This window comes from Lycium barbarum, chromosome 8, assembly GCF_019175385.1.
Source record: "Lycium barbarum isolate Lr01 chromosome 8, ASM1917538v2, whole genome shotgun sequence".
NCBI classification, from domain to species: domain Eukaryota; kingdom Viridiplantae; phylum Streptophyta; class Magnoliopsida; order Solanales; family Solanaceae; genus Lycium; species Lycium barbarum.
The window spans coordinates 120814244-120886332 of record NC_083344.1 but is presented as its reverse complement, the minus strand read 5'-3'; the positions used below and the strand labels follow the sequence as shown (position 1 = coordinate 120886332).

At 34.5% G+C, this 72089-nt stretch overlaps 4 protein-coding genes and 1 non-coding gene across 7 annotated transcripts; 4 read left to right on the top strand and 1 right to left on the bottom strand.

Annotated features, from left to right (window-relative positions):
• The first annotated feature begins 9236 nt into the window (after nucleotides 1-9236).
• Nucleotides 9237-9307, top strand: TRNAG-GCC (transfer RNA glycine (anticodon GCC)). The gene has a single exon. It is a non-coding gene; the product is annotated as a tRNA-Gly (tRNA).
• A 13752-nt stretch (nucleotides 9308-23059) lies between these two features.
• On the bottom strand, nucleotides 23060-27374 carry LOC132606990 (uncharacterized protein At5g01610-like). Its single transcript, XM_060320774.1, has 3 exons — nucleotides 27110-27374; nucleotides 24719-24773; nucleotides 23060-23630 (listed from the first exon to the last, which is right to left on the bottom strand). The coding sequence occupies exons 1-3, from the start codon at nucleotides 27194-27196 to the stop codon at nucleotides 23260-23262; spliced, it is 513 nt and encodes a 170-aa protein (XP_060176757.1). The 5' UTR covers nucleotides 27197-27374; the 3' UTR covers nucleotides 23060-23259.
• Nucleotides 27375-34967: 7593 nt separating this feature from the next.
• LOC132606989 (abscisic acid receptor PYL4-like) lies at nucleotides 34968-36105 on the top strand. The gene has a single exon (XM_060320773.1). It carries the CDS (start codon nucleotides 35082-35084, stop codon nucleotides 35781-35783), a length of 702 nt encoding a protein of 233 aa, XP_060176756.1. The 5' UTR covers nucleotides 34968-35081; the 3' UTR covers nucleotides 35784-36105.
• A 10613-nt stretch (nucleotides 36106-46718) lies between these two features.
• On the top strand, nucleotides 46719-51747 carry LOC132606988 (protein trichome birefringence-like 35). The gene is made up of 6 exons (XM_060320772.1): nucleotides 46719-47018; nucleotides 47962-48241; nucleotides 49043-49214; nucleotides 49570-49766; nucleotides 50031-50180; nucleotides 51018-51747. The coding sequence occupies exons 1-6, from the start codon at nucleotides 46805-46807 to the stop codon at nucleotides 51343-51345; spliced, it is 1341 nt and encodes a 446-aa protein (XP_060176755.1). The 5' UTR covers nucleotides 46719-46804; the 3' UTR covers nucleotides 51346-51747.
• A 1142-nt stretch (nucleotides 51748-52889) lies between these two features.
• On the top strand, nucleotides 52890-67682 carry LOC132606987 (protein DETOXIFICATION 44, chloroplastic). 3 transcript variants are annotated; one of them, XM_060320768.1, is made up of 13 exons: nucleotides 52894-53395; nucleotides 54059-54180; nucleotides 54879-55007; nucleotides 55100-55242; nucleotides 55547-55682; nucleotides 56368-56464; nucleotides 56567-56667; nucleotides 64396-64559; nucleotides 64937-65008; nucleotides 65278-65394; nucleotides 65662-65757; nucleotides 66455-66576; nucleotides 67141-67682. In XM_060320768.1, exons 1-13 carry the CDS (start codon nucleotides 53076-53078, stop codon nucleotides 67202-67204), a joined length of 1683 nt encoding a protein of 560 aa, XP_060176751.1. In that variant the 5' UTR covers nucleotides 52894-53075; the 3' UTR covers nucleotides 67205-67682. The 3 variants fall into 3 exon arrangements, with proteins under 3 accessions (XP_060176753.1, XP_060176754.1, XP_060176751.1); XM_060320770.1 differs by lacking the exons at nucleotides 66455-66576; nucleotides 67141-67682 and adding an exon at nucleotides 66196-66376 and having other exon boundaries at nucleotides 52890-53395; XM_060320771.1 differs by lacking the exons at nucleotides 56368-56464; nucleotides 56567-56667 and having other exon boundaries at nucleotides 52891-53395.
• The last annotated feature ends 4407 nt before the right edge of the window (nucleotides 67683-72089 follow it).

The following is a 72089-nucleotide window of genomic DNA, read 5'->3' as shown; positions in this document are numbered from 1 at the left end:
TTGTTAATATGGGATCCACTTTTTTTTTAATACTGATTGGTGTTTAATATGGGGTCCACAATTTTTTTTTAATATTAGTTGTTGTTTAATATATATGGGGTCCATAATTTTTTTTGCTTGATTCTGTTAATATGGGGTTCACTTTTTTTCCCCGTGAGTTTGGATGTGGTGGGTTCAACTTTTTTTTTCTTTTCCTTTTACTTATTGTAGTTATAATGATATTTAACACTTATTGAGAAAGTTATTAAACTCATCATTTATTGTTTTTAACGATTTTTGCACTTGTCTTATTTTAAAATTTTACAGTATTTTCATGTCTTTTACTTTAAATAGAATACGCAATAACTCTGTTTCTTATGGTCTTTTAAAATGACTGATTTTCTAGTGAAAGTTTACTTGATATTCATTTTTGCTACCTTTTCACAATTACACTATAATAAACTCTCCTATTCAAATTTATTCGCTCACCTTGTTTTATTTTGGTGATTAAAATTTAAAAACTCAAATATAGTCAGTAGATCTATTCTCTAGGAAAAGAATATAACAATTTAGTGACATTCTTATGCTAATTTATTTAACTGTATACAATTCTTAAATTAAGTCAAAATGAATTTAAATTGTCCTAAAAAAGGTTTATCAGGCTTGCTATTCAGTTTGAGCAATTATATTCACTATCTAATTTAATCACTGTCAATTATTTCTAGACTTTGACCTATGGTTGACGTTTAATATGGGACCCACAATTTTTTTTAACATTGTTTGTTTTTTTAATATGAAATTCACTTCTTTTTTTTAATATTGTTTGATTTTGTTAATATGGGGTCCATTTTTTTTTTAATACTGGTTGGTTGGGGCCCACAATTGTTTTTTTTAATATTAGTTGGTATTTAATATATATGGGGCCCACAATTTTTTTTACAATATTTTTTTATGGGCCTATTTAATATGGGGCCCACATTTTTTTTAAAATATTAGTTGGTATTTAATATATATGGGGCTCACAATTTTTTTTTATGGGCCTATTTAATATGGGCCCCACATTTTTTTTAAAATATTAGTTGGTATTTAATATATATAGGGCTCACAATTTGTTTTTATGGGCCTATTTAATATGGGGCCCAATTTTTTTTTTTAAGGGCCCTTTTTTTTTAAGGCCCCACAACGGACGACCAAAAAGGCCCCAACTGGTGCTTCTATATAATACTAGATGGTTTATGCCCGTGCTGCGCACGGGCCCAACACTTCGGAGTATAGTGTATTTATATATATGTAGTTGTGTTTAGATAGTGATAATATATATATATATATATATATATATATATATATATATATAAATATACTATGTTCAAAATATGATTAATATAACATTGTAGTTTGTGTTCCGTATCTAAAACTTTATTTTATTCGTGTTTGCTACGAAAATTTATTAATATTTTTTAAAAGAGAAGACTTGTTTAAAAGAAAACTATTTTCCTCTCTTTGAGATAAAATAATAGCAATATTTAAGCATCAGTTGATACTTTCAATTTTAATTCGATTAATTTAAAAGTGTAAAATACTTATTATTTTTTATCAAATTTTGATTTGAATAATTCTAATTCAAATTATTAAATTAATTTTACATATTTGAAACGAAACAAAGTAGAAATTAATTTTCTATTTAAACGAAGAAATGTTATTTTTTAATTTTTGGTAAATATTCTCGGTTTAACTCATTTTACTTGCCATGTTGTCTTTTGCATGGTTTTTTAAGAAAACGTGAATTAGAATTATAATTTGTCTAATTTACCTTATTCATTATTTGATCTTCATTACGAGAGTAAGAATAAAAATAAAAAAGTAATTAAATTGTATCTTATTTTTTAAATATATATATTTTAAGTATATTTATTTTAGTAAACATAACAAATAAATGACATGGCGGAATAGCAAATACAGCAATTAAATATTTTGAAGAAAAGTAATAATATGAGGTCCATGTTTTTTGCTGTGTAATAATTTCATTTGCTCTCACTAATGGGTTAATATGCATGTGGCAATGAATTCACTATTATTGACTTGATGGGGATACTTTGGGAATTACATGAATATTGTTTGATTTTTAGTATATGGGGTGCACGTGTTTTTTTTTTTTTTTGACGTTGCCTTTTTTTTTTTTCATGAGTTTGGAGAGGGTATCAAATTTTTATTTGGATAATTCTAATTCAAATTATTATATTAATTTTACATGTTTAAGATGAAACAAAGTAGAAATTTGATTTTTTATCTAAATGAAGAACTTCTATTTTTTAATTTTTAGTAAATATTTTTTGTTTAACTCATTTTACTTGTCATGTTGTTTTTTACACGGTTTTTTTTTAAGGAAACGTCAATTGGAATTATAATTTCACTAATTTAGCTTATTAATTATTTGATATCCATTTAATATTATTTTTTCTTTTATGACATTAATCTCTTTTCACATTTATTAGAGCAAGGAAAAAATGAAAAAGTAATTAAATTCTATCTTATTTTAATTTATCAATATTTTAAGTATGTTGCTGTACAATAATTTCATTTGCTCCCACTAATGTGTTGATACGCATGTGGCAATAAATCCATCATTATTGATTTAATTGTTTGATTTTCTAAGCACTTTTTTTTTTAACATTGTTTGTTTTATTAATATGGGATTCACTTTTTTTTTTTTTAATATTGCTTGATTATGTTAATATGGGGTCCACGTTTTTTTTCCCGTGAGTTTGGATGTGGTGGGTTCCACTTTTTTTCCCGCGAGTTTGGATGTGGGGCCATGGGGATACTTTGGGAATTACATGCATATTGTTTGATTTTTTAGTATATGGGGTGCACTTTTTTTTTTTTTTTTGACATTGCTTTTTTTTTTTTTAACTATTGGGTCCATCCTTTTTTTTTCATGAGTTTGGAGAGGGTGAGATCCACTTTTTTTTCATGAGTTTGGGGAGGGTGGGGTCCAGTTTTTTTTTAAGAGTGACTGTCGACGAAACATGGATAAATCGATGCTTCTATATAGTAGAAAACTAGAAATATAATAAAATATTTCTATCTACTTTTTAGAAGAGTTGGTAATATAAAGTATAAAACGTCAATTTTTTGCCCTTAAATAAAAAAGTGGGTGGGACCACAAAGGATTTTTAGTAAATATTTTTTGTTCAACTCATTTTACTTGTCATGTTATTTTTTACACGGTTTTTTAAGGAAACGTCAATTAGAATTATAATTTCACTAATTTACGTTATTAATTATTTGATCTCCATTCAATATTATTTTTTCTTTTATGACATTAATCTCTTTTCACATTTATTAGAGTAAGGAAAAAAATGAAAAAGTAATTAAATTCCATCTTATTTTAATATATAAGTATTTTAAGTATGTTGCTGCACAATAATTTCATTTACTCCTACTAATGGGTTGATACGCATGTGACAATGAATCCATCATTATTGATTTAATTGTTTGATTTTCTAAGCACTTTTTTTTTTTAACATTGTTTGTTTTTTTTAATATGGGATTCATTTTTTTTTAATTAATATTACTTGATTTTGTTAATATGGGGTCCACTTTTTTTTCTTCTCTTTTTTTTTTTTTTTCTAATACTGGTTGGTGTTTAATATGGGGCCATGAAGAACTTCTATTTTTTAAGTTTTAGTAAATATTTTTTGTTTAACTCATTTTACTGGTCATGTTATTTTTTATACGATTTTTTAAGGAAACGTCAATTAGAATTATAATTTCACTAATTTACCTTATTAATTATTTGATCTCCATTTAATAGTATTTTTTTTTATTTTATGACATTAATCTCTTTTCACATTTATTAGAGTTAGGAAAAAATGAAAAAGTAATTAAATTCTATCTTATTTTAATATATAAGTATTTTAAGTATGTTGTTGTACAATAATTCATTTGCTCCCACTAATGGGTTGATACGCATGTGGCAATGAATCCATCATTATTGATTTAATTGTTTGATTTTCTAAGCACTTTTCTTTTAACATTGTTTGTTTTTTAATATGGGATTCACTTTTTTTTTAATATTGCTTAATTTTGTTAATATGGGGTCCACTTTTTTTTTCCCGTGAGTTTGGATGTGGTGGGTTCCACTTTTTTTCTTTTCTCTCTCTTTTTTTTTTTTTTTTAATACTGGTTAGTGTTTAATATGGAGCCAATTTTTTTTTTTAATATTAGTTGTTGTTTTTTAATATATATATGGGGCCCATATATATGACGACCAAAAAGGAGCCGGTTGGACGACGAAAAAGGAGCCCAACCGGCTCTTCTAAATAGTTAGAATAAATATAAATATAAATAACAGTGTTTGGCTCTAAAAGTAATGATTATTTTCAAATCTAATTATAGAGAGAATTTCCAACAAAGTAGTGCATCAACTATTCATTTCTCTTTTCTTTTCATTTTTTCATTGTTGAATATCAATGGTAGCTTAAAAGGAATTCTCATTTTGCTTTCCTATTTAAAAATGTCGCAGCAAAAATGCATCTCTAAGTGACACTTCCTCTCAATAAACACCAAACTAGTATATGTACTCGTGCGATGTGTGGATCATTTTTAAAAAAAAAAGGAAGAGTTAAAATAGAAAGAGATGTTTATGAAACATGTGTGACATATTGCAGATTTATATTTTTATTTTTGGATCAATCTTATAATAAACTACCATTTCCTATGGTATATTTAGCTGTTGCTGCTTCATTACTCATCATTTCTTCAAACATTAAAGTCTTAAACTTTGCAGAACATATAAGAATAAAAAATTACAAGTGAGGCCTAACCCAAACATCAACTACAACTCAAAAAGATTCATTTGCTATTAGGAAACACCTAATTTTTTTTGTCACGCCCCGAATATGGCCTGGACATAACGCGACACTCGATGTCTTGCTGCATGTGACCAAGCGAACCACATGGCTTGCTGAGTCAACATAGGACATGAACCGATGTGGAATATAAGTTAAACATGCATGACTTGTGAAAACATGGATTTCAATAATCATAAGTCTGAAAATACTATTATATCATGAATGCGGAAATATAGTAATGTAGCCAATGAGGCTAACTCAACTGAGCATCTGACATGACATGACTGACTAGTCTATGAAACCTCTGACGTGAGTCTGACTCTTAAACTGTTTACCGGGACAAAGCCCCCGGCATACTTCTACTGCATAACATGACATGAAATAAATAAAGATAACGCCCCGAATGAGATGGGGCTCACCGATAGTTGATACGAGCAATACCCTAACGAGAAAATCCGCTGTCCCGTAAATCAATAACTGCAACTTGAAATATGCAGGCCCCCTGGCAATAGAAGGGGACGTCAGTACATTTGAATTGTACTGATATGTTGAATGAAATAAACATGGCACATGAAATAATAGCACTGAAACTGAAACTGTAAGCTGAACATGAACATGAGCATCACATGACATGAATAAGGTTATAACATGAGTAAAAACATTTTAAGTACATATGCATATCTGTATCTTGTGGGAGAGCCGTAGTATAATTGACGACATGGAATCACCATGTGGGTACGTGAAGTCTAGTACCTGGCCCGACCAGCAGAGCGCCCCACACCTTGCCAGGGTATGAGACATAAGTATGACATGAAAGGATCCAATTCAATTGTCTGAAGGTGTCGTCCTAATCTAGACGGATTGACCCTTACCTTACGTTGGCATACTTAGTTTCAGGCTGTTTGAGCCTTCTCGGTAAACCTATGCTACTCCCAAAAACATGAACATAGATATATGTGGCATCTGAGCCCATGGTTTGTATAACATAACTTGTAAGTATGACTTGTAGACATGATTCGTAAACATGGCTTGTAAACATGATTCGTGAGTATAATATAGCATGAATATAAGTATATAGTATAACTTGTATGAAAACATGGAAAGCATGTAGATTTTCATGAAAATAAGCATCCTAGTTCATATCTTGCATTTAAGAACGAATGCAAAACATGGGTCTTCATGGATTACGGACGGATTCCCAATAACCAAAATGGAATATCAAGAATACAATATCTCATTATTAATACGAACATGGTATGTCATGATACATGTAACTTAGGGTCATCATGAATTTGAGTAGAAACCTTTGATTTGTGGAACCTCATATTTTCATGGATGAACGTAGAGTGGGGAAGAGAACAATGATGTTCTCACATGTGGATAGAAACCCTACATACCTTAATCGCTCCAAAACTTGTAGAAGAGGTCTGAACTTGAAGAAGAAATCCAAAAGCTTTAATCTTGAATCCTTGAGATGGGTTTTCTTGAAAACCTTAGGTTTGGAACAATGAATTTCTATTTAGAATTCATGGATATATGTTAGAATTCACTTGAAAGGAGTGGAATAGGCTTACCTTGGTGTATTTCAATGGTGGGAGAAGAAAACCTTCGTGCTAGGGCTTGGGAATATCAACAATAGAATATAGAACTAAGCTTGCATATTTATATTTTTCACTGCGTCGGAAAATGTACGGGAACCATGTACGGCCGTACAATGTGGCCGTATCTGGAATGTCAAATTTCAGTAACCATGATTTATACCTAGTGAGGTACGGGCTGGAAGTATGTCCCATACAATAATGTACGGTGACAAGTACGACCCGTACAAAATTGTATGGTTCGTATAACTTGACCGTACCTGGAATGTCAAATTCTAGAAACCTCAATTCTTCCCTTGTGAGGTACGTCCTCAAAGTACGGCCCGTACAAATGACGTAAGACGTCAATTTATCAATCTGAGACAAATTTTCAATCCAAACACTTCCCGTCTTGGTCTCTAAGTCCCTGAATCATGAATAAGGCTTAGTTAAAAGGTACGAGGTGTTACATTTTTGTAGGCAAATGATCAGAATTATTAGTATTCGTATCCACACACCTGGTTTCAAATAATAGTCTTCATCTGTTATTTATTTTCTTAGGAGCAACTAACAATTGTCTGTAAAATTACCATAATGAGAAAATGATGCTCAAAGATTTCAATTAATCCTTGTTTTTAACTCAATTGCCATATTTTCGTATGGGTCAAATGCTGAAACTTTACTGCAAGCAAAATTACAGTTCAAAGAAAGAGAACTGGAGCAACTTGAAATTTGAAATTATATTTCTTGCTTCATTCATTTTGGAAGTTTATAGAATATTCTTTTTTGGACATTTGGCTTAATAGCTAAGACATTTTACATTAGTTTGTGCTTCAATACAGCAAGATAAGAAAATAATTAAATATACTCTTCAAGAAAAACTACTTACAGATGCAACGTAACTGGATATAATGATTTATGAAAAACCCGTGATAAGCAACTGTATGGGTAAGAGGTGCCAACCTTTCAAGCTAACGTAGTTTTTCCCTACCTGGAAGTGTCAAAGAAAACATAAATGAGAAGATTAGCAAAAGTAGGACATCTTGTAAGCAGTTCATTATGCATGCATGTCGGTTAATAGGTGAATAATATTTTGTTTTAATGTTTTTTTCCTTTTTTCTTCTTCATAATCATCATAATTTGAGATCTTAACACACTTAATTAGATTTTCAAAGGCATAATTCTTGGCAATGACAAATTATGAATCGACCTAGAGTCTGTTAAATCTACCCCAGATGGTTGCCGGGGAAAGTGATTCCAGATTTTTTTTTTTTTTTTTTAATGTTGAATCATTTGTAACTGAAGGTATATATATATAATAGGTTACGAAGTTAAAATTCTAAATCAAATTTCATTTAAATTCAGTAAGCATACCAGTTAATAGTAACGATTAAATTAAAACTTTTACCAATCTCCGCCTGTCTTCTTTCAAGAACTCATCAAAATAAAGATGTATATCTCTTTTATCATCCTCATCACTATACGTGCTGATATTATTCCTGCAAAAATAAAACATTTATTGAAATCGTCAAAAGGACTTGAAACCATAATGAATGGCAACCAAATAATAATAGCAAGTAAAACATCTTTTTCAGAATTTGATTGTATTCCGCAATCAAATTAAATACTGAATCCAAATATAAGTAACTTAACAATACTATAAAAATTGGTTTGTAAAAGCGAAAAGAAGAAGATATATAACCGTGAGTTAGTGGTTTGTATGGTTACATTTTGATTTTTGAATTTAAATTACTTCATCTAAATGCTTTTGGATATAAATCGTGTATGTGTGTGTGAGTTAGTGGGGTTATGGTTTAAGGGACTTATTTAGTTTTATTTGGTTCATTAATTTTTACCGCTTTGATTTTAAAAGTTTAATCTAAATATTAGGATAAGAAAGTTGCAGATTTTTTCCGAGAATACGTTAACCGTATCTTAGGATTATGACCTAATAGTTACCATTTCTAAGAAGATGTTTAACCGTATCGTAAGCATATATTATTAACTAATATTTTTATCATTTTTGTGCAGGTGATGACTTATATTTATTTGTGTGAGCATGGTGCAGATTAAGGGGGAAATGGAGAAGTGGGAGTTGGACGTGGGGTTCATAGTGGGTTAGGATTAGTTTTTTTTATTTCTGATTTCCCTAAGCCTAAAGTAACTGGGTGTCAATTTGAATTTTTAAAACATACTGTAAAAAAAGAATATGCAAACAGTAACTAATTATCCCTGCATTTCTATTTTTGCAGTTATTAACTCTACCACTTTGTAACTTCCCAATTATTATTTTTAAATTAATATTCAAAACACAAACTAAATTAACTAATCTAACAACTTTTTGTCCTAAAACTATCCTATTTTTTATAATATATAAATATAGATATAGATTTTTAGATGCCCATTTGACAAGATCTTCTGCAAATATATTATTTTATTTTTCAACTGCTTTCCCCTAATGCGAAAACTTTATAACAACCCTCTCCCCTTTTAGGCTAATAAGAATTGTTATTGTCTAAGCTTAAAGTACACGATGACAGTTATCTTATTGTTCTACCATTTCATCTTTTGTGAAAGGCGTACAACTAGGCATAGAGTTTAAGAAAAAAAAAAAAGATTCTTGAAATTTGTAATCTTTAACACATTTGTGTCTTTTCTATGGCTACAAAATCATGTTTTAAAAGTCAAATAAAAAGTTTAAAGTTATATTTAAACATGAAAAGTGTTATTTCTCATGGAACATACTTTACTACTAAAAAGAAGAGTGTGTCTCGCATAAATTGGAGGCATTAGGTAATAGATGACGCCTCCATAAGAATAGATAACAGCACCAGTGGTCTAGTGGTAGAATAGTACCCTGCCACGGTACAGACCCGGGTTCGATTCCCGGCTGGTGCATTCATATTTTTTCGATATCCATCATTTTGCTGCTGTCTTAGTGGCCATGCCTTGTTTACTTTCTATACTAGTATTGTACCCTCCGATGTGCGGTAGATATCAAAAAAAAAAAAAAAAAATAGCAAATTTTATGGAGTATATTAAAGTATTAAATATGTTAAATTAGCGCTGTCAAATCTTCAAACTCAATTGTTCACTTGCCCGCTAGCTTTTATTTGATATTTCAAAGGGCAGTTATTCATTTATATTTGAGAAAATTTATACATTGTTGTAAATATTTTTTTATTGATAAACTTCTTAGGCTAATTTTGCTAATCCAATATAACTCTGATACTTGTCGATAATCTTAATTGATATTAGTTATATTTTCCAGTTTTACCATGTGATTAGAATTCTTTCACTGTTCAATAGTTTATTTTTTATTTTATCTGTTAAGAATTTACTTTTCATAATTTCGAACAATTTCTTATATCAAATTCAAATAAACGTTATCCTTCTACATTTTTCTCTCTCTCTTTTAGTTTCTTACTAATTGTTATTGCTTATGCATAACTTAGTATTTTTACACTATTATTTGACTTTTAATAACTTGACACTCAATCTAGTATCATCGATATTACTTCCCTTTTACTAAAATATAGGTAAAAATAGATTGTCCTTATTGTTGTAATTTAATTATTTTACACTTTTATATTATTACTCAAAATTCATTTATTGTTACATTATCAATAATATTTGACAATTCATTTAATTAGTTTCTTTATATAAAAAACAAATTCAAAGTATAAATACCCGTCTATTCTCCTGTTTAATCATTCTTTTCTCTATTATGCTATTTTAGTTGCTTTGTCTTATTTTTATTGTACTTGTAATTCAAATAATATCATATTTAATTCTAAATAGTAATTTATGAATTACTCGAAAATATAAAACATGTATGTGTATTATTTTGTTTTGAAATCTATATGTCTTTATTAATTACGTTTTTGTATTACGTGCTAATGTTTTAATTTTAATAGCCGAAATTATGTACATGAAAAGAAAATAATAAAATGACTTAATCTTAACTTGCGACTTGACTATTTATTATTTATCACTATTTCACTTTTAATATAATATATATAGCTAAACATGAATAGATATATAATTTTTCACTCTTGATATAATTTTATTATATTGCTGGAAATTCTTTTATTGTTTAAATTTATCAATAAGGTTTTAAAATATTGATTATTTCTTTTATTTTGTTCTCTGAACTAATGCAAAGTTGCAAACTACAAAGATCTTCACACTATCTATGTATTATTTTCATTTTTAAATATATTGTAATCTTTTATTTTATGTATTGAGACTTATATCATTATCTTATCATGATGCTTATTAATTTCGCCGAAATACTGGCATATGATTTTTTTTTTTTAATTAAGTAGCATTTGGCTTGATATCCAAGGTATCTATCCTCATTATTATAATGGTATGAAAATGCAAGCAAGAGATTGTGCTCAAAGAACTAAATTGCTACGTAAAATGCAATTAAAAGCAAATCTTATCTTTCTTTTTCCTTTTTGTTTTCCTTCTTTTGTTTCTCTCTCTCTCTTCTAACGAAAAGAAGAAGCAGCAAATCAATTAACCAAAAAAAGCAAACCTTACCCAACTTTAGTTATTTAAATTTCTTATTTAATTTTTTGATTTTTCATGTCCACTTCAAACTTAAGTTTCTTCTTTAATACAAATACCTTTTATTAGAAATTAAATCTTTTGAAGTAAAATTTAAAAAAAAATCCATATTTTGATTCAACTTAAATTTTATCCAATACTCCGGTTTTGCTTGAATTACAACTTTATTCTTTAGGTATTTAAAGAAAATAAAAATTGATCTGAAGATTAGGTTTGCACGTAAAATATTAAAAATTATTTATCCAATCATGCAGCTTATACTTATAAGGAAAACAATGAGAGAGAGAAATACTTATGACATCACAAGTAGAGTGAGGCATCTCAATTCTAGTGCCGGCCTTACATATATTACTATTATATATAAGAGCAAATGTGGGGACTTTTGTAGTCCTCATAATAATTTTTAATTTTTTAATTAATTACTTTTAGGTCCTAATCTTATTTATTTAAGTCAATTTTTTTGTTTTTTGTTTTTAAGGTCTACTTTTCAAAAGCTATCGAACCTGGGGACTTTTGTAGTCCTCACAATAATTTCCAAATTTTTAAAAAACTTTTTAATTAATTACTTTTAGGTCCTAATCTTATTTATTTAAGTCAATTTTTTTGTTTTTTGTTTTTAAGGTCTACTTTTGAAAAGCTATCGAACCTCCTACCTCATTTTTCATATTCTTTGGTTTTCTGGTTGGTGCTCGATATCCGCATTTGAGCCCAATTAATCCAGATAATTCGCTCTGTATCGCGCCTATTCGGGGGGAGCGCTTCCTCCAAAGATTTTTTCCATATCCATGTTCGAATCCTAATCCCTAATTAAGAGAGGAGTAGCTCCATCCGCTGCACAAGTTAAATTATGTATTTGTCTTAAAAGTTCATTAACTATGTATAGATTATTATATTTCTTTAGTTAAAATATCTACTTTTATATCTTGAGTTTGGGCCCGGGCTTAGCACGGGCCTCACATAACTAGTATAGTACATATACGTGGATTCGTCGTCTTCACATGAAATCCAAAATTTCAAAAAAATTATAATCTAAAAAAATAAAAAGTAATTACAGTGAATTTCCATATTACCTAGAAGGCTACAAAGTCATCGGATTTGTGTTGGGTTTAAATGATAGATTGAATGGGAAATGGAGGGAAAATGAATTGTTCCTCTTGCTTTATGAAATGAGCATTTGTCCCTCATAGGTAGTGGAAAGAAAAGTTCTCCTACTTAAAAGTAGAAGTACTCCTTCTTGTTGCTAAAGGGTTAAGAAGAGGGTCTCCCCTCGCGCCGTCGTCGTCGCGGCTTCGGCTTCGGCTTTGATTGATAATCTTTTTAGACCAAATTTTATTTATTTTTAATTACTTAATTAATATTTATTTATTTAATTAATTAATTAACTTATCCGATCCTACCCGTTAGTAACCCGGATCCGCGTGTCTGACCCGCGACCCGGTTCTTTCCCGTGTTCTGAAGGGTTGCAAACCTTCAGAAACAATACTTCCATGGCTATAAACTCGTTTGATTCCTCAGAATTTTCCTTACGAATTTTCTGAACTACAAAACTTCTTCTCCTTCTGCACAAACAAATTCCAGTGTACTTTACTGTTGTTGAGTGGTTCGCTGACACCGTTGTTTTAGGTACCGATACACTGGTGAATAAGATCGTTCTATCCTGGAAGGATATATTCCATTAACCTGGGGTACTTGAGGGGAATAATTTCCTTAAGGACACACTGTGCATTCAGTGGGCTCGATTTTTATTCTTAAATATTTTCCAGTTTCTGTTTTCGTTTTCTACTGTTTTTTCCAGAATCTGTCCAGTTTCTGTTTCTCTGTTTTCAGAAATTATTTGTTACTGTTTCAACGTTTTTGCAATACAGATAATAACAATCTTAAGGAAATTAATTTGTTTTTATATATTAATCTGTATTCTGTTTTGGAGACTAAAACCTGTGTGGTTTTCTACTCCGTATGAAATTTCGTATTCTGACTTGAAGACATAAAAACTTCGTTGGAATATTAAAGTTCATACTTGTACAACGATTTGAAGAACATAAAAACTTCATCGTTGCTGTTGTAAAAAGTTTGTTATTCTGAATATTAACACAGTTTGTCTATCTTGACAAAGAAAAGAAATGGCAACTGAAAGCGCTACTACTTCTGCGACTGTTGCGGCAACAAGCCGAACTGCTGTGCCACCGGCAGAAAAACCGGGGAAATTTTCTGGAGCCAATTTCAAAGGATGGCAGCAAAGGGTGTTCTTTTGGCTTACCACTCTTAGTATGCAGAAGTTCACCAACGAAGACCCTCCTGTGCCTGCTGCTGATATGCCAGCCAATGAAAAATTTATGATTGCTGAGGCATGGAAACAGGCGGATTTTCTATGCAAGGGCTACATCCTAAGTGCTTTGGAGGATGATTTGTACAATGTCTACAGTGCTATGAAAACTTCTAAAGAATTGTGGGATGCACTTGAGAAGAAGTATAAGACTGAAGACGCATGCTTGAAAAAATTTGTGGTTGCCAAGTTTCTAGACTATAAAATGATAGACAGCAGAACCGTTGGAACCCAAGTTCAAGAGCTTCAACTTATTTTTCATTACCTTATCGCTGAAGGCATGGTAGTTAACGAAGCATTTCAAGTGGCTGCAATGATTGAAAAGTTGCCTCCTTCGTGGAGAGATTTCAAAAATTATCTAAAGCATAAGCGCAAGGAAATGAAGTTGGAAGATCTTGTGATTCGTCTCAAGATTGAGGAAGATAACAAAACAGCTGAAAAGAAGTCGCGTGGAAATTCAACGATTATGGGAGCGAACATCGTTGAAGAAGCTGCTCCAAAGAATAAGAAAAGGAAGAAACCTTTTGGAAAGAGTAAGGAGCAGAACAAGAAAAAATTCAAGGGCAATTGCTACAATTGTGGGAAAGCTGGCCACAAAGCCCCCGATTGTCGTCTCCCGAAAAAGGACAAGGGAAAGGGACAAGCCAATATGGTGGAGAAGAATGATGACATGGATGATCTGTGTGCAATGCTATCGGAGTGCAATTTGGTTGGAAATCCAAAGGAGTGGTGGCTTGATTCTGGTGCCACTCGACATGTTTGCGCTGTAAAATAAGCATTTGCAACCTATGCTCCCGCTGGACCCGAAGAGGAACTGTTTATGGGAAATACTGCAACAGCCAAGGTTGAAGGATATGGGAAGATACTTCTGAAGATGACTTCCGGCAAGGTGCTGACTCTCAACAATGTTCTGCACGTTCCAACAATTAGGAAGAATTTAGTTTCAGCCAGACTACTCATCAAAAACGGGTTTAAGTGCGTGCTGGTTGGTAAGAAAATTGTAATAAGTAAGAATGATATGTTCATAGGAAAGGGCTACCTCACCGAGGGCCTTTTCAAACTCAATGTAATGGTTGTTGACAGTATTAATAAGAATTCAGCTTCGTCTTACTTATTGGAGTCAAATGATTTATGGCATGTTCGTTTAGGACATGTCAATTACAAAACCTTGCGAAAATTAATTAATTTAGAAGTATTGCCTAAATTCGAGTGTAATAAATCAAAATGTGAAATCTGTGTTGAATCTAAGTTTGTTAAACATCCATATAAGTCTATTTATAGGAGTTCAAATCCTTTAGACTTAATCCACACAGATATATGTGATATGAAGTCAATAACATCTCGCGGTGGAAAAAGTATTTTATAACTTTTATTGACGATTGCACTCGATATTGTTATGTGTATTTGCTTAATAGTAAGGATGAAGCAATTGATGCATTTAAGCAATACAAAAACGAAGTGGAAAACCAATTGAATAAAAAGATAAAAATGATTAGAAGTGATAGGGGTGGAGAATACGAATCTCCTTTTGCAGAGATATGTTTAGAATATTGGATTATTCATCAAACTACTGCCCCCTACACACCACAATCAAATGGAATCGCGGAAAGAAAAAATCGAACATTAAAGGAAATGATGAATGCTTTACTAATAAGTTCCGGTTTACCGCAGAGCTTGTGGGGGGAAGCTATCCTTACAGCTAACTGAATACTCAACAGGGTTCCCCACAGCAAAACACAATCTATTCCATATGAACTATGGAAAGGAAGAAAACCCAACTTGAAATATTTCAAAGTGTGGGGGTGTTTAGCAAAGGTCCAAGTTCCTTTGCCCAAAAGGGTAAAAATCGGACCAAAAACTGTGGATTGTGTTTTTATTGGCTATGCTACAAACAGCAAAGCTTGTCGGTTTTTGGTTCATAGATCGGACAATCCCGAAATTCATGCTAATACGGTAATTGAATCAGATAATGCTGAATTCTTTGAAAACATCTATCCGTATAAAACTGAATATGAGTCGTCAAGTGAAAGATCTAAATGACCGCGGGAAGAACCAAAGGAAAGTATACCAAGTGAAGAGGATCCAAGGCGTAGCAAACGTCAAAGGACATCTACTTCCTTTGGACCAGCTTTTGTGACATTCTTGCTTGAAAATGAGCCTCAAACATTTAAAGCAGCGATGTCATCTTTTGATTCAGCATTTTGGAAAGAGGCAGTCAATAGTGAGATTGAATCAATTTTGAACAATCATACATGAGAATTGGTTGATCTTCCTCCTGCAAATAAACCTTTAGGATCAAAATGGATTTTCAAAAGAAAAATGAAAGCTGATGGCACTATTGACAAATATAAGGCAAGACTTGTGGTCAAAGGTTATAGACAAAGAGAAGGCCTTGATTACTTTGACACATACACGCCGGTAACAAGAATAACATCTATTCGGGTGTTAGTGGCACTGGCGGCCGTATATGGTCTTGAAATCCATCAAATGGATGTCAAGACAGCTTTCTTAAATGGAGAATTGGAGGAAGAAATTTACATGGAACAACCTGAGGGTTTTGTGGTTCCTGGTAAAGAAAGGAAAGTGTGCAAACTTGTTAAGTCACTTTATGGACTTAAACAAGCACCCAAACAATGGCATGCAAAATTTGACTAAACAATGTTGGCAAATGGATTTAAGATTAATGAGTGTGACAAATGTGTTTACATTAAAAATACTCCAAATCATGAAGTCATTGTTTGTTTATATGTTGATGACATGTTGATAACGAGTAGAGATATTGCCGATGTAAATGCTACGAAACGTATGCTCGCTAGCAAATTTGACATGAAAGACTTAGGGGTTACTGATTTGATCTTAGGAATTAGGATTCATAAAACTCCACAGGGTCTAGCATTATCACAGTCACATTATATTGAAAAGGTACTTGACAAGTTCAAGTATTTAAACTTCAATGTTGCAAAGACTCCAATTGATGTAAGTTTTGCACTTCAAAAGAATGAAGGTGAAAGTGACTCACAATTGGACTATGCACGAGTTTTGGGAAGTTTGATGTATATTATGAATTGTACACGAGCAGATATAGCATGTGCTATTAGCAAGCTGAGTCGATTCACGAGTAATCCCAATCAAACTCATTGGATGGCAATGAAACGAGTCTTGGGGTATTTGAAACACACCCAAAACTATGCTTTGCATTATAATAAATATCCCGCAGTTGTTGAGGGATATAGTGATGCAAACTGGATCACCGGATCATCTGAAGTTAAATCCACAAGTGGATATGTTTTCATCGTTGGTGGAGGAGCAGTTTCTTGGAAATCATCCAAACAGACGTGCATCGCCCGTTCCACAATGGAATCTGAATTTATAGCTTTAGATAAGGCTGGTGAAGAAGCTGAATGGCTCTGGAATTTCTTAGAAGATATTCCATTCTGGCCCAAACCTCTGGGACCTATATGCATACATTGTGATAGTCAAGCAGCAATAGGTAGGGCAAGGAGCGTTATGTACAACGGAAAATCTCGTCATATACGACGGAGACATAATACCGTGAGACAACTACTCTCTAGTGAAATTATCACTATTGACTATGTAAAGTCTAGAGATAACGTGTCGGATCCACTTACAAAAGGCCTAACTAGAGAGGCGGTTGAAAGAAGGGAATGGGTTTAAGGCTTAGGACAAGTCATCATGGCGGTAACTCTACCTAGCAGACTGGAGATCCCAAGAGCTAGGTTCAAGGAGATCAAACAAAGTTGTGACTGACGGTTCGGCATTGTCAAATAACTCAATCCATTCTCGTGATGAAGACAATGTTCAGGAACAAGGATAAAACATTAAGGCTTTTTAACGAGTTAATAAAGCTTAAGTTTTTTAATGGTTTCTAGGTTTGGCAGGTTTGCCCAAATAGTGTATCTACGCGATAACACGTTTAGGAATCACCTATGTGAGTGTGAAGTGTAAGCCGCTTCAAAGAGGATGATTGTAAAAATCCCATTCTCTATAGACGGTAAAGGATTGATTGTGTGACATGTGGTTGTCGGCTTTAACAAAGAAGTTCACTGCTTATCCAAGCTAGGAATTTGACTTTCAGACTCCAAAGTGGGTGGAGTTATTGCCCAGAACATGGCATTCCTGCTTAGTCATTGAAGTTAGAGAGAAAAAGTTTGGTGATTCCTACTTGCTGCAGATGAAAGAGAGGATTCACGAATAGAAAGCCTTAGCTTTTGAGCAGGAGGGAGATAATGGTACCTTAAGATATCGAGGCAGATTATGCGTTCCAGATCTTGATGGGCTCAAAGAGCGAATCATGTTAGAAGCTCACAACTCTAGGTATTCCATTAACCCAGGTTCCACTAAGATGTATCATGATCTCAAGGAGATTTACTGGTGGAACAATATGAAGAAGAATGTGGCAGATTTTGTAGCTAAGTAACCGAATTGTCAGCAGGTGAAAGCCGAACACCATAGGCCTAGTGGCTTGGCTCAGAATATTGATATTCTTGTCTGGAAATGGGAAATGATAAATATGGGCTTTGTATCAGGTCTAACTCGTTTAGCTAGGAGGCATGATTTAATTTGGGTGATTGTGGACAGACTTACGAAGTCAGCGCACTTCTTGCCAGTTAAGACCACAGATTGAACAGAAGATTATGTCAAGTCATATGTTAATGAAATTGCCATATTGTATGGGACCCTAGTGTCCATTATTTTAGATTATGGTGCTCAGTTCACAGCGAACTTCTGAAAAACCTTTCAGAAAGGATTGGGTAGCAAGGTGAACCTTAGCACAATTTTTCATCCTCAGACAAATGGTCAGACAGACACGTTATTCAGATCTCATGTTATAATATTCATGTTATTTCAATACTCAGATATTTATGTCAGCTCAGTATTCAGTTAATCCAGTATTCAGTTAATTCAGTATTCAGTCAGCCCAATCTTCAGTCAGTTCAATAGACATTCAGTTTAGTATCTCAGTAGTTTAGTAGTCATGTATTCATTCAGTTCAGTAACCATGTGTCCTTGATTTCAAGGGTAATTGGGATGACCACCTGTCTTTTATTGAGTTACTTACAAAAAAAAAAAGGGGATTACCATGCTAGTATTGGTATGGCACTGTTTGAAACCCTTTTTGAGCGAAGGTGTAGATTACCAATTGGTTGGTTTGAAGTTGGTGAAGCAGAGTTGTTAGGACCAGATTTGGTTTATCAGGATATGGAGAAAGTCAAGTAAATACAGAAATGTTTGAAAACGGCTCAGAGTCGTCAGAAGTCTTATACAGAGGTGAGGCGAAGAGATTTAGAATTTTCAGTTGATGATTAGGTGTTCCTTAAAGTCTCACCTATGAAAGGTGTCATGAGATTTGGCAAGAAAGGGAAGCTAAGTCCCAGATATATTGGACCTTACAGAATTCTACGAAAGGTTGGTCTAGTAGCTTATGAACTTGAGTTGCCACAAGATTTGGTTGTTGTACACCCAGTGTTTCATGTATCCATGATTGAGGAAGTGTGTAGGAGACCCATCGTTGGTTGTTCCTGCTAATACTATAACAGTTAAGGATGGCCTCATCTATGAGGAGATTTCCGTAGCCATTCTTGACCGTCAAGTTCGCAAGTTGAGAACTAAGGAAGTAGCCTCAGTGAAAGTCCGGTGGAGGAGTCAGAAAGTTGAGGAAGCTACATGGGAAACCGAGGAGGATATGAAATCCATGTACCCGCACTTGTTTCAGCCCGCAGAAGAGATTTACGATGAAACACCAAGATCTTGAGGTATGTAAGCTTTTTTTTCATGCTTTTGGTCGTGTGTGGCCAACTTATAGTGCTATTGTGATGTAGCCTGTGAGGCAATGATATTATGGGCTGTTGTGACAGGTTGGTAGTGCCATATTACAGGGGAAACTCTGGCAAAAATTTTGTAGAATCTCGAATGTAATGTTACACCTTGGAAATTTCCCCGTTAGCGTACCCCGAATAGACCCACGAAGGGTATGACGTATACGACATGTTGACGAGTAAGAAGTAATATTTAATGATTCTAAATAAGATTTCAAAGACACTTGTGGTAGGAGACGAAAGTTGTTAAGGAAAGCAAGGTATATGTTGTGTGTCAGGCAAGAATTACGAGTATCGAATTAATGATGGCTTAATGACATTTTGGAGAAGAGTTATAATGTCCCTTATGTATTAATGCCTCACGTTTCACGTTCAAGTTCATGTATTCTCTATTCATGTCTCATGTTTGGGCACTGATGTTTTCATGAAACTATGTCATGTCAGTTTCCATGCCCCATGCCATGTTATGTCTCATGTTCCACGCTCATGTCAGCTATCCAGTGCCCATGTTCATGCCTCAGTATTCACGTTTCCATATAACCATGTCATGTTAGTTCAGTCTTCATGTTTCATGTCATGTTTCCTTCACGTTCATGTAGTCAAGCCATGTCCAGCCATATTCTTAACCATGACCCATCATTCGAGGACGAATGATCCTAAGGGGGAGATATTGTAACACCCCGCATCTTGGAACTGAGTTTAAGCTCATATCATTAGAGTTCTAGTGGAAACACTGAAGGTTTGAACGTTTTGCGAAAATGGTTGATAGGCCTATTTCGGGCAGCGATAACTCCTTGATCGGTTTGGAATTTGGGAAAGTACCCTCAATGAAAGTTGTAGTATGTATAAATACCTTTCTAACGATATAAGGACCAACCCAATCAGAGATTGGAGCAAGGAGATATGATCGTCTCAATATGGCTAATAGTAAGGCGCTTGAAATCCTATAGAATCGGCTAAGTTTTCGATACGTCGGCCTTCCGGTCAACTTTCGTGAAAATCCGTTTGTAATTTGGGAAAACGTCCTTGATGAAAGTTGTAGCCCTTTGAAATATCTTTCCAACGGTGTATTATGGGGCTCAAACGGACATTTTTGCAAAGCGTTATGCCCATTTTACTGAAGCCTGTTCGCTGGAAATTCTGCCTGCGTTACGGTGACGTTACGGGCCGTAACACGTGTTACGGGACCGTAACAGTGAACCGTAACGTCGCAAAAATTTCCAGAACCTCACTGGAAATTTTCACCAAGGTACGGTCCCAAGTTACGGTCCGTACTTCGTGTGACGGGACCGTAACATGGGGCGTATTTTGGTCCGTAAGTACGTTTCGGGTCACCTGACTTAGAGAGGCCATAACCCTATCATAAATTGGGAATTTGGGAAAACTCAAAGAACAAAAGTTGTAGATAATTGAAATACCTTTCCAACCATAGGTCGTGGGCCCACAGGTTACATCGAGATAGGGAGATATGGACGTTTTAAGACAGAAAGGCCCAACCCAATTTCAAGTTGGGTCAAACCCATTTCCCCTTGGTATTTAAGGGAAATGTTAACCCTAGCAGCCACATTTCATCACATTTTCAGATTTTAGAGAGAGAGAGAGAGAGAGAGAGAGAGGGGAGAGTTAGAGAGAGAAAGTAGAGAATCAACCAAGTTGAAGGCCCCGAATCCCGAGGCTCGTGAAGGATAAAGTGTAGTACAAGTTGTTGCCGTCATTCTAAGCTAAAAATCGAACTTGGGGATGTTGATTTCGTGGTGACTACTCATAAAAGATAATGTTTCTACTCCCTAATCATTTATAGTTATGAATTGATGAATTCTTGGGAGAATAATAATTGGGTTTGATGAAGAGAATTATATGAACTATGCTAGAGTTGTTGGATTGTTGACTTGGGATTGCTGTATTCATATGGGTGATGAAGAATGATGTTAATTACATCTAATTGAGATTGTAGAATTAGCTAGAAGTAATAGCATGGGGATTTGGTGAAGAAAACACCATTAATGAGGGTTGTGGAGCTTCATGCCCACCAAGTGTTTGATAAAATGTTTAGATGAACAAAGCATGGATATTGTTGCTAATATAGAATCCCTATGACCTGTATTGCTATAGATTAAAGTTGAAGGGATTGGAGGACATTGTGATACGCTCAAAAGCAGGAAGTTAAGGTATGTAGAACTTCCATCCACATGTGGGAATCTCTACGTTCTTCCCCATGATCCGTTTCGTAAAATCTATGAAGTTCAAATCCTAGGGCATTAAACCCAACATATTGGTAGCCCGTAATTATGTATGTATGTACATGAATTTTGTATCTATGTTCGTTATTGTATTCCTAATCTTCCATTACGGATATTAGGAATCCTAGCTTAATCCATGAATCATGAATTCTTCCTCATGTGTTCTCATTATGTTCATATGAAACTGTATGATTTTATTTTGCAAGTTACAAGCATGTTTTCAAGTCAATTACAAATATATGATTATGAACTATTGTATTACTCATAAATCAAGAACATGTTTACAAGCTATTTCATGAAACCATGTTTACAAGTTATTTCGTGAAATCATGTTTACAAGACAAGTACAAGTTAATTCACGAAAGTCATGGGCTTCTTAGCCAACTATATTATGTTCATGTTTTGGGAGTTGCACGAATTACCGAGAAGGCTCAGATAGCCTGAAACTATGTAGCCACCATAGGACAAGGATCGCTCCGCCCAGTTAGGACGATACCTTAATTTTACACTGAATGGATCCATCAGGCACGTTACCACCTTATACCCTGGCAAGGTATAGGGGCTCTGCTAGTCCGGCGAGGTACCAGACTCCACGTATCCACGTGGTGATATCATGTGTCGGTGTATGAAATGCTCTCCCTACTTATCATGTTTTTACTTATGTTATATATATACGTATGTACACATGCTCATGTTCATGTACATGTTTTCAGTTTCAATTCTTATCAGGTTATTCCATGTCCCATGTTGTTTCTTTCGGTTACTTTACATACCAGTACATTCAATGTGCTGACGTCCCCTTTTATTGCCCGGGGGCCTGCATTTCACGACGCAGGTACGGATTTACAGGACGACGCTTCTGCTCATTAGGATTTGCACGTACCAGCTTATTGGTGAGCCCCATCTCATTCGGGGTTTAGACATTGTATTTCTTTATTTAGTTTTGCATCTAAAGGTATGCTGGGGGCCTTGTCCCGGTAAGTATGTTTTCCTGTCAGACTCATGATAGAGGTTTCATAGACTAGACAAGTCAATTATGTCATGTCAGACATTTGGAGTCGTATAGCCATTTTGGCTCACTCATGTTTAAACAAGTACTTTATTAAGTATTATGACTTACTACTTTTTATAAAGGCTCATCATGCATTCACGTTATATTCCGCTTATGTTATGTATCATGATGATTCAGCAGGCCATGTGGTTCGCTCGGTCACATGCAGTCAGGCACCGAGTGCCGTGTTACGTCCAGGCCATAGTTCGGGGCGTGACACAGACCCCACCTGTAGGAATACACTGGGTATGTTGTCATCTTGTAGAGGCAAGGTCTGTGTATATTCTACCCTCCCAAACCCCACCTGTAGGAATACACTGGGTATGTTGTCATCTCGTAGAGGCAAGGTCTGTCGTCATCTATCTTTTGCCATGCTGACAACCATCTCTATGTTGTGTGACTCATATATGTGCCCTTGTGTCCAATTGTGAATTATATTTTCTAATCAGAAAATTAGTCAGTAATCCATGAGAGAATCAACCCCATCTTCAAAAAGTCCATGCCTCTAAGCACTGAGTGCTTCAGGTTCATAGATCTCCTAACATATCATTTCATCACATGTCGAAGAAATTTACTTATTTAAGTGTTGAAATAGGTTCAAATATCTCAAACATTTAACGGATCTAGTTATAAAAGATTCAAGTGTATATATTTCATAAGTGCAATTAACATTACAATTAAAATCAAAGTTACAAATATTAACACAACTGTATCACATAGCAGTCATTACTACAACTCAAACAAAGAACCAAGTAAGAGCTAGAATGCCCTTTAAAGGCATCAGAATATATTATGGTTTTAATGTTCATAACGAGTTGATCACACTAGAATTTATCTACAGTGAATCCATCTCTCAAGACCTCATAAGCCTCCCTACTACGGGATTTCTTCAACCCAGCCGTGATATAAAGCTTCGATTTTTCAGATGAAATAGCAGTAACTTTTACCCAAATCATAACCTTCGTTTTCATTCCCTCTATGTCAGCCAGCTTTCCTTTCTCCAAGTACCCAGTAACAGAGGTAGAGAAGCGCAATACAGACGAATCCCTGTAACCAACCTCACATACTGAAGGAATATAGACAGTGAGCTTCTTGGTTTCTTCATTAAACTCGTAGTTAGTGGCATCACGAGGGAAAATGCCTACTGGAATGTCATGCTCCTTCAGCAGTTCTGGCAATGGCTTTTGCATTTTTCCTACAAATCCAATGCAAAGCAGGGATGAGAGATACCGGCTATTTTGGCAAAAGAATAACAAAGAATGAAAGAAGAAAGCTTATGACTTTAAATTTATAGCACCCGCAACAAAATGATTCAATGGTGTACTAAAGAGTAAATGAAGAATTCGCTATTGTATTGGATAAAAGATGCCACTGGGAGAGTTAGCATATCGGGAGACCACAACGACTCGGGGACATACTACAGTTGTCCCCCATTTCTGTCACCTCACGTCACATCCACCCACTCCAGTCAGAACGTCATCATGCGCGTGGGCATGGTGACATCCACACAGTCTTGTCATCATGACTTGTAGGGTAGGATAGCCTAGTTCGAGTCTATATAAACAAAAGGCTTAGGAAGAAAGAGCAGAGGCAAGATCTGGGAAGAAAGAGCAGAGGCAAGATCTGGGATTTTCCCTGCCATATTGTAATATCATCACTGGACTATTAATAAGAAGAATCATGGAAGTTTGTCTGGATGAACTCTTGAGATTATTTTCTATTATCCTCATTCCTTGTTCATCATATTTATGCTTGCCATTACTCCGAACCGGGCTCACAGATAGAGCTCTCGGGATAGGATACCACCCACTCGTCTTCAAACCCTATGAAAATAAATCTCTAACTGATTTTTCGGTTAAACCCGATTTTACAGGAAAACAACTATAAAAATTTCAAAGTATACCTTTCGAGAAAGCAAACATTTGGATATATTATTTAAATTCAGCTTAGCCTCTTTTCTTTCAAGAAAGGATTGATTTTTCTGGGGAAATTTAAAAAAAAAAAAAAAAAAAAGCGGGAAGCTGATGTTTTCTTTTGACATTCAACATGGCTTATCACAAGCAAGTTTACAGACTGAATATTCAGAAACCTAAACTGAATCAGAAACCACTATCCTACACATATCGAGACTCACCCCACACAGGGGAAAAGGTAAGCATTTTATTTACATGTGTTTACTAGGGCAAGGATTGCTAGCAGGCTACTGGTTCAGACAGGTTCAGAATTGGACCTAAAATTAGAGAAGACAAAAGAGGAGTCAAAAGAGTAATGAGGAAGACTAACCTTTAAGCTTGTTCACCAGCCATTTGCTTCCTCCCTCGATACTGCTTTGCAGGGACTGATTTTAAACAGGGGAAAAAGTGTGAGCCAAATGTAAAAAGAAGACGAGAAAGAGAGAAAATTCCATGCCGAGAAGTGTTCTTTCTCTGAGCAAATTGCAAATTAGTAGACATTTTATTTTGCGTTATGGTAAGGATTCCGAAATGGTTTCAACTCACACGCCATACCAGATTGACACATCAGATTTTAATAAGATGGAAACTTTTTTTTCAATTGATCACATCAATTTCAGTTACTCATGGCCCAATTTATGTGGCACACTTCCCTATTTAGTCATTCTCAAAAAGAACGTCACTTTTCTATATTTAGAAAAAATTTAACTTTATGAGATGATTTACGGCCAGACAAATATCTAAAACTTGTTTTGGACCACAAATTTCCTCCTTCATTTCTTAAACTCCGTGCCAAATCAAATGGTGCCACATAAATTGAAACCGAGAAAGTAATAGTTTCCATGGCAGGAACTTGAACGTGACAGTTTTTAATTACTTTTTCCTGTTTCAAAGTTTGCATCATTATCTACAATAAAAAAGAGAAGAAAACCATAACCTAGCAGTCTAGCACTATACCTAGATTTTCAGAAAATGAGAAGCTCCCATTCAAAAGTAAAGCTTCACCCTTTGGGATTTTTGGCATATTAGGATGTTGGTTCTGCACTTACTTTTTTATTAATAAAGGAGGATAAGACAGAGCACATTTTTCAGCTTCACAAAAGAAATTTTTGTGCTTAGAAATCCAAAATTGCAACCACAAAAAAGAAAACACAGTTCAACAAATTATCTCCAAGCACTACAATAATTCTGTGTCTGCATTAACAATTATTACTGCAGCAAAGATACTATCTTTTGAGGAAAATGAAAGTTCAAAAATGACGGCATGAGGAAGAAGAGACTATTATCCCAAAACTTGATAGCCAAAATACTAACACATGGGAGTAGCACGACTTAATAAAAGTTCGTCAAACTGGTTTTCTGTCGAATTATGAGAAAATCAGTAAACTAAGATCTTAGTACACTCCGTTACCAATCTATTCCACGCTATTTCATTCCCACTTACAGGGAGAGTCATTTACTCAGAGATCTTGTTCTTGAAAAGGAAAAGCAGAACACCCGCAAGGATGGATCAGTTGGTTGAGCATGGGGTTTTCATAATGATGGATTAAGTCTCAGGTTCGAAACCCCCTGCCTACAACAACAGGAGATTTGCCTTCTGGGTCGAGATCGTCGCATGGGGCTTGCTTAGTGCGGGTTATCTCTTCTATATGGTTTGCGAGTTATTGCACAGGAATTGGGTTTACCTTGTGCACGCCCGAAGGGTAGATGCTGCGGTTCCCATGTCATCAAACAAAAACAAAAAAGGAAAAGCAGGTCAAACTGCTTAGCTGGACGGTTTGAGTAATTTAGATACTATATAACTTTAAGCATTTGCATTCTCAAACGTTATACCAACATAATCTTTCATATCAAATTCTTTATTTACTCTTAAGGGCCACCATTGATTCATGGTCTTGGTAATCATCTAATGATGCTGATCCGTATGAGTCATGGGCTTTCTTCTTTCTTAGTTATTGGATTTGTAGGAAAAATTCAAAGGCCATTGCAAGAACTGCTGAATATGACATGCCCAGAAGGTATTTTCCTCGTGATGCAACTATGAGCAGGGGCGGAATTATAGCCAATTTAGTGGTGCTCCAGCACCCGTTAAACCGGACGGAGATTGGGTATAGTTACATACAAAATATATGAAAATTAGGTATAAAAACTCAAAAAGCACCCTAGAATCAATCAATTGGAACCCGCAATCTAGTAATTCCACAAAATATTACTCCCTCCGTCCATTTTTACTTGTCCAGTTTGGAAAATCAATAGATAATTACCGTTTTATTCCTATTTTATCCTTATTATTACTTACTGTATAAGACTAGAAACCTCAAGGAACTGTAAGTGGCTGCACAATTTTTAAAGTATGTTTGATTGATTTCACTAATAATTAGGAGTAATATAATAAAATTGTCATTCTATTTATGACTCCTTAAGCGTCTGCCAAGTCAATACAGGACAAATAAAAACAGACGGGGTGAGTAATAAGAGGGTGAACGATCATCAGCATTAACCATAAAAAGTTTAACATTAATGGTAAATCAATTAATTGAAATCCGCAATCAGTGAGTCAGCAAAACGTAATTCAAGTACCGCCCAATTAAATCCATGAAAAAAGACACATAATTAGAACGGATGTAAACCCTAGTGGTGCTACAAAAAAAAAAAAAAAAAAACCTGTAACTAAGGATTGTAAATGAATGTAAAGGAAAGAAAGAGAGAAAAAAAGGCGTACATTAATGTCATCACCGACAGAATTGATCTCCTTGTTGGCTTTCTGACCAATCCAGTAGGAACCAACCTTGTTCAATATCTGATCCATTTATAACTCTCTCAATTTATACAAAAAGTCAACTAGAAAAGCTCTCTATGTTGAGAGAATAAACAAGTCTTCTTCGCTGTTGATTGTTCTTATCTCTCAGCTTAGGGAGAATTTCTTCTCTACTAAGCAACACCAATATTTTTCTTCATTTCCTATTGGCCAAATACACAAACCCTTGCCATAAATTATCATTTTGACACCTTAATTTTACGAGTTGACCAAGTCAATAATACCTCAACGTGACGAGTACTCCTTCCGTTCATTTTAGGGTAAAGGGTCAAAAATCCCCCCTCTACTTTGTAAAATGGCTAAAAATTATCTTCCTTTACGAATTTGAGTGAAAAATATTACTCCCGTCATTAAAGTTTTCAAATATATCCTTATCTTAATAAAAATTTATAGAAATTTTTAAATTTCTCAAAATAACCATATTTCATTTTCTAAACCTGTCTATAATATACTTAGATCGCTAAATTCATACTAGAAAAATAAGCCATAATTACAACTTTGTTTATCAAATTAATGAATAATTCGAGATATTTAAATTGTGGTTTCCGTTTCTTGATTCATGTCAAGCCAATCGGAAAAAAAAATCAAATCGCTGGCTTTATGATCGTATGAAAAATGGTGTGGTAGTTTAGCAGCTCTGTAATAATAATTAGGTGGTTGTTGTTGTTGTTATAAGGTATGAGCAAAAGCTAATGGATTCACATGATGAGAGAAGGGGGGTTTGAAGGCCACTTACAACATGTTTTTAATTTTATAACTTTTTATAAGAGATCTTCAATTTTACACATAAGATATCTGAAAAATAACTATGTGATCTCATTCCTCTCACATATCCGGAAACTTCCTTCTAATCTCTTGATATTTAAAATAACATAAAGTTGAAATATACTTAAATACATCAAGTTTTGGATGGTTGCATTAAATAGAGCAATTTAACTTCTAACAACACAAATTAATTAAAGTAATACGAATATATATCACTTAATTAGTCATAATTGCGGAATTAAATTTTGTATAACAAGCACATATCATTCATTTATTAGCTTGAATTGTGTGATCACAATTCCTTGAATAAGGAAGCGGACAGGATAATCCATCTAGAATAAATTGGGTAGTGGAGGTACAAGGTAACACATGTTATAGATTGGTTTCCAACTTGCATGGAAATCGAATAAAGATATGACTTAATTATATTCAAAAAGGGAAAATTATATTCCATATTTGACAAATTAAAAAAAAACAAAAGAAAAGAGTTAACTACAACTTGCTAGTTTTAGTATAAGGTACAACATTGATAAGGAATATGACCACTTAATCACCTGACATAGGTGCGAATTTAATGCATGCAGTTAGCAAATTGGCAAATTGTATAAATGGGTGAAATAGGTTCACAAGAATCATTTGTGGAATACAATCCTCCAGTTCATTCCCTTCATTTGTACATTGTATCAATTCCAATTTTTTGTGAAGAATGATCAAAGTAAACTTTCACATAGTTGTAGTGGTCTACGATTAGGAGGAGTGACGAAACTAGAATTTTAACTAAAGAAGTTCAAACATAAGAAATTAAATACACGGTCGGCGGCGGACTAAAAGAGAAATCACACGTGACTGTTGTTATCCATCAGACCATCACCATCGATCCAAACAGTGCTCCATAAAATCATGTGCAATATGTATCACTATCATAAGCATGTAAGTTCATGCGTGAAAAATCATCAGGATGGCCTGGTAAGACAAAGAAATAACCCTGCCTCTCTATTTGAAGGTGGAAATTTTCAGGTTCCAACAGTTTTCAAAGATGCTAGTAGTACTATTGATTTCATTATATTTGAACAACATTTTTTTTTTTAGTCCGAAGAAAATATATTGATTTTTCTTTTTGAAACGTCAAAGAATAAAGTATATGCCATTTTTTTTTTCAAATTGATGTGACTATTTATTTAGGACCTATTTACAAGGCGCTGCCTTGTAATTTAATTTAGGTGTAATAAGGTATAATTAAATAATTAGACATGTTTGTCTGATCAAGTAATTATTTGGTCACATAAAATACGGTGTAATTGGGGAGCAAAGAATTGGTGGTAATTACATTGTATAATTGTCATATGACATTTCACATTCTTTATTTTTGTTATTTTTTACTCCCTCCATTCCAAAAAAAAAAAAAAATGAAGTTTTGGAGTGTGACACACTCCTCAAGAAAGTTAATTAATGACATTAATCAAAGGATAATTTTTCAATATTACTTTTTTACTTTTCTCAAACTTTTCTTAAAAATAGAGATAGTCAATATTGGGAGTTGAAATAACCATTAGAGAGAAAGGTGCTTTTTGAAAAAAAAAAAAAATAATACATCTTTGGACTTTGTAAAATTTAATTTATTTTTGACAAAAAAAAAAAAGTGCTAGAAGTTCATTTATTTTGGAATGAAGGGAGTATATACATATATATTTATCACACATTAAATACTTATTTATATGTTCAGTTGAAAAAAGTTTATATAATTTTACACTTAGCTTTTAAATTAAAATAAAAGAATATCAGGATATATAATTATACTTGTGTAAGTGTGGAACCAAACATAAGACTAAGAATTATAGTGTAATTATATTATGATAAGCAAACACGTCATTATAATCACTATATTGATTGTAATTACTATGTTATGTAGTAATTATTTCATTATTGTATTCTCAAAATTATCTTAATTCAATTCTATTCTTTTGTAGCTTCCCACCGCTTACCGTCATATTGGCTCTACATATATATGAAAAGTAAACAGTCGTATAGTTAGAAAACTACCACTATAATATTCCAATAAAATTATAATGTATGCATAGAAGACTTCTAGGAAGGAACCATGTGAAATTGGGAAGAACTTGATCCTCCAGCTATATAAAACGACCATTTTGAATTTAATTTAGTTTGTTCTCCACTTGAGGTATTCACCAGCTAAATGTCAATCAACATGCCTATATTTTTGTTCATTTTATATGAGTAAGTAATGAACTCATAATCTTAATGCGCCTAGATAGGATGTCACCAACTTTTTGGAAACATATATTATTTCATGTTTTAGGAAAATAATGGAGTCAGTAGCTAACTATCATTGTTTTTTGCTGAGAAAAATGCCTATTGCTAATTTACAAACTATTCGAGTTTGTTGAGGTCTTGAGGGGTGGCCAAAATTGATCCCCAAGAGCTCATTTTGGTAGACACTAATAGCATGTCATTTCCCCAGTTGTCACCTTTTCTTGGCATATCTTACTTGAGCTTAAGTTAAATAGTCGTTTCAGCGAAAGAAATTTTGATGTTATTAGTCCTAATTTTATCTGTTACGGTAAGTAACATGTTTAATTTTTAAGATTACGATTTTCATATTTTAAGAAGGCTTGCACATAGATATCCTTTAAATAACTTAATAGTATAAAAAAATTCTTTAACGATGTATATAAATAATATACAAAGTAAGCTTTGCCCTGTTCAAAGGAAGCTCCTAAAAGCTTGCATCTATGGTTTTTTTATCATTTCTAAAACAAGAAGTTTTTTTTTTTTGTTTTGAAAAAACAAATTCAAACACGAGCACAATTTTTTAAGTCAATAAAAACTGATCTAAACACAATAAAAAACGAAATGCAAGCACGCAAATTGCTTTTAAACATATCTTATAAGTCAATAGTTCTTGACACCTCTGAACCAAAAACCAAATCGAAATTTATATTTTTTTGTCCTGGTCATTTTTTCCTTATCGGTTAGTAGTTCTTTCTGGAAATTTTCTACAAATAGTTGTAATTTCCTTACTTTTCTGTCTTAGTTCCCACAAAAGAATCCCTCCCTATATTTCCTGTTATTTTCCTTATGGATGTTGCAGCAAAATGTTAAGCTAGCACATAAGAAACAGAGAGGGCTATTTTCCCTTTTTAGGGGGATTTCGTGATATCACTAAAACAGTATTCATCCAGTTCCCGATATATGGTAGAGCTAGAATTTTTTGTAAAGGGATTCAAATGTCATTCTTGAAATTTGAATATGTGACCTAACGCAAATTTTGAATCTCTTTTGCTATTTTAGTAGGGGTTTCAACATTTTATATACGGAAAAGGGTCAAATATACCCCTGTACTATCAGAATAAGGGTTAAATGTATCCCTCGTTATACTTTGAGTCCAAATATACCCCTCTCATTATACTTTGTGCTCAAATATACCCCTCTGTTATACTTTGGGTCCAAATATATCCCTCTTCCATTAAAATTGTTAATGGTGGACATGAGATATGACGTGACACTGACAACTCGGTGAGGTGGACACCACATGGCATGCCACCTCACCACCCCAACCCTTTACCCCTCTCTTCCCTTTCTTCTTCCACCACTACCATCTCCTCCCTTTCTTCTTCCACCACTACCATCTCCTCCCCTTCACAACCTTTGCCACCATTAGCACCGCCACACCACCATCTCCACTTTCATCATATTTCAGTTTGACATGATATTATGCTACAGTATACTTTCTAATTCGCTTTTAAAGCACTACAACACCACTACCCCTAAAATAGCTTCTCATGATTTGTCACATTGAGGGTCGTTCAAACTTACCTAATCTAATCATCAAAAGCAAAGTATTCAAAATGGAGAAAAGAAACTTTTTAACAATGCATGTGTATGATTTCAAACATAAATACTGCAACGAGATAAGCTGAAACCTAAAACAAATAGGCCCAGCCCAATATTATCAATAAAGTCTTTATAGCAAGATTTAAATCGTTGCAGTCAATGAAGGACTGAACTAGGTGAATTTTCCCTCTTAAGCAATTGTGTGAATAAATGAACCAACTTTACACACGATTTCAATGCCCACAACAACGAGATATTCTGATTCATTCAACCCACATAATTTTGCCCGCATTGTATTTCCATAATCTTTCATCAGTTAGACCAATTCTCTGCCCATTACTTATGAATCGTTCAGTTTGACATGATATTATGCTACAATATTACTTTCTAATTATGGTGTGGTGGTGCTAATGGTGGCAAAGTTTGTGAAGGGGGGGAGATGGTAGTGGTGGAAGAAGAAAGGGAAGAGAGGGGCAATAGGTTGGGGTGGTGAGGTGGCATGCCATGTGGTGTCCACCTCACCAAGTTGTCAGTGTCATGTCATATTTCATGTCCATCATGACAATTTTAACGGAGGAGGGGTATATTTGGATCCAAAGTATAACATAGGGGTATATTTGAACCCAAAGTATAACGGGAAGGGTATATTTGGACCCAAAGTATAACGGGAAGGGTATATTTAGCCTTTTTCTGATAGTACAGGGGTATATTTGACCCTTTCCGTTTTATATATAATATATTTATCTTATTTACACAATAGAATTTTTTAGGGTAGACATTCAATTGAATTCCCCACCTCCAACTCCAAGCAAGCTCTGGGACCGGCTAACATAATATCAGAATAAAATAACAATAGTAATATGTTTGAATTAGGGTGAACATATTATAAGGTTATTGTTGAGTAAATATTGATCCATGTATATATTAGATGATTAAGAAATGTGACTAATTATTCAATAAATGACCATGAAAGTTTTCAGTGAATTAGTCGAGTCAATAAATGACCACGGAAGCTGATTCAGCAAGGTTGGATGACAACCATGAAAACTGACTAGGCACAGTTGAAAAAAATGACTAGACATAGTTGAATTACTTTTGAAAGACAAATTAAATTTTAGTGACTTTGATGATATTTTAGTATAAATTGAGTGATCATTCAGACATTCACCTCAATATATATGTCATGTATGTGTTTATATATATATATATATATATATATTGATTGAAAATGATAAGTACAAGATCTAACAATATTATCTACTAGAGATAGAAATCTCATCCACAACACAAGAGTCCTATATAATATTGACTAGTTGAGCTTAGAGATCAGAGTGGCACCCCATTGCATATGTGAGGACAGGGATATCATATATATGAGTGGATATATACCATAAGGTAATGCAAATGGTAGTTTTCACGATAAAAAAACAGAAAGTGGTCTACCTAAGAGAGAGAGAGGGAAAATCAGAGAGTGTTTGGTGGGGCAGTCTAGTGGAATTGGCTTGAGGGAAGTCAATGAAGAAATATACAATTGAACTACAAAAGAAGAGAAGTGATTGGTTTCCCACATCTCTGCCGTAAAAGAGAAGCGTCCGCGTTTTGTGGGTAATGACGATTTGATTTGTCCTTGATGTTTTTTCCCGTCCTTGTCCTTGATGTTTTTGCCCACCCGCTGTCCGGTAGTTGTATTTGGAGGTAAAGCGTCACCTAACAAAGGCGATTTTGTATTTTGGGGAATTCGAACTCGAAACTTATAATTAAGGATGCAAGATCACTATCTGAGACGGATTCAAAATTTAAATTCTAGAGGTTAAATCTTAAGATTTTTAGTATTAAACTCATTATATTGAAGTTAGGGGTTCATATCTACTATTTATTACAATTTTATTAATTTTTACACATAAATTTATACTCCACGACGAAAGTTGGGGGTTCAATTGAACCCCCACTTGCTATGCTACCTACGCCGCTGATTACTACTCCACCCCAACTCTCATTGGTCCTTGTCCTTGCGGTATCATTCTTCCCGGGCAGACACGACAGGATTTGAAATTTATAGCTTTATGATTTTAGTTCTTTTAAGTTCATGTATTTTAATTAATAATTTGTATATACTCAATAATTTTTGTAAGATAAATATATAAGTTGAATTAAAGCTATTGAATTCCGTTGAATTCGTAAGTTATAATACTGTAGCTCCGCCCTTACTTTCGGGGACAAACTAAAAATAAAATGTATCGTATAAATTAAGATACAATGAATAATGTTTTTTAACACTAAAATCAAAAAGAGAATTATGTGCCAAAACATAAATTTTTCGATGCTTGACCGGAATAAAGAACAAAAATAAGATTAATGAAGTCGTTAGTGAAAAGAACATATAAAGAAGAAAATGAATGAGAGGAAAAGAACCATATTTTTGTTCATTAATGCAAAGAAAGAAATTTTCGGAGATTGTGAGTACTTGAACCATTGGTGAAGCTAGAGGGTACATACAAAATTATGTACATGTTCGCGATGGTTTGGTATGATATTTTCGGTCATTATTTGTAAAATCAAACTAAATAAAATATTGCGATTTTCTTGTAGACATTTTGTACCGGACCAATGCAATCCAAAAGAAAAATTGCCTTTTATCAAGTAGTATGTTTCTTTGGATTTTCCATCTGGTATATATGATTTTTCGATTTTCTTTGAATACCTCCACATTTAGGGATGACAAAATTAGCACGTGATCCAGTCAATATACACAAGTTTGAACAATTGGGCTTGAACATATTCATGACCGGTCAATTTGGACACAACCCATCTAAGACTTTGTTTGGTGAAATATGTAATTCAAATTGTCCCATAAAATACTTGTTAATTTATTTGATAAGTTACATATGGCTATGATTAAAAGGAATTATGTTTGGCAATTAATTAGTTTATAAAAATCAAAATTTAATTAGGTTATGGTCCCAGCTAATTTGACAACCCTACATGCAGGTATTAGAGACTGAATATGGGGAAGAGAACAGATTAAAGGGCTGCAATATCTTATCCTGTACCCCTTTTAGCCCTCTTTTTATTGCACCCCACTTGATCCATTGTTTTTTTTCCATTTACAACCCACTAGTCCCACTTTTTTTGTCAACCTCACGTGAACCCCCATCTCTATTTTCTTGCTTTTACAACTTCAACTAACTCTCTCTCTTTAATTAGCTCTATTTTCCAATACAGTATGAGTATATATATACAAGTAAATGATAACTGAGAGATGCACAAAGCCATAAAACAGAAGAGAGAAAAAATGCCTCCAAGTTCTCCAGATTCATCTGTATTACTCCAAAGAATTAGTACTTCAAAAACTTCTCCGGAATTTGCATACAAACATCAGTCTCAGTCACATCAGCAACAACAACAACACCACCAGAGACGCATGCCGATACCGTGTTCAACAGAAGTACCTGATTCTGTTGCGCGGTACCATACGCATCCTGTGGGTCCCAACCAGTGTTGCTCAGCTGTGATCCAGCGGATCACAGCCCCGGTTTCCACAGTATGGTCTGTGGTTCGTCGTTTCGACAATCCACAGGCCTACAAACACTTCGTGAAGAGTTGTCACGTCATCGTAGGGGAGGGTGACGTGGGAACTCTTCGCGAGGTCCGAGTGATCTCGGGCCTCCCTGCTGCAAGCAGCACGGAAAGACTCGAGATCCTGGATGACGAGCGCCACGTCATTAGCTTCAGTGTTATTGGTGGGGACCACAGGTTAGCGAATTATCGATCAGTTACAACGCTACATCAGGAACAGGATTCAGGGTTGGGGACAACTACTGTCGTGGAATCATACGTTGTTGATGTTCCACCTGGTAATACTAGAGAAGAAACGTGTGTTTTTGTTGATACTATTGTGAAATGCAACCTACAATCGTTGTCTCAGATCGCACAGAATTTGAGCAGACGAAAATCTTCGTGAATTTGAATATATTGACAGAAATCTCTTGTGTTGAGGAATTAATTAAGACAACTGATCGATGATGCTTGTGATGATGATATCATATGTGTTTATCTCCTTGTCATGATCACTTGTTGAAGATAAGTTCTTGATCAATTAATCTTGTATTGCGGAATTAATTTCATTCTCTTTTTCTCTATTTTTTTTGGTTGGTTTCACTGCACTGATGTGTTTTAACTTGTTTCTGGATTTGTGCCAAAAAAAAAAAAAAAGGATTGAGAGGACAATAATCTGACGTATGTATATACTCTAAATTTTCTCAATGGCTTGTGTTTAGTAATTACTTTGTGATCTTCGTGTTAGTTAATTTATTTTAAGCATGTAGATCTTCTTTCGAGTGTTTATTAGCTGAATTACAACTTCTAGTCGTTTATCGGATGATAAAAGGGGTTGGGATGGCACGGGTTGAAGTTATGATAGAATATAACACTTGCTTGATGGGTATGATAAGAAATAAAATTACAGCATTGCTTCTGCTATAGCTATTGGCATAATAACAAACGTTTTCATCCTAACAAGTATTATGTCATTCAATAAATTGCCGTCCAGCTTACAATTAGCTGAATTTTACTTAGGAATGAGTAGGACTTAATAAACGTTGAAGCAGTAGGAAGGAATTTAGTGAGTTCATTGGATCAGAGAAACGAAAGAATAAAAAAAATGGGTCTAGAAGGTGAAATGCATTTTTTTTTTTTGGGGGTTAATAAGGTGAAATGCATTAGTCCACTTGAAGTGGCCGACTCTTGAATACAGCGAATGGTTAACGCTATAGCTAAGCTAATTGATCATATTATATAATCAATGCAGAAAGGCAATTAGATTAAATTAATCACAGGTTCCCGTACTAAGACGAAATTAAGTACGATGTACCCTTTGTATTTTGATATAAATACGTTTCTTAACAACGATTCATTAATTTATTATCGATTAGGGAGTTTCAGCAAATAGCGCGCACGTTAGTTCGTAACCTCCTAAGAGTAGTGCTGCAGAAACCATCAACTTGCACATTGGAATCTGACATTATTTATATTTTTTCCTCTCCAAATTTGGGTTTGAAATTTCATGTGCGATGTACTAGGATTGTAATAACCAGAAAAGCAACGGTAAAATTCACAAATAGCATGTCATGGAGTTTCATTCGTGAATTTGAAGTTATATGACAATGATTATTTTTCAAAGACAGATCTGGAATTGACCAGTAAACACTATGTTTTTATGAAAAATAAAGAGTTTTTTACCATTGCAATAGGCTCATTCGGTGCATCAGTATATCATATCAGTTCTTCTTAGAATTATTTATTGTTTAAAAGTATTTTTGCAAGAAAAGAGACATACATTTCCATCAAGGATAAAAAAAGAGAAATAAATGTGCAAATGTGCAATAAAGAAATTAATTCCCATTAGAAGAATAATGGGGGTTGGAGGTAGGATGCAAGTTGCCTTAGGAAGTGGGAACATGTTCACCTTATATTATGTAAAAGTTTATTTCTTTTCTTTTGAAAAGTGTTCACTATCTTTATACTCCCGTTTCAATTTATATGAATTCATTTGACTGGGCATGACATTTAAGAAAGAGGGAAGACTTTTAAAATTTGTGGTTCAAAATAAACTTTGAAAATTTGTGTGGCCGTAAATCATTCATAAAGTGAATTTGTTCCAAATTAGAAAAGAGGTCATTCATTTTAGCACTGACTAAAAAGGAAATAGATTCAAACAAATTAAAACAGATAGATAGATAGAGTATATACAAACAATTACAAAAAAACGAAAGAACAGAACATGATGAGAATCAAACAGATACTCTGCAAGTTGGAAGGTGACTTTAATTTTTTTTTATAAAAAGAGACCAATTAGCTGATGCATATCTTATCAATAAACAAATCACAAGTTGCAAATATTAAATTGAATCAATTACGAATAGCTTAGTCATTAAATTGAAAAGGTGAAGGTGGGGATAGTGATATATATGCAAGTTGCAAGAGGCTTTGCTGTTTGTCACCTCAGTCCTCAGCTCTCTTGTTGGCTTTTTGCCTTTGAATATTTAAAACGGTTTGTGGCTACAAGTTGCAAAGTTGCAAGTTGCAAGTTGCAAGTGGGCACTATACTAATAGCGACTTTAATGATCCTCGTGCTTCGTGTGTACCTATTATTAGGTTCCTATTTCAACCTATATATTCAAAGAAAAAAAAGTAAAAAGGGCCAGATTTGCCCCGTTGGAAATAGTTCACATTTATCCTTTGTTATACTTTTGGCACAAAAATTTACCCTATCGTTACCTAAGTAGCAATATTTACCCCCACTTCGGATGGCAGTCCACCGTGGCAATTAAACTCCCCTCTCCATTTCTTTCTTCTACCTCTAACCAAAGCCACCTCTAACCACCATTGAAGTCACACCCCACCACCATCTCCTCCAACAATTATATCTTCTTTTTTCACTAACCTATCTCACCGGAATCACCATAACCGCCACTACTATCACTTTACCCGGATACCGTCTATTTATCTAACTCCAACCCAAAATGATTATGAGACCGTTGGAAGAAATCCTTGCAAAACAATTTCATCTCAGTTTAAGGCTTTAAGCCACAATAAATATATATGGAGAAATTTGAAATAGCATATATAATTAATGAGGAAGGTTAAAATATGTGTAGATTTTACTGTTTCTTTGAGAGCAACTATTTGTTTGTTGACATGTATTGTAGATAATTATGATAGTCTGCATGCATGTATGTATGTATTTTCTTGGTTTAATTCACATTTACTGTGAACAGAAAAACAAAAGAAAGCTATGTATGTTATGTATGTAACTATCTCTCCAATTGCTTACCACTTCTAGAATTCCAATTTCGTAAGTGAAAGCAACAAGGGAAACAGAAGATTTGACAAGCTTTGTTTTTCCTAAACTCATTGAACTAATATTGTTCGTTTCATGACTAATTATTTTGAATCTGATTTGCAGAAATTGTGTGGCTTCAATGGTGGTTGGAGATAGAAGAAAGAAATGGAGAGGGCAGAGGGTGGTGAGGTGGCATGTCACGTGGCATGCCATCTCATCCAAATGTCAGGCCACGTGGAAGTTTAATTGCCATGGTGGACTGCCATCCAAACGAGGGGCAAATATTGCTACTTTTTTAATGGTAGGGGCAAATTTGGGCCGAAAATATAACAAGGGTAAATGTGAACTATTTCCAATAGTAGAGGGGTAAATCAGGCCCTTTTCCCAAGAAAAAACTAGTACTCCCTCTGTTTCAATTTGTTTGAACCTATTTCTTTTTTAGTCTGTGCCAAAATGAATGACCTCTTTCCTAATTTGGAAACAAATTCACTTTATGAATGATTTACAACCACAAAAATTTTCAAGGCTTATTTTGAACCACAAGTTTCAAAAGTCTTCTCTCTTTCTTAAATGCCGTGCCCAGTGAAATGGGTTCATATAAATTGAAACGGAGGGAGTATAATTTTTTTTTTCCCATCCGGTATTTGTTACACTCATTGAAGCCCCTACTTATTCAAATTCACGCCGGGTAAGCCTTATTTAACGGGGAAGCGCTCCCTGACATGATTTTTCATACTCAGGGCTCGAACCTGAAACCTCTAGTTAAGGGTGGAGGACTCTATGTATCCAGCACAATCCTTGTTAGTTAAAAAACATAAATTATTATCTCCTATGATCTACTATATGGAGTAATTTGAATGGAATTATTTTAAAGATTCTTTGTATTTTATTTATCACTTGTGTATGTTATTTTTATATAAAAAATATTTGTAAATGAGCCATAAAACTAGTCTATACACAAAAATTATGCTATTTATTATAATTAAATACTATAGCAAATTCAGTTTAAACCATATATCACTTAATTATAAGTAAGACTAATTAAATGATAAGTGGTACTAGTATATTTTATGTAATGAACGCATGGTATAGTAACTTATAACAGAAACTCTTCCTTTAATGTATTATTATCGAGTCAGAATAAAATATTTTTTCCACATTATCAATAGTCATTTTTTTTCCTTGCACCAGCTGCAACCCCCACCCGAAAATGGGCAAACTTTCATAATTTGAATTTAAAAATATATATATATTTATAACTGTTTTTTGATGTTATATATATATATATATATATACATACATACTCCGTATATATTTGTGAAAGATTACAAAACTAATTCACCCACTCTCACAAAGCTCATAATACTTCCTTTTGGTTGGGTCAAACAACCAAGCACATGAAATATTTCAATGATATCGGTGCAAATCAGTAGTTCAGTACTGCTCGAACAACACATCAACACTGGAAGAGTCGTCTGTCAAATTTTTGTGTTTGGTCTTTTTTATAACAACTTGAAACGTACTAGTAACAAGTTTATTGGGATTCTAAATAACTCCTCCCCGTTACAATTTATGTGATATAATTTAACTAGACACGAAATTTAAAAAATAAAAGAAGACTTTTAAAACTTGTGGTCTAAAACAAATCATAAATATTTATGTGGTTGTAAATCATTATAAAGGTCAAAGGAGTATTTGTAAATATAAAAATGTATCATTCTTTTGGAACAGACTAAAAGAAAAGTATCACATAAATTGAAACAGAATATATGTATAGCTCGAAGGCAACCCCTCATATTACCATTTTACCCCTATACTAATTAACTGCCTTCTCGTATTTTCACTCGAGAAGCTGGGTTTGTGCCCATTCTTGAAAGAAAGCCACTGTTGTTTACTAGTATCATTTTTAAGGAAGGAAAGAGATATATATTTGTTCTTCAGCTTGGAGATATATTGCATGAAGATGAGAGCTTTCACTTATTGACAATAAATAAGAAAAGGAATAAGAAAGGGCCAATGCCCTTTCGTCTTCAAATTTTTGTCTTGTTGATTTTTGTGTATTTTGTCATGTGATAATTAGCAGGTAGGGGTGACAAAGAGGCAATATGGGTCGAATTTAGACGGATCAAAATGAACACCATAGATAAATGAGTCATTATCTAACCCTGCCTAAGAGTTACTTGAGCTGATATGGGTGGTTTAAGTAATGAATCATAATCCAATTTGTCCTACTCATTTCAAGTTTTAAATCTTTTTGTTTTGTTATAATTTAGCTAATTACTAAACAAAATTAATAAAACTTTTTTTCTTTTTTATAGCTATATAACCTACCAAATAAAAAAAAAATGTTTTAACAAAATTTCTAGTGAGTCAATTTGAGCTACATGCTTAGTTCAAATGGGCTATATACATAGTCCATATGAGCCGAATATTTAGACGGATTGAACTTGAGCTGGTCAAGATAAGAATCAATTAAATACTCGCCCAAATTGTGCGAATTGTGTGGATCATATTTTTCATAGACTAATTTTTCCCCTCCCTATTAGTGGGCAAATGCAGCTGGATTATTTAGCTTCACCTTTTCTATTTTCTGCTTTGAGCTCGAAGGATGATCAAGATGGACCACCTAGTGTAATTGTAGCATTTAATTTCTTTTTCACACTGTGCCTAATAGGGTCAAGTTACTGGAAGAAACTACTGCACCTAACGAATTTTCTGCAACTTATTAAAATTGAATTCCTAGCTAAAGTAAATTACAAACTATCATGGACAGAAAAAACTACTAATGTCAATTTCATGGACTATAGGCTATAGCTTAGTAAATTACTAGCCTTTGATTTTTCATGCTTGAAATGAAAATCGTGACAAAGGGGGTGTTTATACAAGCAATTAAGGTCCTTTAATTTCTCAATATTAGAACTCGTTGGTTAATAAATTGTTGATGAGGTCACTTGATAGATTCTATCATAAATATATTTACACATTTAACCTGTTCATGTATTACATCATACTTATAGTGACTGGTCGACTTAACTTGAATTAGACCATCACAGTTGACTCTCATGCAACTTTAAGCTGCAAACACATACTTGACAAAATAAACTCCACTAACTTTCATAGGTAATACAATAACAGTAATAATTATGCCTCAGTTTTAAACAAGTTAGAATTTTGTTATATGAATCTCAATTTTTTCATCTAACCTCAGTATTATGAGGATTCATCATAAATTGATAGGTTTTATACTAGTTGTCTGCCTGTCAACCGACACAACTCTCCTCTTTTATTGGGTTTGGGATCTACAATGTGAGCAAGCTCACACAGGCGGAATTTTCACAAGTAATATGCGGTTAACCAAATTTTAACTAGATAAATTTGTTATCCAAGTCTAAAATTAGCTAGATTTTTTTTTGCTAGATGATGTTCCTCAACAAATTTAGCAGTGAAATAGCCTCTACTGGTTATTTTTAAGTTGTCTTTTAAAAATAGCCAGGATCATAAAATTTTAAGAGACTTGTGAAATTTGATAAATTTCATGACAGCGTATCATTTTCAATTACAAAGGATGAAAATGATCTTTTGTAAATATATCCGCTAAATTAGGGTTAGCAAGTTGATATATATATGTGTGCGCGCGCCAATTAGTTAGCAGAAATTCTGATTTCTTTCACTCACTGAATCTTAATTAACATTTTTGATTATATAGAATTCTCAAACTCTATTGCAAAATCAAACAACAATTCCTTTACGGTGGTTTCCCAGTTCTTTTGAAAAGGTTGACGACTTTCCACAAAAGTGGCCACCTAGTGTAAATAACACTGTATCTCCACTTTTGTCCACAATCATTTGGGTCTCTGGCCTAGGACTATTCGGTCTATCAAAACTTGGGCTGTTTGGTTGAGGAATCCACATAAATCGCACCAAACCCCAATATGTTATATGTCCCAACCTCATGAAAGATATTCTCAGAACTCAGAAGATCCTCCATTTCCGTTATTTATAATAACTGAAGAGAATATATCACATCAGTGACGGACGAGAACCTTGGGCATAAGGCTTGAACAATCTTCCTCCCTTTGAATTAATCTTTAGATTGTGAGTCATACGATATTTTCTTATTTTTCGAATGTCTCAACTCTCAACTATACTTTTGTAAGTAATAAATTATGGAGTATCAAAGGGACTTGTGAGGTCCATGGTTACTTGCTTATTTTGGATGTATGTAATTCTTAAAATATTCAAGTCCCAATATTCAAGCCTGAAAAAATAGAATTAAGAAAAGTCTCAATATTCAAGTTTATTCAGAGTCGGACATACATGTATACTTCTTTTAGAGTCCGGCTGAGTTTAATTTTGCATAGCTTTTAAGCATGAAAATAAACGTCTAGAAAAAGGCTCAATTAACTCCTAGCTTAGTGACATTGGCAAGAATAGTCCATAACAAATGTCTGGGTTCTAATCGTACTAATTTTTTCATTACCAACCCATCTTCAAAAAATGTACAAGTTTCAAAAGGATTTAATTTTGCGAAGTGTGGTTAGAAAAGACTTATTCGTGCGAAGAAACAGTCACTCATTTTGTAAAACAGTAAGGGGTAGTTTGGTAGCTGGTTAGAATTATGCAGGTATTAGTAATAAATACATGGATTAGTTATGCAGGGTTTAGTTATGGATAAATTATTTTTTTGAATATTGGCTTGTTATATTAAAAATTAATAACATTATATATTATTTAAAATTAAAATATTTGTTTACAATTATACCCTTGTCCTTTATAAGCTTAGTATTTTTTTTTTTTCTGTTTGCATTTTATATAGGCAACAATTTAGAGAGGAAACCAATGTTTGAATTTGGAAGCACTACTGCAGCTAAAAATGCAACTCCAGCAAAAACAAATGTAAACCTATATGCAAGAGGCAACTTTTACTTGTCGATCCAAGTAGGCATGTTTTATTTAACAGTTGTCGAGCCCTTTTTATCTCAGTTCCTTAGTCCTCCTTTAGAAATAATACACACATTCTTGAGAGAAGGGGAGTAATTCAAGTGGGGAGTGAGTGATAAAGGGTAATGTTGTCATTTCTAACTTTTTATTCATGTATTACTTATACAGGTATTAGCTATTCCATATTCTACCCAGCATAAAATAATATACAGATTCCCTCATAACTTATACATGTATTAGTTATGCCGGTTTCAAATTGCAAATCAAACGTCGTATTAATTTTATACATGAAGAATTTATCTCCTAATTAGCTACCAAACGTTGTATAAGTTGTGTAGATGAATAATACATGAATAAGTAGTGTCTAAATCAGCTACCAAACGAACCCCTAACAATTTTAATGACCAAATATAGAAGTTATATTGTGAGTTTCAATTCGGATTATTCCTCGTGTCAAATATTTATCCTAATAAGGGGTCTTTAATAACGCAATGATCTGCTCACATATGAGCAAATATCAGTAGACTTTTATGGCATGAACAAGAGGAATTACATTTTTTCTATTAGGGTACATTTTTCGATCCATTTAACATGGAGATGGAAATGAAAACCGAACTTTGATACAAGGTAAACATTCTGATATGATAACTTGCACCTATTGATACATGTCTTTATACATAGGTACAAGAACTCATTTATTGCTAACAAATTCCACTCCAATCATCAAACTCAGAATAAGCCAACAAAATCCCAACATGCTACTCCATTAGTCTGCTAGTTTGTACTCATCCTTTTCTTTAATGATTTATGGTATGATTTTTTTATTTTTTTTTTGCAAAATAATGAATTATTTTAGTTGTACTTCTAATTTATGCTCACAAGAAATTTCAACCTAATCTCATATGTCGAGCGTAATTAACAAAAATGTTGATAAAGTACAAAGAAAATAGAAAAAAAAAAAAAAAAAGGGACATGATTAAAGGCCTTATGAAAAGGTTAAGCAAAGAGTTCATAATTTGCAAAAATAGTGAAAAGAATATGGAGAAATCGTAAAGCCAAAAAAATTACTAATTGTAATGGGAACCACGTTATAAATTATAATAGTATGTAATTCGCAAAAAACTTTCGTAGTTAGCACGTTATCAAGGGAATCAATAAGGTGGATCCTCTCCATTTTTAATAAAACCAGAATTTAACTGTATTTTAATATAGGGATAATAACACTTTGGCCACTCCAGTTATTGATAGAATTCTGATTTTTATTCTTATAAATAATACTAATTAAGTATATTTGAATCATTAATTAATTCAAACACGTGATTTTGATCTCTTTATATAAGAAATATCTCAGATTTAGACCATTTCTAGAACTAATTATCCTTTGAATATAGAGTAACAATAAAATTCAACATAATACAACAGTAATTAAATAATTTATTAAATTTGTAAAATTCACAAACTGTATTGAAACTAAAGTGTATATTGCAATTAATTAAAGTTACACTGCTGAACCGTATACTTCCTTCGTCCCAATTTATATGACACCGTTTTACTAGGCACAAAATTTAAGAATTCTTTTTTTATTTTTTTATTTGTGGCCTAAAATAAACCTTAAACATTTATATGACTGTTTGCAACAAATTTTAATATGCCGAAATAAATTACAACCACAAACAAAATATGTTGAAACAGAGACTTTATTGATGAATATTGTGGGTACAAGATCTGTTTACTCCCTTGATTCTTCTTTCTTAATATTTCTCCATAATTCGAGAGCCGTTAGTAGCTTATTTCTCGAACGTAGGATGATTTGGATTTGGATATGTGGACTTTCTTGGGATGTATTTGATCTCCATGAAAGGATATTGTGAATCATCTTGAAGTATTTGGTTGTTAAGAAATATCCGGTCACATATTGACCTCTTCTTGAATACGCATGAGTTTATGGGATATCTGAGATGTATTTTTAAGGGAATATGCCTCCTTTATATAGGCGTGACCTAGGGATTAGGGTAGAGTAGCCTCCAAGAAACCCTAATGGATATTGGGCTTGTTTTGTAGAGGCCCGACCTAAATCGGGTAAAATTTCAGTGTCTCTAATGACTATAACTCATTTCATTAAAAAAAAAAAAGTTTTAAAGTTAAGTTATTTCTAATTATAGAAAGATAATATTCTTTTTTAGACAAACTAAAAGGAAAAGTGTGTCGCATAAATTTGGACATAGTGAATAATCTCTTCGGCCCATTTTAGTTGTCATGTTTTTTTTGCATGCCCCTTAAGAAAATATTAACTAGAAGGGTAATTTTAAATTATTCTTATTTATTCTTTGATCCCAATTAATTCTACTCTTTTTTTCACCATATTAATCTTTCTCCCAATTAAACTAAGGATTAATTATATCTTGATTCTAAAATATGACAATTATTTTGGACCATCTATTTTAAATAAGGACGACAAGTAAAATGGACCAGGAGGGAGTGTACATCACAAGGACTAAGTAGGCGTTTGTACATGCGGTTTGAAACTATGATTTCAAAAATTTTAAATATAAAACTTGACCCATAAATTTATATTTTGTATAAAAAGACCCATAAGTTGGTAAATATTTTTAAAAATTATTTAAATATGCATGCTCGGCGTAGATTGTTCGTACCCTGTGAGAGGATTATATTAAAGAGTAGTTACATTACTATTCATGTTAAATTTTCGTTTTTATTGCATTAAAGTTTGATCAATTGATGTTGTATTTTTTAGAAAGACCTTCCAGTAGCTTATTAATTTTGTTATGAACTCTGACTTGCTCATTTGGTAAGATTGTATAAGAATTGGAAATATTGTGATAGTTTTCACAACTTGTGGGTTTTTTATATCTATAAGAGAAAATACAACTTAAAATATCTAAATTGCATGTCCAAACATGATTTCAAACCATGGTTTAACGACTCCTAAAATAAGAGTTTATGAACAATTGAGGGGCAAATGCAACTATCCCTTTAATCTATATCCTAATTAACTTAGTTTTTGCCAAATAAGCAAACAGAATCATGAAAATCATATTTTAATCCTAATAAGCTTATATTCATTGAAGTTGTTCCAGATTTAAAAAGGGTGTCATGGTCAGCTGTCCAAAATGCATAATTAGACTATAGTCAATCAACATTCTCTCTCTAAAATAATCTTTTTTTCTCTCTCACACATAATGCAGAAATGGCCCAAGAAAAGAACACAATATCCTCTCATAGCACTAGTCTTCTTTGTGTTCATAGTTTTCTCTATTCTTTATAATGAAATTAACATTCATGAAATTCATTCAAAACACACGACCCATGTTGGTGATTCATCTAAAGAAGAAGATGACCCTTTGTTCCAGTCTAGCCATACTGTAAATTTCACCCTTCCAAGAAAACCCCCAGGTCAGTTTTTTTTTTTTTGATATTTTGTTTGTTTCACGAGCAAGTTTTCTAGGGCTTGTTTGTGGATTTTTGAAATTGGAGTTCAGAAACAAGGAACCTTTTGAGTTATTATTTCAAATATCTTGCAATAAAAAAGGTAATTACATTTTTAGATCCCTCAAAAAATAATACTCCCTGCGTCTCAAATTATTTGTCGTGGTTATTAAAAGTAGCGTGTTTTAGGAGTTCAATGCATAATTAATTATTTTTTCCCCATTTACCCTTAGTAGAATTTTGTATAGGTAAATAGAGTAAATATAACTTAGACATAAATAAGGGTGAAGTTAGTCAAATATTCCTCGTAATTAATATTTCTTAAGGGACATGTAGAACGAAATAGCGACAAATAATTTGAGAGACGGAGGGAGTAACCAGTAAAATTACAGGCTTTACCGTCCATTTTGACTTGTACAGTATACTAAAAATAGATGTTCACTTTTATTTCATACCTATTATTAATATTGAGTTAGAAACTTCAAAGAATTGTTATTGGCCGCACAACTTTTAAAGTATGTTTGGTTGATTTCAATTATTTAGATGATTTATAATAATTAGGGAAGATATAGTAAAATTGCCATTTTATTTATTGCACCTTAAGGGTGTGTCAAGTCAAACATGGACAAGTAAAAATGGATGGAGGGAGTAATAGCCAGGAAATGTATATGCTTTGTATAGTATTAAGTATAAATATACATCTAATATACACATTATATACACAAACTATACATGTAATATACATAAAAATGCATATAACATACATATTCAGTGTACAGATTTTTGTGCACTTTGGCTAGGGCCGGTAATTAATTTCGGCCAACGGGGCCAAAAATGAAAAAAGCCCTAAAAAAAGCTTTGATGTTTGTTTATTTAAGTCCAGCTGAGGTGATTTTTCTGGTGTTTGTAGTGCCTTTGGATAAATCTAGTGCTTGTCATTCTACTGTGAAGTATAGTGGAAAGAGAGCTGAATGGGATAGCTTTAAACCGGAGGGCGGTGGCCGGAGAGAAATGCCGGAAACGTGTGATTATTTTTCTGGGGAATGGGTGTTTGATAATAGTTCACATCCACTGTATAAAGAGTCTAGTTGTCCTTATATGTCTGATCAATTGGCGTGCCATAAGCATGGTAGGCAAGATCTGGAGTACCAATACTGGAGATGGCAACCTCATAACTGCAATTTGAAGAGGTAAATTTTGATTTTTCTTTCTGTTTTTGTGTAATATGTCATTTGTAATTGTACCTGTTTATGCAGAACCAAGTTTACTGCTCCATCCGTTTCCATTTGTTTCTCTTAGTTTGACTCGGCATGAAGTTTAAAAAAAATAAAGAACACTTTTGAATCTTGTGGTTTTAAATTAGAGATGTGTGAAGTGTGCCAAAATGCCCTTTAGAGATGTTGGGTGTAAAAAGTTACTAAATATAGAAAGTGACATTCTTTTTTTAATAGACTAAAAAGGAAAGAAAGATAGACAAATTGATACGGAGGGAGTACTATGATGTTTTAGGCTCTAAAAGTTGGTCCTAAATAATTGATGTTTCACAAAACTAAGAAGGTAACTTTTTCCCAAATTTGCCCTTGACACATTCATTGTACAAATTTAATGATAATTATGTCAACCTAGAAAGAAAAGAAAATCATAACCAAGGGTATTTTTGTCAAAATTCCTCTTGGTTTCTAGGAGTAAGTGAATTCCTTAATCCATGTGCCTAAACTTAAACACATCAATTATTTTGGACTGGAGGGAGAAATATTAAAATTTAGACAAAAGAGCATCTATATGGTTCACAGAAACCAAAATCTAAGTATAATAATACTCATGATCCAATTGTAACGATAGATGAAAGAATATGTGCGAGTACTAACTTAATACTAACCAAATGATAAAATCTCAGATTAGTTAATCTCACCCTGAATTCTTGTATTATGTTCTAGAAATTGTTGTCTCTTGCTTGTCATGTTTATTGACTTGTTAACGTTGATACATAGGTGGAATGTGACCGAAATGTGGGAGAAATTAAGGGGGAAGAGACTAATGTTTGTGGGAGACTCATTGAATAGAGGACAGTGGATATCGATGGTGTGTCTAATGCAATCTGTTATTCCAGCTGATAAGAAGTTTATGACACCACAGGCCCACCTTTCAATATTTAGAGCAGAGGTGAAGTGAACATATATTCAGTATGTGAAGTTTATCATTCAACTAAGTGATCTCAAACTTTATATGATCTCAAGTTTGACTTCCCTTTAATGGAAAGTTACACATTTGGCTGGTTGGACAAAAAGAAATACATTCACTAGTCAAATATACAAAAAATATATACTATTAATATAAAATATGTATATTAGATATTAATGTACAAAAAATATATTGTTGGCTATTATTTTGGCTGGCGGCTATACAGTGTAAAAGTTCCCTAAATTTAGCAGTATTTTCGTATATGCAGATGGTGATGATTTTGTCAAGATAATTTAACATCTGTTACTAAATTCAAGTGTTTCTGTGTTGATGACAGGAATACAACGCCACCATAGAGTTTCTTTGGGCCCCACTACTTGTCGAATCAAATTCTGATGATCCAGTTGATCATAGACTGTCTGAGCGAATACTGCGTCCAGATTCACTTCTTAGGCATTCATCAGAATGGATGCATGCCGATATATTGGTCTTCAATTCATATCTTTGGTGGAGACAGGGCCCTGTTAAGTTATCGTAAGTATGAACTCTAATTAGGTCATGACTTCAGCAAATATGCCTTAATATTTGACATCTCGGGAAACTAATGAATGAAAATTTAAAAGATAAAATGCTGAAAAAGAGGAGTCTTGCTTGTTGGATTGCCCTATCTCATATATTTTCATATTATTAACTTTGAGCTTACAAGGTACGATTAAAAGTATTTGTATTTCTGGTTTAGAATAAATGGAAATTTCTTGAAGAAAACTTGCATTCTTATCAGTTCCATCGCTTTTTTAGATGGAGTACTGAAGAAAATGGAGTTTGCGAGGAAATAGATGGAGTGGGAGGTATGGAGTTAGCTATGGAAGCCTGGGCAAATTGGGTGGATTCCAATGTTGATCCTGCGAAGAAGGTCTTTTTTGTCACTATGTCCCCTACACATTTCACGTAAGTGAGGAGCTCTTCTTTTATTGCTAAAAAGCTTACTTTAAGTACTCAACTTGACATGAGTTTTTGTTTGTTACTAGTGTGCTTTGTTGACTCTTCAGCAATCTGAGGCACAGTGCATGGATTTGACTTTATTCCAAAGTTTAGAATCAATTTTGGTTATTATATATGAACTAATTGGGAGATCGAAAGCAGCATGTTTTGTGTATGTTGATATTTGCATCTAATGTTAAGTAGCTGATGTAAGCCTTTTAGTTAGATTGTCAATCCAGATCAAACTTTGTTGGTGAACTGAACGGATCAAAAGTTTGCACAGAACCTAAAGCTCTCAATTCATTTGCTTATATATGTGCATTTCTGATTACAAGATACGAAACTGTGAGGAGCAAGGGCAAGTGAGCATTCTCTTTTTTTTTTTTTTTGATAACCGTGGTGTCTGGGCCAACTTACGCGCACCTCGATTAATTTCGCGGGATTCCCTCTACCTCCCACCAACAACAGTTGCCAGGTGACTTTGTCCATTTAGATAGATGGGAAGAAATCACGTAGTGTTTTGTTTCCGTTGGATTTGAACCTGAGAAACCTGAGACCTCATGGTTCTCCTCCCACTTCATTGACCACTAGGCCACACCCTTGCGTGCCGGGCAAGTGACCATTCTAGTTATACATTTCTAGTACTCATTGGGGTCAAAAGGCCAAATCATTTAATTTTATGTTTTAATAGAGCCATTTGCTGGAAATCCAGCATGAAAGATTCTTTTCGTGGTTAAGATTCTTCATATCTCTTCCCTACTGTAAAAATCGTATCTTTTCTTGTTTTCTTCTTTCAACATACAGGAAAGGAGAATGGGAACCAGGAAGTGAAGGAAACTGCTACAACGAGAAGCTTCCCATAAATGGAACATACTGGGGCGTAGATTCCGACTTGCCCACAATGCAGATGGTGGAGAGGACGCTCGCTAGGTTGGGCTCAAAGGTTAACGTTCTCAACATTACTCAGCTCTCAGAATACAGGAAAGACGGCCACCCTTCCATCTACCGTAAGTTTTGGGAGGCGCTGACTCCTGAGAGATTAGCAGACCCTGCAAGTTACTCGGATTGCATCCATTGGTGCTTGCCTGGCGTGCCTGATGTATGGAATGAGTTGCTATTTCAATTTTTGTGAAAAAACAGGTACACTTTGTAGGTAATTTTTCCACTATTTGGAGAAAAGAGAAAAGAAAAGTTCACAAGTGGAACATAATGTATATCTCAAATGAGCATGGCGTATTTCGTCTGTTAGTATTGAAGCAAAATCTTGAACCTCAAGGTTTAAAAGAGATATGCTTCTTTCTTTTGAGTTCGCTCCGATAGTTTGGTGATTTTGGATGCCAGTGCTGATGGGACGTATTAGTATATACCCCTTGAACTAGCTGAGGTTTGCTCAAATTGGGCTGGGACGTCAGCATTATAGAGAAAATAGTTATTTGTTCATGCACAAGAGAATTTCTATTTAACTGAGTGTATACCACGAACCACGTACATAGATTCATACATATGAGTTTTGTGAAATATTATTGGGGGACTACGACTCCTATGCAAGTTTAAATTTTGGTGGAATGGAACAAATGGAAAACGAATGGCTTCACTTTCTTTTATTTTCAATGAGAAAACATATGTGCAATATTTGGTAATTTCCATATCTTCCTATTTGTATTGGTTTTTCTTTGTAAATATTGTGCAATTATGTCACATTTGGCCAAAATCTTCTTCACCTTGTTGTCAAACGAACGCCCTAGTCGTCTAATTGTTCCCTAAAGTTTGGAACTAGCAGCATAATTATCCACTGAAGTAGTTTTAGTACCAACAAATACCACCATAAACGGATTGAAGAGGTATACGCGATTTTCAAACTAGAAATGTAAGGGTGCATTTGAAAAATAGAAGAATGAAAAATGACTTTGCAGAGATGCAGAAACTTATTTGAAATTCAGAGTACTATAGAAAGATATATTCTTTCCAACGGAATAGCTGGCCTAATATACCAGTGTCAAAAGTCTCAAAATTTTCGTCTAATAATCTCTATGTTTCATTTTATATAGCATTCTGTTTTAATAGTCTATTTAAAAATGAACACCCTTTTATGATTGGAAGCAATTTAACATTAAATTCTTACTTTACCTTTATCGTCGACCCTCTTTATAACAATCACTTTTTGCGATAATATTCACTATTTTCTACAAGATCGAATTTTATAATATATTTTACCTCTCTATAGCAATTGTTACCTATAATAATAATATCATTATAACGATATACTTTTTGCGGAATTACTTCTCTATAACAAACTTACTCAAATATCTATGTATTTATTATTTTATAATAACCAAATAGCAATATAAAAAAAAATATTTTATTAAAATATAACTTTAATAAATTTATAAGTTCCAATGAGAAATCTGAAATGTTAAAGACTCTTGAACTTGTAACGGGAGAAATTAAATCTTGAACTTGGAACAAGTGAAATTATGTCATTTTTCCGCACATACCATCTTACATTCTTTTAGCCAGTTAAATAATCTATTGATCTTTTAAATATGGAATACTGTTATTTGTGTACAATCGTTATAACAAACCAAATAACATCGCGGGACAAATGATATAATGTTGTACAGTTGTAGGCTGTCTAAAAAGATTGTTGAGAAAAAGAGTTAAAAGGCTGTATGAGCCACAAATTTTGGCGCCCTCGTGTACTTTGCAAAATATTTGGTGAGATATTTTACTAAACAACTCTCATTCCAGCCGTTAATTTCAGTTGATAACCAAAAACAAAACTAATATTCACCCTTTCTTCCCCAATATAATCTAAAAACTCACATTCACCTTTTTTTTTTTCTGGTTCCACAATTAGAAACTATGGCGTCTGCTCTTCACCACCAATATATAAATCCGTTAATTACACATTCATTTTTTCAGCAGAAAAATCATAATTGCAGTTATTTCTGCTACTGTACTACTCTTCAACTTAGGAACAATACTAGTAATTGCTCAGCTCGACTCCGTACTTCACTCATTGAATGCTCTAGAGACAAAAATCCTACAACTCTATCCCAAAATTCTATTCATGATGATTCAAATTCCGATTCCGAGGAAAGTCCGGACCCTGACCCAGGACCCGACCCGGATATGCCATCTTCCTCCTCCTCATCATTCTTGGATTCAGTCACTTCCTTGCTGTATCATCTTCCACACACTTGCTCTTTATTTGTTTATTAATCCATCTGTTTCAATTTGTTTGCCTTACTTTCCTTTCTAGTTGATTTTTTTATTTTTTATTTTTTTTTATAAATCTTTAATTTCAACTTTTCACGTAACATATAGCAGGTTGAGCCAAACTTATTTGTCTCAAAAAGTGATTATTTTAAAAAAGTGAGTTGTTTTGCTAAATTTTTGGGAGAAAATAAGTACGGGAGTTTTTCAGAACCTAAAAAAAAGTAGTTTTTTTCGTAAGCACTTTTTTTTAAAGTACTTTTGAGAAAAGTACACTTAGAAGCCTTTTTAAAAGCTTGGCTTAAAAATATTTTTTAAATTAATTGGCCAAACACAATTTGGTTCTTATCAAAAATACTTTTTTGAAAAGCACTTTTTAAAATAAGCTTATTTTAGAAGCTTAGCCAAATACGCTATTAGGATATTTTGGTACATTCTACTTTCTTTGTCCCAATTTATACGACGCACTTTCCTTTCTTTCTTAAATACCGCATTCTACTATTTGCTTAGAAGTCAAATAGTGCCACATATATTGGGACAAAGGGAGTACATATCTTTAATTTAAGATCATACGATTCAAAAGTGTTTTTTTTTTTCTCTTAACTGATTTGTGTGTTGGGTTATTCCAGGGAAGTGGTGAAATTTGGTGGAGTTGGATGGGATATTGTGTCCATTGCGTTGCCCGCGGCGTTGGCTCTTGCTTCTGACCCCATTACTTCACTTGTTGATACTGCATTTGTTGGACATTTAGGTATAATTAGTATCACCTCTTTGTTATGGTTTGTTTTTTCTCCAGTGAACTGATATTGAATTCCAATCCTTGCCTCTGCTAAGGGATTGTAGTATAATAGTATGACTAGCTGGTGTGATTGAAACCTCGCTGCTGAAAGCGATAACTTGTTTGATTTTATATGCAATATAGTTAATAGGATTAAGATGAAAGTTAAAATCCCGTGGGTGGGGAATGTATGTGTTGGGCTAAATCAGCCCAAAGATACTCTTTACATGGTGTGATATTGTCCACTTTGGAACAAACCACACTGTTTTCCTCAAAAGGCCTCACACCATTAAGAGATCCTACACCTTATATGTAGCTTCCCAAATTTTTTCAGCTACCAATGTGGGACTTTGTCGCACAGCCAACAATATGAATGTCTTTCTCGCAGCTTACTACGATTTCCGGGTGGGAACGAAGTCCTCACCAGCTCTTTGAACGAATGTGCTTTACCCAATCATTCACAATTTCGTAAATGTAAAACAAGCTCAAATAGTGTATAAATGGACCCCAACTAAAGTTCAGTTAGAAGATTTGGTCCCACTTTAAGAAAATAGGTCCTGCGAATGAGATGACAGAAATAAAGTAGAGGGGAATAACATTTTGAAATGTTATTGATGTAGTACAACATTCTGGTCCATATTTGTCTTTCTTATCTTGCATATGTTTTGTAGGTTCAGTTGAATTAGCAGCAGTAGGTATTTGTGTATCAGTTTTCAACCTCATCTCGAAATTGTTCAATGTTCCTTTGCTCAATGTCACAACTTCATTCGTTGCTGAAGAGCAGGCATTAATTGCTAAAGGTGACGGTGATTGTTTGTCAAAGCAACTATGGTTAGTTTATCAAACATTCTGCATTCACCTGATACGAGTTATGTTTTTGTTCTTAAACTAGATAGTTCACCTGATTCACAAAGCAAGATACTACTTCCTTCAGTATCAACTTCTTTACTACTAGCCCTTGGCCTTGGCATTGCGGAAGCTGTTGGACTTTCTGTTGGCTCTGGCTTCCTGATGAATACCATGGGTATATCTGTTGTATGTCTTTATTTGGAAAACAAAATTATCTTCTAGCACGAGTGCGAAATTTTTCTCTTCCTATTTCCAAGTTGTAAGCTATTGATGCACTTTTGTTTGGGCAGCATAACATGGAGAATGACATATTAACAATCAGATCTTATATAACATTGACCACCGTATAATCTTTTTACTTCAAATGAGGGCAAAAATATTCACCTTAGAATTGGAATATGAAGTTTGGACTTCCCCCTATTCTGTTGTGTATTGCTTTTTGCTGAAGATATTCAGTGTAAGTCTATTTGGGATTGTTCATGTGTCACAGGATTCACCAATGCGTGTACCAGCTGAGCAATTCCTTACAATGAGGGCCTTTGGAGCTCCGCCGATCGTTATAGCACTTGCTGCTCAAGGAACATTTCGTGGATTTAAGGACACAAAAACTCCTTTATATGCTGTTGGCAAGTATCAAAGATACCCAAATACTTCTCTGATCTACATAAAGCAAATCCAAGTGAAATCTGTCCTGACATCTTATGCCTGATAATCCTGTTTCATAAATATTATTTATAGATTGTTCGCAGATAACTGCTTCTATCTGTAAAGTTGCTGTTTGGATAAAAAATTTACGAATTTATTGGGAAAGTTGAGATGGAAATGTTTTGTTTACATGTACCTCCTTTTAGTTGAGCTAAATGCTGTATATTAACCCCCCAATGTACAGTAAGTTTTCCTTCATAGGTGCAGTTCCAAAAATATAGGTGAGCAGGCACTACTTTAGACGTTTGTTTTCATTAAATTTTATACATCTTGGTAAAGTTGGGATAAGATCAGCTTCTATTGAAAACTTGTTTAGCTCATTTAACTATAGAGAAACAACTATTGGAAATGCTACTACCTTCTGAGATATGCCTTGAAAATGGCTTTATATTACTTCCCCGTCCCATTTTATGTGATGCACTTTGCATTTTAAATTGGGACAGAAGAAGTATCAAATTAATGTCTTTGCTTGATGGTGTCACCTCCTCTCTCCCAAAGCCCCCTGATAAATAGGACCTTTTGTTGTTATGTCTAAAATATTTGAGTATTATATTTCCTTGATACTTCCATTTCCATATCTGACAAAGAACAGTTCTGGATTGGCAGGAGCTGGTAACTTGCTAAATGCATTATTGTCTCCAATTTTGATATTCCCCTTTGGTTTTGGTATTAGTGGTGCTGCAATTGCTGCTGTGATTTCTGAGTATGTTGGTGGCGGTAAACCAAAACCGTAGTTTCTGTATATGATATAACTTCCTGTCCATTTTCTTTATCTTATTTTTTGTTTAATCTACATTTTTACCAGATACTTGACTGCTTCTATCCTTCTGTGGAAGTTAAACGGGAAAGTTCTTTTTATTGGTCCAGACATTGACGTGGGAAGATTTTCTCAGTATCTTAAATCTGGTACTTTCTTGGGGACTCTTGAAACAACACTCGAATTAGGATACATTTTGTAGTTAACTTAGAGAATTTTCATAAAAAGACTCCCAATTTGTGTGGATAATCTGTTTGACACGAAATTCAAATTTGTTCAACTGAATATCCCGTTGCTGCTGCTTGTGAAACTTGTAATTGGTATATCTGCATATAAATCTATGGACAGTCGAAGATGTATACTTTAAATGAAAAATGATATGAAGATTTGAATATGATTTCATTTAAATTTGAATATAGAGAACTGGAGGAATGACTATTCTACATATTTTAGTTAGAAAAACTAAAGCTCTCTCTAATATGATATACAAACTTTTGGGAGATATCCAGAGTTGCAACAACTATAGAGGTATCAAGCTGCTAAGCCATACTATGAAAGTGTGGGAAAGGGTGGTGGAGATGAGGGTGAGGAGAGGTGTGTCTATTTCAGAAAACCAGTTCGGATTCATGCCGGGACGTTCAACTACAGAAGCCATCCATCTTATGAGAAGGTTGGTGGAGCAGTATAGGGAGAGGAAGAGGGACTTACACATGGTATTCATCGACCTAGAAAAGACTTATGACAAAGTTCCAAGACAGATCCTATGGAAATGCTTGGAGGCTAAAAGTGTACCTGTGGCGTACATTAGGGTGATCAAGGACATGTATGAGGGAGCCAAAATCAGGGTGAGGACAGTAGGAGGAGACTCAGAGCACTTTCCAGTTGTGATGGGGTTGCATCAAGGATCAGCTCTTAGTCCGTTTTTATTTGCCTTGGTGATGGATGGATTGACACGGCAAATTCAAGGTGAGGTGCCATGGTGTATGCTTTTCGCAGACGACATAGTCCTGATTGACGAGACTCGTAGCGGAGTTAACGCTAAGCTGGAGTGTTGGAGACATACTCTAGAGTCTAAAGGGTTTAAGCTGAGTAGGACCAAGACAGAGTACTTGGAGTGTAAGTTCAGTGAAGCACCTCAGGAGGCTGACTTGGAAGTAAGGCTTGGTACCCAGGCCATCCAGAAGAAAAGTAGTTTCAAGTACCTTGGGTCTATTGTGCAAGGCAGCGGGGAGATTGACGATGATGTCACACATCGTATTGGGGCAGGGTGGATGAAATGGAGGCTTGCTTCCGGAGTGCTATTTGACAAGAAGGTGCCACCAAAACTTAAGGGCAAGTTCTACAAAGTGGTGGTTAGACCGACTATGCTGTATGGGGCGGAGTGTTGGCCAGTTAAGATCTCTCACGTTCAAAAGATGAAAGTTGCCGAGATGAGAATGTTGAGATGGATGTGTGGCCACACCAGGAGTGACAGGATTAGGAATGAGGATATTCGGGATAAGGTAGGGGTGACCTCGGTGGAAGACAAGATGCGAGAAGCGAGATTGAGATGGTTTGGGCATGTGAAGAGGAGAGACACATATGCCCCAGTGCGGAGGTGTGAGAGGTTGGCCATGGATGGTTTCAGACGAGGTAGGGGTAGGCCGAAGAAGTATTGGGGAGAGGTAATTAGACACGACATGGCGCAACTACAGCTTACCGAGGACATGACCTTAGATAGGAGGGTTTGGAGGACCCAAATTAGGGTAGAAGGCTAGTAGATAGTCTCGTTATCCGTTCTTATTAGTAGTCGCATTATTGCAATATAATTTCTTGTGCTCCGATTTATGTTATTATCTGTTATTTCCTGTGCTTTGATTATCCTGTGTTATCTGCTCCGATTTCTGCTATTATCTGTTATTTCCTGTGCTTTGATTATCCTGTGTTATCTGTGTCGCTTGCATTATTTCATTTCCATATCGCTTTGAATCTCTTATCCGAATTTCTTAACCTTATCTGACTTCTTTTTATGCTTTTATTGAGCCGAGGGTCTTTCGGAAACAGCCGTCCTACCTTGGTAGGAGTAAGGTCTGTGTACACTCTACCCTCCCCAGACCCCACGATGTGGGATTTCACTGGGTTGTTGTTGTTGTTGTTGTTGGTTAAGTTCAAGTCCATTTTAATTTAGCATTTGGTGGGCATATTCTTTTTAGGCTTGGAAAATCATTATTTGGATGGAGCACCTTATGTTGCAAAAGGAAACCTAACACACAAAATTATCCCCGCTGTAGTGAATATGTCACTGTGCTGCTTGACATGTATTCCACTATCTTAGATGCTCAATTTTTTTTATTTTTTTTTAAAAAAGGAAGAAAAAGGGGAAGGGGAGGTGAGGGTGAACATAACACTCATGTAGCATGAACTCGAGTGAATTTTTTTCCAATATCTCTACCAAAATCATATACGAACCTTTTTTTGAACTCATTTTTTAATCTTAGTAAACTATAATGATTTAATCAATCACATTTTTGAACTGATACTTCATAATTGCAATTTCTTGCCCTTTAATGAAACTAACAACCTTTACAGATTCTTCAGATCTGTTTCAAGAAAAATGCAAAGTAAAAGGCTTGTCATTTTTTTTTTTTGGTAAATAAATGATTTATTAATACCAAAAGTAATAGTTACAGACCTAGACAGGGCTGATCACCTGTCTCTCAACAGTAAAGACAATGACTCACAATTACAGAGAGCCTAATTACAATCTATTCCATTAATATACTATCACGAAGCAAAGTATTAAGCTATCTATTACACAGCTAAGGAATTCTAGCAGCATCATGGAATGGAGTCTAGAAGTGCCAAAGGAGCTTGCCATTTAGTGAGATCTCTGCCTTGAATATGTATATGTACTGCAATCTCCCTGCAAATCTTGTCACCTTGAAAGGTGGTTCTTTGAAATCTGATGCCGTTTCTCACCTTCCAAATTGATTCCACAACCAGTGCAAACACACAACTGATGATCTCACCTCTACCAGTTTTCTTTTTCGCCCAGCTGCACACCCATTGTAATTCATCTTGCCAGTTCCCTATGACTCTCTGAAAGCCAAGCCATACTAGGAGTCTCTGCCATAACGCCTTAGTGATTACACAAGAGAAGAACAAATGGTCAAAAGACTCCACTGGAGAGTTACAATAGACACAGTTTAAAGGCACCTGGATTCTGAACTTGAGTAACCTTTCTGCTGTTGCCAGTCTCTTATGCACTGCCAACCATAGTATGAATCTCTGTCTTGGGTGTATGCTAGGCTGCATAGTGAGGGATTTCCATGGGACTTTGGGGTGAATTGGAATTAGAGAAACATACATGCTTTTAATGGAAAACTTGTTGTTCTTGACCATAGAGGCCAGTCGAGCAGTGAAGTCTCCCTGTAGTAGATTGGATTGGAGGATAAATTTCCTTGTCTCTATCACCTTCCTTATGACCCAGGTAGCATTACCCGGGATATTGCAAGTGTCAACAGAGTCATTTTTCAAGTAGTAACTATTTACCCATTTGATCCATAAACTGTCTTTTTTATCAGCAATTGCCCATAACTGCTTAATCACTGCTGCTGTGTTCCATAGACATATATTCATCACATTTTGTCCACCAGCTGACTTTGGAAGGCAGGTTCTTGCCCATGAAACAAGTGCTTTTTTTGTGATCTCTGCTTTACCAGACCATAAAAAGGATCTGCATACTGCATCAACCAGCTTCATAACTCTTTTAGGCAATATAAAGATCTGGGCCCAATATGTTTGAACCCCAAATAGAACTGATTTAATTAACTGCAATCTGCCAGCATAGGATAGGAGTTTAGCAGACCAGCATTGAATTCTTGCTGTTATCTTTTCTACCAGGGGCATGCATTGTGCTACAGTCAGCTTCTTGGATGAAAGGGGTACTCCTAGATATCTGAATGGGAGAGTACCCTCTGAATACCCAAGAGTACTCAGAATTTCCTGTTTAAGCTCTGGTTTTACTCCTGATAAGTATATGGAGCTTTTATCCACATTGGCCTGAAGTCCTGAAGCAGCTGAGAACTTATTAAAAGCTTCTTGAACCAGTTTGATGGATGGATTATCAGCTTTGCCGAACAGCAATAAGTCATCGGCAAAGCATATGTGTATCACTCCCAGTTTTTTGCATTTAGGATGGAATTTGAAGACCTTATTTGTGATTAATTGATTCAGCTCCCTTTGTAGATATTCCATGGCCATGACAAATAGATAAGGTGACATAGGATCACCTTGTCTAATGCCTATCTTTCCAGGAAAAGGCTTGGCCAATCCACCATTTAAAACCAAAGAATAAGACACTGTTGAAATGCATTCCATGATCCACATTATGAATTTGTAGGGGAACCCCAATTCAGCCATCATGCTCTTTAAAAAACACCATTCGATGGAATCATAGGCTTTTCTTAGATCTACTTTCATTACACACCTTGGGGACAGACCTTTCCTAGTATACCACTTAAAGAGTTCATGACTAAATAAGATATTGTCTGTGATACTTCTCCCTTCCACAAAGGCAGACTGAGAGGGACTGATGATAGTACCAATAACTGTTTTAATCCTATTAGTCAATACTTTAGTGATAATTTTATAGAAGGTAGTGCAGCATGCAATAGGTCTGTAATCCTTGACTACGGTAGGGTTAGAAACCTTTGGAATCAAGGTGACTGCAGTGCCACTAAAAGATTTAAGCATTTTACCAGACTGGAAGAACTCTGCCACTGCCCCCAGTACATCCCCTTTTACCACATCCCAATTTCTAGTGAAAAATTCAATGGGATAACCATCTATACCAGGAGATTTATCAGAAGGCATACCTTTTATTGCAGCTAAGATTTCCACCTCTGACACAGCTCTGATCAGATCACATTTCTGTTGGTAAGAGAGGCATGGCCCCTTTCTAATAATTTCTGACTTGGGATAGGGCATTACAGCAGTATCAGTACCCATTAGCTTGGTAAAGAAAGAGATGAATTCAGCCTCAACTTGGGTAGGGTCAGTCACTTTTGTGCCAGTGTCATTATACACAGAATTGATAGTGTTTCTACTAGCCCTGATATTGCATTGAGCATGGAAATACTTAGTGTTAGAATCTCCACTTTTGATCCATATAGCTCTTGATTTCTGTCGTAAGGCTAGCTCTTCCACCTTACTCCACTTTGTAATTTCCATTAGAGTAATCCTTTCCTGGTCTATCAGAGTTTGATTCATAGGCTGAACACTTAGTGAAGCTTGAGTGATTTCAAGGGATTGTCTAGCCTGTTGGAGCCTTTGACTGTATGAAGCTAGGTAGGTATTTAGCCCCTTCAGATTCTCTTTCAATACCATCAACTTTCTCCACAAGATATACATTTTTGTTCCCCTGACAGGCTGACCCCAAGCAGTTGCAAAGATTCCAGGGAAATCTGGATGGTTTAGAACTGTGGTGAATAGCTTGAAAGGCTTGGGGTGTGTATGAATTTGAGTCCAATATTGTATCAAAATAGGTGAATGATCTGACATTCCTGGATTTAGAAAGTCAGCTTCCACATGGCCATAAGATTGAAGCCATTGGACATTACCAAAAGCCCAGGCAATTTTAGAGGAGACCCTACTTGTAGCCTGTTGTTTGTTACAGAAGGTAAAGTGCCATCCCTTTGACTTTAATGGGGTTAACTGTAGCTGATCTACACAATCTCTGAAATCCTGGGTTTCAGCAGGTAGAACAGGGGACCCCAGCCTGTCCTCAGATGAGAGCATGGTATTGAAATCCCCAGCAATGAGCCAAGCTTCTCGAGTGCTACTTCCAATCTGATTTAAGTCTGTCCACAGGGATTGTCTTTGGTGGGCCTCATTTTTTGCATAAACTACTGTTAGAAAGACAGAGAAATGAGCATTATTCTCCACCTTACAATGAATCAGCTGTTCAGTAATAGAGATCACCTGTAATTGTATACTTTGTTTCCACAAGAGCCATATTCTTCCATTATACGCCATGGGATAGTTGTAGCAATAGTTCCACCCCATAGCAATTTTGGCCAGAATGCCCTTAGATTTAGGTTCTTTTACTCTTGTTTCTAAGCATGCCATAACATCTATCTTATTCTTTAGCAGAAAGTTCTTTAATTCCTTCTGCTTATGGGGCTTATTTAGGCCCCTCACATTCCAGGTAGTTATAATCATGGGGGTTGGGGACTCCCCTGATCATTCTTCTGGGGTTGAGAAGAGCTAGTTTGAGCTCCATTCTCACCCAACATATCAAACCTGTTTGTAGTTTGTACTCCTACACCAATGATCAGGGGTTGAGAAGAGCCAGTTTGAGCTCCATTCTCACCCGACATATCAGACTTGTTTGTAGTTTGTACTCCTACATCCTGGGTGGCACAGAACTGGGCTGGCATTTGTGGCTGAGCATCACTGGCTTCTCTGTTTATTGCTACAGATTCTGCCGGAGGATCCTCGGCAGTGCTAGGAGCTTCTTTGGGATGCCAGTCTTGTTCAGGTTGTCTAGCCCTCCTGTTCCTCCTCCTTCTCCTTCTTCTTGGTCTGTCCTGGTAATCAGTTTCCCTATGTTCAATGGCAGTGTTCCAGCATTCTTCACCTATATGGCCAAATTTCATGCAATTTGTGCAGAACTTGGGTTTCCAGTCGTACTCCACAATCTGATGGATAGGACCTTGTGGTGTGAGCAGTTCAATAGAGTCGTGTAGGGGTTGAGACACATCTATTTCCACAAGGATCCTGGCATACGAGATTTTATTCATATTGGCTGTGAATTTATCCGTGTACATGGGTCTCCCCATTGCACTAGCAACTTTGCTCAGTGCTTCTGCAGCCCAGTATCCCACCGGCAGTCCTGGGAACATCACCCAAAGAGGAATTGTAGTTATGCAGTCTGGGTTGAAATCAAAATCTATCTCCCACTGTTGGATGATGAAGGGCTTATTATGAAAGGTATACGGACCAGCATCTTTAACTTTTTCACAATCCTCCACAGATTCAAATCTAAATATATAGTACCCATCGTTATGAGCCAGAATTTGGGGTTTCTTCACAAAGTTCCAAGCAATAGCAATGAAGGCTTCTAACGATTTCACATACGGTGTATCACCCACAATATAGCCGATTAAAGCAGATTTCATATATTCCTGTTGGGGTTTTAAGTCATCCTCGACAATACTAACATAGACTTTTCCATCTTTCGTAGTAGGAGGAACATAAGTGAGAGGCTTACCCCTTTGTGCAGATCGGTTTTCCTTGGACTCAGTCATCTCCGGTGGTGTATTTTGCGCCGACGTAGTCGCTTCTAAAAATTGGAGGCGTCTTACCGCCGGAGTGGTAGCAGCTGTAGCATCCCCATAAGGATCCAAGTGAAAGGATTTCTGGGAGTCAGAGTCCGAATCAATACCCTCTTGTTCCTCCACTATTGACTGAAACTTTGGGGGGAGGAAGCTCCCAAAGGTCAGAGAAGGAGGTCGTGAGAGGTAATTATCACGTGGTGTAATAGTTGACATCAGTTTCAGGGTTTTCCGGTGAGAAATCGGGGTTGGGTCCGTGTTTTCAGTAGGAAGGTGCACGTTAGCAATCCTTGCAATACGTACGCCTAGAGAGAGAAAACCTCATCCCCCACCCCCGGTTTTCAAAAAAAGGCTTGTCATTACTAAAGATATAAACTAGCATTTGGTCTTTGAGTGACTGAAGAATATTTTGCATGTCTGATGCCCGTCAAAATATAATTAAGGGTTTCTCTTGTAGTTTCTCTTGTGGACTTTTATCAGAATATATTGAAATTCTCTGACATATTCAAAATAAAAAAAATTAAACCTATCTTAGGTTAAGCTTGTTCTTGTCTTTTCCAGGTGCGCTTCTAATAGGGAGGACTTTAGCACTTCTAATCACCACTACGCTATCAACAGCACTGGCAGCACGAGAGGGCCCCGTGCCTATGGCTGGTCATCAGATCTGTATTGAAGTTTGGCTAGCTGTATCCTTGCTAACTGATGCCTTGGCACTTGCTGGGCAGGTGAGTATACTCTTACTAAACTATTTGTTTTCTCTGCTGTCATTTCTGGCGTTATTGAATAATTTTCAGAAAGGTTGCTCAGCAGCTCTGTTGTTACGTCTCAATGAAAGCCAAATACTTGTGAATTCAATTTTATTATTAATTAGGACCTCAATATGCTTCCCTGTAATAAATGGAACTATCATATAACTCTTGAATCTCTTCTTTTAATTTTTATTTCTTTTTGGTTGTCAGTTACCAATGAAGTTCACAACGAGATCATATTAGTGTCATATTTGGATAATTTTGCATTGAGTTATTGCTTTCGATCTTTAGTCATGAAATATGAGTTTAGTCTTTCGTTTTCTTGATTGCATTCTTATTATTTTGATCTTTAGGCTCTCCTTGCCAGTGGAGTTTCTCAAGGTAATTATGGCGAGGCACGCGAAGTGGTTTATAAAGTTCTACAGGTAACTTGCATTCTTACTCACAGTACTCTTTACTGACTTTCAACCTATGTTGCTCGGACTCTTCAAAATTATCGAAGGGTGCTTGTCGGATACTTCAAAAGTAGTGCATTTTTGGAGAATCCGACATGGGTGCGGCATCATTTTTGGAGAGTCCGAGTAACATAGCTTTCAACCGTGATTACTGACTCAGCTTTTAAGAGAAAACAGTAATAACAGAAACACTGACACTGACCTGTTACATCTTTGAATCTTTATGTGAATCTTGTCAGATTGGTACATTGACAGGAGTTGCCTTGGGTTTTAGCTTGTTCATTGGTTTTGGAGCGCTCTCCGGCTTATTCAGCACGGATTCTGAAGTTCTGGAAATTGCCAGATCTGGTACTCTGGTATGAAATTCATTCTTCCCTTGGATTTTGAACCCCAAACAGTAGCATGTTCCCCATAGTTGACATATAATTACACTAGACTACAATTCCTACTTTGCACCAGCTAGATAATATCTATATCATTAATTAGCTTTGGTCATTTAGAAGTAATTACACGGCTGTCATTTCTAACCTTGTATAGAGTTGTTAGGTTTTGTTATCTAGATTAACTTGATACTTGAATGAAAACTACTTAATCTTTTCTTATTAATATGATCTATTGGACAGTTTGTTGCTGGATCTCAGCCAATAAATGCCATTGCCTTCGTTCTTGATGGGCTCTATTATGGTGTTTCAGACTTCGAATTTGCTGCATATTCTATGGTGAGCATTATTGCATATCTCTGTTTTTTCACCCCAGAGAATAGTATTCTGACCTGCTATTTTAAATAGAGCCAGAGTAGAATCAAATTGAGAGTGCAAGAGTGTAAACTTTTACACCGGGGCACCTCTTAAACGTCGTTTATAGATATATAGTTAATTTTTGCTTTGATTGAATTTCTATTAGTGGAAAATTGAAAGGGAAAAAAGGTTTGCAGCGTCTCTATGGTTCAATGAGGTGATCAGAATGTTGAACAAAATGAAATCTTTACATGATATCTGTATTTCTGGTTAGGCTTTTGCTTTTTGAGTAACAAAACCGCGTAAGAAGACGTCTGGAACGAATAGTCTAGAGAAGAGTGAAAAAAAGGATCAAGCAATAAGTTGATCTGGAAGTTGATTACACATAGTAACGAACTGTTGTCCCAATGCTGGTTGCAGAGTAGGTACATTTGACTCTCTCGTTATTTGAAGCATAACCACAAGGCAACATCTGCTAGGGGTCTACAATGATTGAAGTAAAGCCTAGAACATAATTTCAATTCAATCGGTGTATCTAATAGAATTCAGTGTAAGAACCAAATTTTGGGAAAATAAAGATGGTTGCTTTCATGTGAGGTCCTAAATTGTGACTAACATTTAAAATATCATCAGATTATGTTCTCTCCTTCTGATTCAGCTTCGTATCTTTGACAAACAGTTTGTGAATGGAATAATCTCCTCAATCTTCTTACTTGTGGCTGCGCCATTATTCGGTCTTCCTGGTGTCTGGGCAGGACTTTTTCTCTTCGTGGCCTTGCGAGTTGTCGCTGGACTTTTGAGGTAAATCTTTGTGTCTATCTCTTTCGCCAACCTCAGGGAGTGGTAATTTTACGAATTGAACCGAGTTGCATTTCATCATAAATGGTGTCTTAGTTTTCATTTTCTTTGGTTATTTAGTTAATGAAGTGGCATAGTCTTAGTCGGTTGCTTGATATTGTAATGAATTATAAGAATCCTTTCTTTTACCATTTTGACTGTATTAGTCTTCATTTGAAAGTTGTGGGTTGAATCAAAGCCTCAAATTTCTGTATATTTGAGGCTTTTTCTCGGTTTATTTGATTTTTATCCTTGCGTGTTTGAGTCATAACATTCCATCTGCGCCAAGGTGAACAAAATCTACTTTAGTAATGCAGGTTATAATCTCGCCAATGGTCATTTATCTCTTTGCTATAATTAGCTTCAGCTTTTAAGAACTCTCATATGGCCTGGTTACTGGCCAAGAAGTTTTTCTTCTAAGTCACCATCAAACGGAATATGGTCTAAATCGTTATTTTCAAGTTATAGTCTTTTCTTTCCTAACTTGTTACCTTTCAGTGAGACTTTTTGACTACTTGTGAATACTAGGTTACAAACAAGAGAGGGACCATGGAAGTTTCTTCAGTCGGATATTGAACAGGATAGTGTCTGACTTATAGCGAGCAAGTAATTGAGTCTCTACAATGGTCGGGATTTGTAGATCTTGGCAAACTCTATTAGGCTTATGCTAATGATGGTGTGAATTGCTGATCATATCTTATGCACATATTGATATCATTAAGCTGGTCAGGATATATGGACTCCTGATTTCTGGAAGACCATTCTACATGCAAGTTGATTTCATCGGTCTGTTTGGTCTCTACTGAGGAGCTGACGATTTCTATTCGAGATTACTATTGTGGAGGTTTTAAGAACAACCATCTCTTTTAGGGATCCATGATCAAGCTACCCGATCTCAATGACCACTAGAAAAATCTAGCTAAATTCTAACTTGGGAAAAGCTTCTTCCATTTTTCTCTGCTTTGTAAAATAATTCAAATAGAGAGAGTTCGACCAAGTGATCCTTGTAAAGTTGAACAGCTTATTTGACACATACAATTGTATGCTAATGTAAAAGTCTCAATTCTTCATGTACTCTCTTTATGGGTAAGTCCATTGTCCTTCTTGCTCTTCCTTCTTATTCTTCAAGATTGGTATTTCCTTTTTCGGTGTTGAGACCGTTGAATTGTGTGACCATTTGTTTTTATTTTGGTGTGAAAGCTTAAGATGTTAGAGAAAGCGAATGTTTTTAGAGAGCACATTTCGCACAAACAAGTGGGCTAAAATAATCAATTTCAGAACCCAAATCAGTAGCTACACGATGCATGTAATAGGAGGAACAGAGATTTCAATTGCAGTTCTAGTCCAAAATACCATCTCAGTTTTTTACAGAGTTATCCGGTTCGTTGCTGGTGGGAGGACACCATGAAATTAGTCTGTGGGCAAGCTACTTGGATACCACAATTAAGAAAATAATATAATATTAGTTTTTGAGCCGATATTCTATAACCAAAAGGCTAAAGTGACTAAAACACCCCTTAACTTGACATGAATTGCGACTTTAGTCCCCAAACTATTGATGCACTTCAAGACACTCCTAAGCTTGGCTAACTGAATTTTAATTAACCCCCGCGTTGCCACATAGCACAACAAGTGTCCACAAACACTTTCAGGTGCGTTGGAGGCTCCACGTCAGTTTTTTTTTTTTTTTTAATATCAATTTTTTTTTACATTTCTTTAATTTTTTATCCTATTCCAACATCTAAATCAGCCCCTTCCTCCATTAAAAAGTATATTTAAAAAAAAAAAACTATTTTAAAAAAAATGTGGAAAACCCATTTTTAAAAAATAATTCTGGACTAGATTTTTTTAATAAAAAATCTGGAAAATTGAATTTTTCTTAAAAAAAAAAGGTGCAAAACCCCTTTAAAAAAAATTGGAAAATTGATTTTTTTTTTTATTAAAAAACCTGGACTTTTTAAAAATCTGGAAAACTGAATAAACCATTTTTTATAAAAAAAAAATCTGGAAAATTGAATTTTTAATTAAAAGCTTGGACTTTTTTAAAATCTGGAACATCGATTTTTTTTAAGAATGAAGTGGAAAACTGGCAATTTTTTTCTAGATTTAAAAAACAATCTAATTTACCGGGATTTTTTTTTTTAAAAAAAAAGGGTTTTCCACATTTAAAAAAAAAATAATCAGTTTTTCCATATTTGTATAAAACTCTAGTTTTAATCAACTGTTTTCTAGTTCTTTTTTAAAGAAGTGTCCTAAAAGAATCATGAAAATCTGAATTTTTTAGGACACTTTTTAAAAAGATATCAAGTTTCCATTTTTTAAAGATATTTTAATTAAAAATCTACTTTTCCAGATTTAAAAAAAAAATCCAGATTTAAAAAAAAAATCCATTGTCTCAGATTTTTTATTAAAAAAAATCAGTTTTATCATTTTTTTTAAAAAAAATAATTTATCTACGTGGATGACACATCGGATGAAAATGCAAAGTGGACAGCGAGTGCATTCCACTTGTTGTGGCATGGCAACGCGGGGGTAAATAAAAATTCAGTTAGCCAAATTTAGGATGTCTTGAAGTGCATCAATAGTTTGAGGACTAAAGTTGCAATTCATGCAAGTTTAAGAATGTTGTAGTCACTTCAGCCAAACCAAAATGGAGCCCACATGCAATTAATTGATACATGATAAATAACCATATTAAAAGCAGAAGCCACCCAACCTATTTGCATTCAAACATATGAAATAATCATTTTCTTCTTCCTACAAAAGATATATATAGTGACATTTAATTTGTCCCTTCAAGGTCTAGTACATAATTTCTAAAACAAATAGGTGGTAGGGTTTCAAAATACAAAATATCTTGTTGTTCTACCTCCATTATGAATCTTCTTCTGAAATATTCAAACCGGCCTGTTACACAAGGTCAAATGGGAAATAACAGATGCAAATAATGTGCTATATGATTGAGAAAGTTCGAATGAGAAAAAATTGCAAGATTGAGATTCCACTTTGAAACACTGAACCTAGAGAGATTTTTCCAATGAGTTAGATCTCTCTAAAGGCTTACTTTTGCCTTCCCGCTATCAAGGATAGATCCCTTCACTTTTAATAAGAGCTTTTGAGTACAAACTCTAAACATAAAGAAAATTCTATTTAGACAGCCTTCCCTTTAAATAAACCCTACACGACACCCATCTAGATTAATCTGGTTAGTTGATATCGAATATCATATGATTATACACAAAAAAATTAATTATTTTTGTCTTTCCAATGTGTTCTTAAAAACTTTAACCTTGAGGTTGAAGGCTAACTCTGTAAGCTCTCTATCTTCCACAGTTGATGGTGAAGAATTCATACCGCATCAACAGCGTATACATCCTCTACCCTAATGTAATTAAAAAAATATTTAACAACCAAAACTTTAACCTTTCAACTCTATCCGTCTGATAATAAGTGTCACCTTAGCCAAATTTTTTTATCCCATAATAAGTGTCACTTTAGAAAACCAAGAATAAATTGGTTAGTTTTTTTCAATTCTACCCTTTGGATAATAAAGTAATATCTAAATGATGATTGGAAAAACCACATAATAACTTGGTATTGTTGGATTCCAATGTCAAAAAGTTTACTTTTTGTGCATGTTTTTATCAAGAGGTTAAAGTAATTTATTTTTATTATATAGGGATAATTTAGTAAATTTTATATTGCATCGAGTTTTGACTAAAGTGACACTTATTATAGGATGAAGGGAGTATAATATTGCACCTATAGAGGGTTCCAATAAAAAGTGTAGATAGGATGTGTCCAAATCATTCAGCGCACATTTCTCATTTTCTCATCAAATTGTGCTGCTTGCACCTCCGGTTGGTTATAATAATTTAATATTCTATCTAATCTTGTACAATTTCACTTTCATCCAATAATTTGCTTTTTCTAATGTTGCTAACCTTATATTCTCACAAAAAAACAAAAAAAAACAAAAAATCTTACGTCTTATTTCACAGAAGGGTATACAAGCCAATGAGTGATCAACAATAAAGCAAAAGGGTATAAAGAGGAGTACAGGACCAAGACAATGAGAAGACAGGCAAATTAAGTCTTACGAAAAACGTGAAAAATATTCATATATAATGGAAACCAAAAATAAATAGACTTTATGAGAGAAAAGTAGACCACGAAAGCACCATAACACAAGTGGTACAACATTATTGTTGGTCACCTAAAGGCTGAATCCTCCAATTTTTTCACTATTAGCTTAAGAAAAGGACCATCCTTTATTTGTTTGTTTATTTATTTATTTATTTATTTATTCCACCATATTTTAACTAACAATAATTTCATTTGAGATACATAGCAGTAATTTAAACAGTTATCTTCTTCCATTACCTTGATGGCTTTTCTTTTCTTTTATTATTTAATATTTAAAACTGGAGCAGCCACTGAAGAAGAACTAGTGCTATACTTCACCAATGTCATCATTTACGAATCCACCATTGGTATCTTCTCCCGGTATTATAATCATTATTTTTCTAGGAAAAAAGATATTGAATTACTAAGAGCGTTAGGTAGGAAAAGAAAATATTTTTTTAAAATAATAAAATATTTTCTTACTTATTTTCCTGTACTTGGTTGGTGAGAGTAGAAATTTTTTTTCGACAAATATTTCTTAGTGTTTCACTGGTGACTAGAATTACCAAACTGCTAAGAATAAAAAGAATTTCTGGAGCTTTTGACTACCTTTTTAAAGAACTAATTTAAAGAACTAAATCCTCATTTTTTTATATCATCAAATTCCCCAACAAAGTGGGGAGACAAAATGCAAAATAATGATTCCGTTTCATAACTTATTTAAGTTATAGAAATTGTTAAGTTTGTGGACCTTGACTGTGGGGATTGTAGGAGTTGTTGGTAGTCGATATAAATTTGGCTTTTTGCTTTATTTTGTAATCATCTTTCATTGAGAAATAATAAGAGTTGGTGACTGACCGAGGTTTTTTTTTTTTTTTTTTTTCATTTTGAGGTTTCCCACGTAAAATTGCGTAAATTTATTTTCACTGTTATTACTTTCATATATTGTTATCTCATAACAGAAATATAATAATCCACGAAAGAGAAAAATAAGTCATCAAAATTTTGAATTGGACCCCACCATTACAACAATAAATGATGTAGTTGGGTAAATGTACACCCATTAATGTGTACCAGCAAAGCAAAGTCGTCGAACAAAATCAACATCTTGACAGCACCGTTACCAGAATACGGGTCTCTAGGGCCGCCTCCCTTAAACCGGAAAATGACTTCCCCATCAAACTTAAATTATTGATTGAACTTTTTGAATTGTTGTCATGTCATATGGTTATAGTTAGGCATAGTTGAACCGAACTCGAGACGAGTAAAATATGTCTTATTATTGTTTTGAGTCCAGTAGAATATGTTTTTTATTGTTTTGAGTCGAGCTTGACCCATCTTTGTACTATTTT

Bases quoted from the DNA above. Each gene is read 5' to 3' on its own strand.
- LOC132606990 (XM_060320774.1), bottom strand. From the start codon at position 27,196: ATGGATCAGATATTGAACAAGGTTGGTTCCTACTGGATTGGTCAGAAA. The intron at 24,774-27,109 runs GTACGCCTTTTT...GTTTAAAATCAG, and splicing joins CTGTCGGTGATGACATTAAT to TCCCTGCAAAGCAGTATCGA. The intron at 23,631-24,718 runs GTTAGTCTTCCT...TTGGATTTGTAG, and splicing joins GCTGGTGAACAAGCTTAAAG to GAAAAATGCAAAAGCCATTG.
- LOC132606987 (XM_060320768.1), top strand. From the start codon at position 53,076: ATGGCGTCTGCTCTTCACCACCAATATATAAATCCGTTAATTACACAT. The intron at 65,395-65,661 runs GTATGAAATTCA...TCTATTGGACAG, and splicing joins TTGCCAGATCTGGTACTCTG to TTTGTTGCTGGATCTCAGCC. The intron at 66,577-67,140 runs GTAAATCTTTGT...TGTGAATACTAG, and splicing joins GTTGTCGCTGGACTTTTGAG to GTTACAAACAAGAGAGGGAC.
- LOC132606989 (XM_060320773.1), top strand. From the start codon at position 35,082: ATGCACAAAGCCATAAAACAGAAGAGAGAAAAAATGCCTCCAAGTTCT.
- LOC132606988 (XM_060320772.1), top strand. From the start codon at position 46,805: ATGCAGAAATGGCCCAAGAAAAGAACACAATATCCTCTCATAGCACTA. The intron at 49,215-49,569 runs GTGAAGTGAACA...TGTTGATGACAG, and splicing joins TTTCAATATTTAGAGCAGAG to GAATACAACGCCACCATAGA. The intron at 50,181-51,017 runs GTAAGTGAGGAG...TTCAACATACAG, and splicing joins ATGTCCCCTACACATTTCAC to GAAAGGAGAATGGGAACCAG.